At 41.2% G+C, this 59,610-nt stretch overlaps 1 pseudogene; it reads right to left on the bottom strand.

Annotated features, from left to right (window-relative positions):
• Window positions 1-547: 547 nt before the first annotated feature.
• Window positions 548-39,667, bottom strand: LOC117772940 (annotated as a pseudogene).
• Window positions 39,668-59,610: the final 19,943 nt, after the last annotated feature.

Genomic DNA, 59,610 nt, shown 5'->3' with positions numbered 1-59,610 from the left:
ATACAGAGGAATGTGTGGATGAGTGTTTATGTCTTTTTAGATTCTGCCATTGACGTAAACTCAGGTCAGTTCTAACAGGAATTTTGGATCAAATCAGTTTTTTCCCAAGATATGAAAACATTTCTTTTCATAGTCCGTTGCCATTATTTCATCATTATTATCAAGTATCAGAATTAATCCAAATATATGAGATCATATTCTGAAAAGCTTCAATTTTTTGAAAATTGAAGCACTTCCATCAAATTCCATGTTAGATTGTAATAAACCTGCGTAGAGTTTATGTTTTAGAAAGTGAAACGACTTTCTTTGTCCTTCAGAATTGCAAATGTTTTTCAGCTATTTGCTATTCCTATTATGTTCTCAAAAATACTTAATTCTTTTGAATAATATTCATAGTTTTGCAAAATTACTGAACAAGTGATCACAGTGAATCTGCAGCATCGTTCCACATGTTCTCTCTCTGCGTGTACACAAGTGGAAAAACATTCTGCTGTTTTACATTTCAAAAGAGGAAAAGTGAAAGAACATAGTGACCATTCAGTGGACGTAACTTTTCCAAATGTACATTTTATTTTAAACAAAAGTACAAAAAACAAACATCAGATATTTACAATACTTGCATGGCAACGTTCACTTTCTTTGGTCATTCTTCCAATTTGATGGTTTTACACAAGGTAGGCAACAAACAGCAGCGTCGAGGTCGGAGATCATAACATGCTGAATCTGAATCTATTATTAAACCGGACACTGGGCCACCTTCTTGTAGAGTCTGCAAGCAATTCATCAACGGTTCCAATCCAAGATGTGAGCTATGTGACAAATACTGAATTTACCTACCAGGATATTCAATTTAGTTCAATATAAATAGCAAAAAGATAATTAAAAGCACATACTTCACGATTATATCCTGGCCTCGGTACATTTTCCGATTAAGTAAATGCTGTTTAAAGACCAAAAAACATGTGACAAGTACAGCTGCGTGTATTCCATCGTATTCTACACAAATTTGAACATGAAAACATGAACCCTAGTGCACGTCACAAACTGAAGCAACGACAGGTAGATTTTCAAAAGAAGGCAAACATACCATAACGGCCACTTTGAGACGAACATCCTGTCCACTCTGTGTCCTCGAATTACAAAATGATGCCATAGCTAAATAATGAACAGGCACACTTTCAACACTGAAGGAGCACAAATTAAGAATTAATTTACAACCTTGATGGATAAAACTAAAATATCCGGTCATGACTACAGGCTCGAGGACGTTCTCTTGAGAAAACGTGAAAACAACATAACAAAAAGAATCCGTGCAGCGGAACTAAAGCCAGTGGGATGAATTAAGCTCTTACATTCTCTCAATAATCTACCTGCTTGTGTAAATACAGTGGATATGTTGAATGAACGATAGATTGAGAAACAAAAACTAAATGAGACGGGGCATGAATGACGAATTGCGCCATTTTTTCTCTCGTGGTTACTCTTCATGAACGTACACACAATCAAATAACAAGAAAATCATGTAACACCAAAGAACTCACATCACCTACTTCCTGCATGTAAATCAGATTACCATCTATTACTAATGCCGAGTATAAGAATATACCCTTAGCCCTTTCTGGAGTTTCATCTCAAATTTCGTGACCTTATTAACGCCTGGGTGGAAATGAATGAACAGATTTATTTGAAGGCAGACGCCGTTTGACTTCCATGACGTAAAATAAAGAAGCGGTGGCGATGACGTCCCCTCGGCCCCCTGCTGTGTCTCCGAGGGCCAATAGAGTAAAAGGGGGAGTAAAGCCGGCCTACACGTCCTCGACAGCAAAAGGCAACTGGTCTAGAAGTCATTTTACTTGCATCGACTAATAAAACCAAAAAAAGATTTGAATTTTCTCAGTTTCCCAAAGGTTCCTTTCTAACAAACATGAATCCTAATAGTAGACGAGTTTACACATGTATCAGTAGTGCAGACGAGTTATGTATAATCACATACAGTTTCCATTCATTTCTTTTTTCTTTTTTTTTTTTTTTTTTTTTTAAGGGGAATGGAGGGGTGAGAGGTCAAGGGGGCTCTGAAGGGTGGGGGTGTTTGGATATGCTGTTGAGTGAAATTCTCCCTGAAACCAAATCCAAACCATCTTCATCCCAATGTACAGGTGTGTTTTTCTTTTCTTTTTTTTCTTCCAAAGACAGAGGTGAAGAGAAATGTGCCACGTTCTCACTGGGAAAGAGAAGAAGACATTTCAAATAAATTTCAATTTCATTAGAGCTATAATTACTTTTCATCAGTTTTTTTATTATTTATCTAAGCTGATGATGGAGAAGTTTTTTTTCTACCTTTCACATTCCCACAGGATGTTTGCTCTTTCTTTACACCTCAGCTTTTTGGCTGTTCTCCTCCACTTTCTCCTCCAGCTTTTTCTCCTCCTCAGAGGAACCGTCCTCCTTCTCGCCGGTCTTCCAGCTGCCCTGCCTGTTTACAAGAAAACACGACAGGATGACAATGCTTCCTATTACACTCATCTGGACATTGTGCGCTGACAACACAACATCACTTGTATTGCTGCTGTGTACTTATATAAGCGAGTGAGAGTCTGTGTTCATGATCAATCAAGAGCCAATTCCCTTGATTTGGAAAATGTAAGGTTGATTAGCAAGTGGGCACTAAAATCATCCTGGCAGCACCTTCTAACGCTCAGTAAGCAACACGTTAGTGTTTAATCCAAACAAAACACAGAGTGTAAAAATGTTTTACTTTTCATTTTCATTTAAATGTTATAGATTCTCAGTACAGTACAAACCTATTATGACATGAAACACACCAGACAGGTATTGGAGTATAGTAGTATTGCTACCTTTGCATGTACTGAAACTAACATGTATAGTCTGCTGTGTACTTGATGGGTACTTTCTGATGACTGGGTATAGACCATGTATCTAACTTAAACCAACTATGTGTATGTGTTTATTTCATTAACATATCATAACTGGATTGGGAGCAATAGGTCAGTTATATATCATCAGTCTCGATGGCTTCATGCTGTGTGCTTGACTATACTTTCATTTATACTCCTTATATGTACATGCAGCTTTTAGCTATTGTCAAAATACACAATATAACATTTATCACAACATTCTAACTATGTATTTATGTAAATTAGTCAAAAAATACAGCTTGATTTGTTCAGCACCTCTAAACAAAACTAACAAGATATTAAATGTAGTATGAACCTTTTCTGTATAATTCTTATTGATTAGTGGAAACAACTGGGAAATTAGCAATGTTGCCTCATTTTTTATGAAAACATTGGAGCTTGCGAATATAACGAAGGGAATCTAACGTGACTAGGATAAAAAGATTGGCATTGGGCCATATTACAAACGTGTATTTGTGAATACATGAATTTGATAAAGATAAGCGTCATTATTAAGAGAATTAACATTTGCATTGAGGTTCACTGTTGACGTCTTACTTGGATTTCTTCATGTACACCAAGTATGCCAGGCCAATAACGAGTGTGGCGACGAGGAGACCGACTACGACTCCAACCACCAACTTGGTTTGGTCGCTGTCCTCCGACTGATCTGCTACAAAGACAAAACAGAAACATCAGACATGACTCTGCATGAAACTCCAGCCTGGGTTCATGTGAAGTCCCCCAAAAAAAGAAGCCATTTTGTGCCATAAATGCGCTGATGAATGGAAACATCCGCATGGTACATGGTCATGACTCACTGAGTTAAATGTTAATGACAGGTATTCTTAGGTTATGACTCATTGCATCAGCCAGTGGGATTACGGACAATGCTGGCAATTTGTCAGGATGCTGGTAAGTCCATTCCTCTTCCTCCTCCTTCATCATTCAAGTGTTTTATTAACAGGAGCACACTGTCCAAACATTGGGTTTCAAGTACCACAGTCCAAGGCGATGTTGAAGGTAAATATTTGCTATAGAGCCTCCGTTCAGTGGACATTTGATTCCCCGGGGTCTTTAGCCGCCGCTCCCTCCTCCCACCGTTTCTTACAAGCAAGAAGACATCTACGACTTACCTTGTTTATCCATTCTCACCTCCACAAATACTGAAATCAGATATAAAGTAAAATTAACGTCCAACCAAAAGAAAACAAAAACAGGCTTGATGTCTGGAAGAAAATTACTACTCTACTTTCTATTCTACGTTTGCATGCAAGTACTTCAAAGAGGGAACAGATTAAATCCAGCATCCTAACACAAACACAAACACAAACACAAACACAAACACAAACACAAACACACCCACACACACACCCACACCCACACACACACACACACAAACACACACTGAGCGAGGAGTGTCCCAAACACCCAGGAATGAGTAAGCAAGAAAAGGGAGGATGATGAAAACAACAGAGTGTACTAAGTGCTAGGTGCATGCATCCGGTACATTTTGACAGTGACATAGTGATGATGAGTGACGACGTTCACAGTGACTGAGGAGGCAAACCACCAACAATATATACAAATCCAAAATCTGTTTAAATCCTGAAATGAGAGATGTTCCAGTACGGATACCAGCGTTAGATACTGCAATTTTTTAAAACAGCAGATGCACTGTACTGCCACTTCCATACACGACATCAGCTGTTATTTTTTGGGATGTACAGCTATCAGATCGGTACTTGGTATAGGGCGATGCAGTATCAGAATTGGTATCAGGAGGGAAAAAAATGGTATCGGATCATCCATCCATTATCTATACCAAGGGTTGCTGGAGCAAAACCCAGGTGACATTGGGGTACACCCTGGACCGGTATCGGAACATCACTACTTCTAATTTACCCATCATGTATCTGATAGTTTTTCTTATCATCTTTTATAATTGATCCTTGCAATAAATAATAAAAAAAAGAAATTCTCTATCTGTCTTGACCTGTCTGTCGATCAGGTCGAGATCATCGAAGGACAGCAAGATTTCTCGATTAAATACGAGAATTAATTTTAAGTCTACAAAAAACTAAAAGTACACAGATAAAAAGAAAAGAAAACTCTTAAATTAGGTGGGTTAGTACATACCTGCTAAATCGTTGGTTTTTATAAAAACAGCTCAATATTATAATCGACATGCAGACAGAAAATTTATGAGAGAAGTAGGAAAACATGTACGAAGGCAGAGTGCAGCTTTAGGAGGAATTTAAAGCGGAGGGTGACGAGAGGAGCAAACACTTACGGGATGACACATTTATAGACCTGGTATCCGCGCCAAACTCATTGATCACTGTACAAGACACAGTTAGATTTGCAGAGGGCACAACTGTGATCTTGTGTGTAATCTTTCCGTTGACGAATTGACTCTCCTCGGGCTGCACAGAGAGAGGCAAATAAAATAAACACAAGTGTTAGCTCTCACACATCCAGCATGGGGGAGTTTAAGGATCATTTACGGCACTAGGAGGCGATGTTGTTCCGATGAATGACTCGGGCTCTCCTTGACAAAGACTCAGCGTGTGTGCCTCTGGGTTATAGACACTTGAGTCTCAGAGGAGAACCCCAGACACAAAGACAAACTGCCAACACCCTTTTCGCATCCTCTACATATACAACAAGAGGAAGTGGCAATTTTGTAAATAACCATTACTGAGCCTGTAATCAAGTCGTACATTATTCTCTCAGCGAGCAGGGTTCTGAGGATACAAAGGTAGGAGGGAAAAAAATCTACTTTGACTGGGATGTTAGAAATGAGCTTTCTCCAAAACGCATTGTCCTTGAGTGACAGAGTTCAGTGCTTCAGTGTTCATTGATTAATTATTACACAGGGTTCAGCTGTAATTTTAAGGTTAGACACTGAAAGGGCTGAAAAGAATTACAACGGTCCCACATGCCCTCAAGTTCATTTTCATCCCGTTGGTATAATTCACAGTGTGTCACTGAGTGGCTCTGCTATCAGTGCACACACAGGTGCACCACCGCTGCAAAAGTCCATTTAAAAAAAAAAAACAGACAATTTTTTGTCTCTCGTGACAGTCTGGTGAAAAATGCTGAGTCTGAACCTCAGCCGGAATTAAGAAACTTACTCCGGGCAAAACCACCGAGAAAAGTCTGGAGGAGATAAGTTAGAAAATGTGTGATAGCTGGGGAAAATACTAACAGTGCAAACCACCGTGCCCATGACAGGGAGCATTCAGTCACTCTGCAATACAGGGCAAACCTTGAATTGTTTTATTTTTTTGCTTCCTCACAAACTCCAGGGGGAGCAGGCTCGAGCAGGCTGCCTCTGTGTAGTCACACCACATCTCTGCTGATGTTATTCATAGGTTTGTTGTGAGGAAAACAATACCATTACATTTAAACAAGTATATGATCATCTCTGTGGTTTGTCTTCCTTGTTAATGGAACTGTTTATGGCGTCCTCACACTCAATAAGTGAATTTTAAGACGTTGTTTGATGAAGCAGACGCCTAAATAGCTCACAATAAAACAACAAAGTGGATTCCAATGTTCCAAATGAAGCAAAAATTGGGTTTTCTATTCACCTGCCACAGAGAGAAATCCAAAACAATATGTTCTGTCTACTTCAGATGCTGTTGCTACTATAGGGCTGAGTGATACAGCCCAAAATTATATGTGGGTAAAAATGTTCATACCTGATATTGATTATCACGATAAATGTAACATTATCACTTCTATTAAGTTTAAAGATTGATGTTTGCTGAATGAAGGATGTGGTATAAACTCTTCTTTCTGAGCTGAGAAGGACAACACACATTCTTCTACGACAACCAGCATTGAATAATCAGATAATGAATGACACAAAAAAGTGTGTTTCTAGCTGGACCTGAAGAGAAGCCACTTATTAAAGCTGGCATCTTCTTTTTAAATCAATAAATCATTACATTCAAACTGTTAACAAGCACATCAGGGGAAACTCTGTCCCCTTTAGCTGCGATTTAAGAAAATAAATCTGCTTGTCATAGCTGTTGCAACCGTCTGAGATGAGAGTAATGATAAATTCTGTGGTTCAGTTGTTCTGCTGCGTCGAACTTCACATTCTGGTGCATTTTCCAGGTCTTGCAAAGGCTGGTTCAAATTAAGTGCAGGCGTCTACAACCACGACAACCTTCTGAAGCAGCTCTGCCGTTTCTGCTGTAGTGGGTTGTCAACGAGTGAAAAGATACAGATTTCAGCTTTAAAGTTTGAACCCTTGAGATCTTGATTCGATAAAAACCCTGTTTTCGATCTGATCCATAGTAGATATTTTGTAAGTAATAGCCCTTCAAGATAAGTACAATAATTAATCCATTCTCTACAAAGTAGTTTGCAGCGACAAGGAGGTTATGTTTTCATTTCTGTTTGTGTGTCTTTTAACTACTCAATTTATCTTCTTGAAACTTGGTAATTATGTTTTTCCATAATTTTCCCCATGAAAGTTACCTTGAATAAAATTGGGTATTTCTCTGTCTTTCAAAATTGTTGGAAACATTTTGGATAAGGTCAGTAAGCAAGTAAACAACATATCCAACATAGGTCAAGTCGAATTCTTACATATTATAACTTTAATTCAGTTTGATTAGGTTCAGGAACAGAGACTGCTGAGACGAGTTTGGTGGAAAATCAATTTGGGGGTTAAAATAAACACTTTCACATTTCAAACGCTTCTTCCAGGGCTTGTCCCCATGTGCCTCATTATTTTGGTCCAGCAGAGCCTAGAACCAGGATGTAAATATCCACATTGGTTATCAAATAGCATCTGCCAGATTTTTATTTTTTATATTTTGATTATTTACATAACAATCAAAGCACTGCTGTATGTGTTACTGTTAATAATCTGTGTTTCCCCTCAAGGTCTCTTCAAGCCAAAAGAATGTGGAGACTTTTCTGTGCGCTGACGGCAGAAGAGGTTGAATGTACATTAAAAATAAAATCTTCTCGCGGTCGTGATGAATAAATGTATGTGCAGTTATCTAACATTGATGAATACGACCTTCAGACATCCTAACAATTATGTGTGGAAGGGCGGGAACAAGGGCTCGTGCTGTAACTTCGTGAGTGTGCATACCGAGGTTGCCGTTGATGCTCCAGGACACGGCCGGCTTCGGGCACCTTCAGCTTCACAAATCAGGACCTTGTGCTGGCCGTCTGCGCTGCGCTGCTTGGAAAACTGTCGGATCACTGGAGCACCTGCAACGGGACGTAACTCTTCAGATACATCTGAATGAGAAAGTGATTTGTCATAGTTGCATTCATGGACACGGCTAAAACCACAGAGACATGTCTTGTCTCCAAAGAGCTGTCTACCTCCGCCAAGGTGGTTATGTTTTTAGCCTTTGTTAGTTAGTTGCAAGCTCGTTACAAAAGAAAATAACTGAATGGATTTCCACAAAACCTGGTGGAAGGATGTGGTACAGGTCGGGAAGGAACCCATTCAATTTTAGTGTGATCTGGATCAGGGGGCAGAATCAGCAAATTTCTTCCACTTTCTTTAATATTGCCAGATAGGATGTTTTTCAATATTTTTACTTATTTCCCAGAGAAAAATTCATAGATCTTGATTAAAATTGGGTTTATCTATAAGCGTGTGAAATTTGGTGTGGCTTCATTGAATTTAAAGGGGCTGTTGGGCCTTGGTGGAGGTATGTGCTCTACGGAGTTCCCTTCTAGATTAGCATATGTCCTTCTTTGCTTTCTTGCTGGATGAGACGACAGACACCACTGGCTATAGTTTTATATTTGCTGCACAGACATGGGAGAGGCGTCAGTAGTCTCATCTAGCTTGAAGCAACGTGGCGAATAATCCCTGAGTTTTCCGAGTTTCAATCCTTACCTTTAACAAGCAGCTCAAAGGAAGCTTTTTGGCTCAGTTGTCCCATCTTCACCTTGCACTCATAGAGGCCTGAGTCAGAGTAGGTCAGCTTGGTAAACTTGGGCTCTTGTTCAGTTTAACATTATCCGGATGGAAAGAAAATGATATCAGCGCCGTAGATAACAAGCACAAACGTTCCTCCATTGTCTTGAGCTTTGTTGAATCAAAAGCTGCTTTTTACCTTTGTCCAGGACACCATGTATTCTCCGGATGCATCAATCTGGAGCGTTAGATTTAAGGCCTCATCAGCGCTCTGGACGATATTCCCAGAGGGCTTAAATTGATGTCTAGGTCTAAAAAACAGAGAAGAGGCTGGTGAAAAGATGGTTCACAGGCTTGATAAGGTCAAAACATTCCTGTTGTTAACAGTACAGCCCTGCTCTGGCTCACAGCCCTGCAGATGCAGCTTATTAGAGGCAGCACGACTGACACAACATTTTTATCCGAGAAGCACAGGAAGACAGGTAGGCTAGCAGAGAGAGATATTGGGACTTTTCTTTTCTCTATGAAACACTTCCCACTTTCATAGTGAAGATAACAGACAGAAAATCACACTGACATTAAAATATTATATTTGAGATTCTTACAGTTGACGATGACTTCCTTAGATGCTTCCAGCGAGGGGTTGTTAACGAGGGAGCATTTGTATTCACCGGTGGTGTCACGTGAGACGTTGGTGATGGTGTAAGTGTCAGCATCTTCCACTTTGACCATTTCTCCCTTCAAAGACAAGCGATCAAACAGTTGGCGATTAGTAAAGGATGCCAAACAGGCAGCATCATTAATCTATATATGCAAGTTGCAGAGGCATGAGGAGAGTGGATTTCCCTTTGCAATGAGATGTGGATGAGCACATGTACCTTAAGGTGGAAGTTAAAGCTGGTAGGAGCCGGGTTACCATCTGCAATACACTTCAGAGTCACATTGTCTCCTTCTACGAGAGGGTCCTGAGCAATAACCTTGAGGACGATGTTCTCTGTGGAGTCTGAGCAGGAAACAAGAGACAGAAGATGCTTTCAGACATGCACTTAATTCCTGGGCTTGTATGTGAGAACGCAAATGGACAGTTTCCTGCTGGGTTCTTCATATGTGAAAGGCAAACTCCGGAAAACAACATTCTCTGGAGCTCATGTCTGAGTGCAGCTCAGGCCACACTTTTCTGTCCGAGCCAGAGAGAAAACTAACCAAACCGGTATTCTGGTTCTAGTGTCCAAAACCGAACCGTGCCCAATGTTTTTCTGGGCATGGGTAAAAAAAAATGTTGTCCAAACCCCTTCAGGGCCCAAAGGTTTTGGGTTGAATATCCACAATTGAGTGTAAATGAGGACGGGCAGGTGTAAAAAGTAGAGCGTGTGGCCCCATCAGCTGGCTACAAGAACCACAGAGACCAACTGCACCTCACAGAGAAGCTCTATCTTGGTGTTTCGTGGTTAGTTTTCACCAACTTCCAACTCCAGCTGAGGAAACTGTTGAAACAGACTCAACTCGAGCAGAGGCACTCGAGCAGACGATCATCTCAAAGCTCAATGTTTCCGCTCTGTCTGAGACAAACTCGTGAGATTTCTCCTAAGAAAAATGATAAGTTCACTTTAAAGGCCACACGGAGCAGGTGACTTCAATACTTAATGCTGCGTTCAGCATGAATTCCACCAGAGTTACAGAATCCACTACTCATTTTTTCAACTGTTCCCATTAAAATGTGTCATTGCTGTTGTCTAACTTGACTTGAATCAAAAGAATAACATGTTATAAAAGACTGAAAAATGACAAGTTCCTGTCTCATGGCGACAGTTTCAGTTATAGAGATTTTTGTATCTTGTATAAGAAGTTGTGGGTCAGACTGAAAACCCAGCAAGACACTGTGTGATCTGTGAATACGTTTTCAATCTATTTTTAAGTTGTGTCACTCACTGCATAAAAAATTACATTTGGCCTGTTTTTACCAAACTGGATGATAATCAGAGAAACACTACGTCCTGCAAGACTGCCCAACTTGTCAGGAGGTGGATCTTTACCAAAATACACAAGGTCATAGACAATCTTGAGACACAAGTTTGTGGTTTTTGGTAATTTCTTTCAGTTCTTGGTAAAAGTTGATGAGAAGATCGATATCACTTCCTACCTGTCTGTTAAATATGGAGCTGCGGCAAGAGGCACTAAGCTTTGCATAAAACTGGAAATTAGGAAACAAGAAACCCGGTTCTGTGCATAAACTCCTCGAATCCATACAAAAAACAACTTTAAAAGTTACGAGTTCTGGTTTTATTGGGAGTTAGTCCTTTTGCTGACTTCATGTTTTTCCAAAAAAGTCAAACTAATCCTTAAAGAAATCCTTCAATAGAAGATGTGTGAAACCTCAGCTGGATCTAATGTGCAGTGAAAAGCACCGGTGTCTTTTGAAACATCCTCCTAACAAGTTAAAATAAAAATCCATTATCAGCTCTTAGTCTCTTGTTTTGAGTCAAAGCTTCTCATCACTGCCGCTCATCTGCAAACAGAAAGCGAGTTCAGTCAGTGTGTGTTGTTAATGCAGCTCTGAGACTCACAGGTGATGGTGAAGTTCACCGGAGAGGACACCAGCTCTACACCCATGGTGTTCACAGTGCTGCAGGTGAACACAGCGTCCGTGTCTTCCTTTTCAGCAGAGAACTCCAGTACGGAGGAAGTGGTCGAGAGGCCAGTAACCGGGTCGACCAGCACCGACTCCTGGATGGAAATCCCTGGACAGAAAAGAAACAGTTCTATCTGAGAACACCAACAAGGAAACATGTGTAAGACCAAACCACTGTAGTTACACTTAGGACGATTGCAGCTAAATTCATCAGAGGAATATTTTAAAGTGACTCTCCTAGTCAGGCTACATCCACAAATACTATGTTTTAAAAGGACACCACCATTGCTGGTTAACCCTAACCCTAAAACAGAGAACTTTGAAAATGCTTTAGTTTGAAGTGTGTTGGTATGGACGGCAAAAATGGAGATGTTCTGAAACGATGATGTCGTCACCTGGTTGGTGGTGAAGGCAAAATGTGTAAATACTTTAAGCTTAAGTTTTCAGACATGCACTGAATTCCAGACATTTTCCTGAAATTTCCCAGAGGGGCTGAATGTATGAATCAGTTGCTCCCAACATTTTCTGGGGCTTTTCCTGCCAGTCACATTTTTACTGTTGGGTCTGACAATCTGCTTCCTGTTTACACCTGCATGCTCATGCCCAGTGTACGTCAATGCTAGGTGTATGGACAGGAATTATTACACAAACACATTAGTAAGGATGTAGCCTCAGAGTTATAAAAACACATGTATCAATGTCAAATTGGCCCAAACTTCACCATGGTGTTGTTTTGTGATGCACTGAAGCAACAGGTCGATAGGTACATACCTTTCACATCATCCTCCAGGGGTTTGTTGTTCTTTAACCATTTAATGTGTGCAGCTGGATTGGCATCGTGAGCGACACATTTGCTAACTGTGGAACAAAGGAAATCACAAATTGAGAAAGGGAAATGCAATAACCTGCACAGGAAACTTAAATATTGAGAAAAACTATCATCGCCAATTCACACTCTCAATAAATGACCACACGTCGGAGCAAATGAGCTTTTCTAGAGGCCTTGCTGCTATTTGTCGACGAACGAGTTTTCTGCGCAACAGACCATGAAATGCCCAAAGCATTTCTAGAAGCCGCTCAGAGTCCTCTGGGTATTTTAATTGCAGTGGGTGGGGGGGGGATTCTGCTCTTTACTAATTCATGAGCATCACTTCAAAGAACTCATACTGTAGTAACATGGTCTCTGCTACGCCTCCAGATACCTTTAGCTCAAGTGAGGGATTTCCCTTGATGATTTACTGCTTAAAATATGTATGTATAAGCACTGTTTTATCATTAAAACTCCACCTTGGTAAGTTTGCCAATCTCCAGTTCCTCAGCCTTGTCAGAAAATCTCCAGTTCTGCTGGCGTCTCTGAAACACATTCAAAAAACGTGCAAATGAGCAGGATGCATTGTGAGTGATATGAACGCTGACATGTTGCTCTCGTCAGTCACCATACAAACAGAGGAAGGTATTTCAGGCTTGCATCGGCTTGTACTCACTGTTGATCAACACATTCACAGGGTATTCTGTGATGTCGGCACCAGCCACCACCATGCAGGTGAAGGTCCGCTGGTCGGTCATCTTGGCCTCAGAGAGCAGGAGGCTGCAGTTTGCGGCCATGTTCACACGGTCCTTGTAGTCGTCAGTGGCGATGATTGAAGTGTTCTGGCCTTTCTGCTTGACCAGCAGGTCTCCTGCAAGTCCATCCCCTTTGTCCTGGGAAGCAGAGAAGAGTGCATTTGTTACATGTCTGTCACACGTGGCCTCGGCTTCCTGGTCCAATAAAATAATAGTGTTTTGCCCCCCCCTGGCCAGGGTCATATGGAGGGACAGATGCATGCTCTAATGCACTAGCACATGCACTCAGACTGGGTGTGGTTCAGACATGATAAGTGGGTGTCAGCCAGACTTCACCACTTTGAATCTATTGACCTCTGCTGTGACTCACGTATTTCCATTTGGTGATGAAGACGTCCTCGGCTTTCACGGCTCCATTGTTGCACGGGATTTCGAGTGTTTCCCCGTACTGGCCGATAACAGTGTCCAAACTGCTGACTGCAAAAAGAGCAGAGCAAAGCCACATTTTTCAATTACTTTTTCAGCTCCGACACAGCATGGAAGTTTGTGACTGAAAATTGGAAACAGTTATTATTCTGAATGCTTCAAAGCCCCCCCAGCCCCATCTGCACATATTTGACTGACGTTTATCAGCCCCACTTAGTGCTCGCCTAAAAACACCAAGAGCTGCAGTTTCTATAGAGTTCTGCTAATTTTACAGCTCCCCATTGGTAAAGAAAACAACCTTTCCTGGCCTAAATTTCATTGAAAACATCGCCATGGAGACAAAGTGCTTCTGAGGGGGATGGGGATGGGGGGAGGGTGGCGGCAGAAGTGTCTCAATGGGCTGCTGTGAGGGGTTAGAGCCAGAGGGCGGCTGGGGAGGGAGAGAGCCCGCCACGGTCCGACTGAAAATGAGGTGCTGCTCAGTTCTTTGGTATTCACATTCACATTTCAGACTCTCAGAGTTCAGGCTGAGGTGCACGCACGAGTGGGCGTGTGGAACATCTGACAGCTAAAGTCCAAAGCGGCCATCAGCGGCTCAGCAAAGTGCACGAGGACAAAGAAGTGGTCGGCCGGTTTTATGTGCATTGAATTGCCGAACAAAACATTGTTGGTGTATTTACAGAAAAAGTACAACACAATAGAGATGCTGTGATATTCTGTGCGCATTCAGTCCTGAAATTGTCCGAACATATTCATGCACAAAACAGCTGCAAACTATAATGTCATAAAAAGCCTTTTCTGCACCAAAACAAACATTTTACTTTTGCTTTCCTCTTTCTGTCTTCAGACTTTTCAAGGTTTTGCCAGTCATGCAAAGATGGGGCTGTTAATTCATTTGCTTTGTGCGTGATGCTCATTTGAATCCACTTTAAATGAAAGTAAATACTTTTACTATGGTTACCATTGTGTGCACTGGGACAGACTTACAACTGAAGGAGTATTTGCACAGCTCGCAGCCTGCACAGAGATCTGCTTCCTGCTCTGACTGTGTGTAGTTTCCCACATGTTAAAACCTCCTGTCGTCTATTGTCATTTCCACATCAAGACAATTAAACAAGTTCATAAAGTAGTCATGTACTTGTCTTGTGTTTTTACTAAAGACACAAACACATAAAAGACTTTGCCTGGAGTCAACACGGTCTGCTGCCGACTGATCCCGACACTGAAGTTTACACTCTGACGCTTGTCACTCATCTTTACGAGCTGTCGACTCCGAGACAACACAGAGTCTGAACAGTTTAATAAAGTATTATTATACAGGGCAGGCAGCTGTATGTTTTAATACTGCGTTTTTTTAAGTTGTCGCTATTACTGACGTGACTTCTTTACCCTGTGGCTGATGCTTTCATTTAAAAGGAATATTTTCGCATTATGGTAAATACACTTATTTCTCTTGCAGAGAATTAGATGAGAATATAAAATATATAAAAACTGGCACCGTCCAAATTTGCCTGCTAGCTCCTCTTAAGGCGCCTAATTAAAACTCTATATCTTGTTTGTCTCTAGTTGTGATTTAATGGCTGGGCCGGAGCCGAGGTAGCTGTTTACCCAGTTTCAATCTTTGTGCTGCAACAACAGATATGAGAGCGATATCGATCTTCTCATCCGACTCTCAGCAAATTAGTGAAAAGACACAATTCTCAATCTCTATCTATGGGACCATTAAAGTAAGTTGGGTTTTAAGTTATTTTAAGCTATCAAAACAGGGTGAAACATCCTGATTGACAGCTGAGATTGACTCGCAATTGGTCGAGCAGATGTATCGACTGGACCTCGATACCGTGGCTCAATCCCCTTATCGCTACTGCTCAGACTCTGGCTTCAAGTGCACAAGATGGCAGCATTTGTATCCTGGTTAATCCAGAACAGTTTGTTCACATCCAAAGATCTTGTCTTGTCTTATAAGATAAGATAAGATATAAAAAATATCTTTTGGAGCATCCATTCTGAGTGTCCTTATTCTTTGAGTCTTTCTTATTTACCAAAAATATATAAGAATTAAAAAAAGGTGGCTGTTGCTGGGTAGACTGAACCAAATACTGTTTAAGTATTTTTAGTACTTAAACAGTTTTCCTAATTCAATGTGACAGCCGTATAAAATGAGCTGGATTGATGGATGCGGAAAAACCTGGAGAATTACAAGCACAGAGGCAGGATTTTGAAAAAATGTGTGAGCCGATCTGTGTTGATGACTATTATTACTGCCTACAGCTCTGTTACATCCGTGACACAGGAGCTGCTTAAGTGAGAATCAAATCAGTGTAACCCTCCCAATAACAACTGTTTGAGAAACACACAGCGCTACCACAGCACTTCACCCACATAGTTACAGTCCCTGCATTTAAATAAGGCTCAGCGACATTTAATCGTGACAGCACGGGACAAAACAAACCTCAGTACATCTCCACTGCTGACAGTTTTAGCAGTTCTTCACCGAACACACGGATGAAAGCTCTGTCACCTGTCAAGTGAAGTGCGATTAAAAGTATTTACTGCATTGATGCCTCCCATTGTCCACGATTTGTCACACCTGAAATCTCTTTATCTGGCAGTGTAAAGTAAATTAAAAGGATTGAAGGCTCAGTGCGTTATTTTCTTTAGTTAAAATGTGAGTATAAACAGTCAACAACTTCATATATTTGCCCATTTCTTCGCTGTATTCATGAAATAGTTTGTTTCGTAAGCATCTGATGACGTAATGTTCACACCAATCCAGTTTGGTCCAGACATTCAGAATTTTCAGTTTAGTTTGGACCAAAATAACAGGTGTGAAAGAGACACGAAGCTTGGTCCCTAACTTTCATATCTGAAAACGCCCTAAGACTCCGAGTGGTGCATTTGATAAACTGTGAATCTGCTTCTGCATTTAACAGTCATGCTAAAATGGGGGCGTAAATCTGCCCGATCCACATGAAATGCTAATGCAGTCTGCTGGTGCAGACACAGTATGCTGATGCAGCCATCCCACACTGCCTTGTTTTGTCTTTCTAATGTAAATCTAATGAAACTGACTCTCATGCTTGAATGGGCCCCAGCTAGACGTTTCTGGTGCACAGACACACAGAGGAAAAAAGGAAAGTGCATGGAGACATTGTGAATCCATTAAGAGGAGGCAGTTAATGAGCTCCCTGAGCAGGACATGGCCACATGGTTTTGCATATGTGTCAAATTTGATAATAAACTCCTACATTTCATTGTAGCAGATATTTCGGTTGCCAGAAATAATCTGTCACCAACTTGATTGTGTGCTGCACCTGCGCGTGTTGCTGCCAGAAAACTCTAATGGTCAAGGAAACATCCGTATTCTATTTTTTTCAGCCTTTCGTTGGCAACCAGGTCCACATGACGTACTTAAACTCCTCAGGAGAGAGAGAGGGAGCTACGCAACCTTGTCTGCTGAAGCCTGCAGTTGTTTAATAACAAGAGTCAGTTATATTCAGGTTACACCGCAAGCACTGCAGTGTCGGAAAGGTTATCGCTCCTCCTGTATAATAGACTCCTTACATTTCAAATTCAAATAGACGTTTTTGAATATTCAAATAAAGCCGGGTTCAGCCCCTCAGAAAACTTTAAAAGAGTCTGTATTAAGGGAAAGGTTTTATCTGCACAGATTACACAGTTACACAATGAGAACTCAGCGCACATGTTGAGTTGGAGAAGACAAAGCTCCTGCTGCTCACCGAGATAAGGTAATCCTTCGTAACTAAAGTAGGTGAACAGTGTGAGTTGGCATTGACAAACGCACGCACGCACGCACACACACACACACACACACACACACACAAAGCATATAAAGATGATCTCCTCTAGCAGTTGTCTATGTGCTGAAGGGACGGTGAGAAGTGGCCTCAGTTTAACCTGTTGTGTTTAGTTTTGATTTAATAGTTTCTTATTGTTTTGATTCCCACATTGTTGAGTGTGTACTCTGGAAAATGGAATAAATTATAAATAACATATTAATTCTGGTACGGAAATCACGTTCATCGACACCCATGTGGGCCCTTATCATGTACATGTCCTTTTCAGACATTTTTCAGATGGGGGGGCTGGCAGGAAAAGCTCAGCAAATTGTCGAGAGCAACTGACTCGGACATTTCTGCTCTCACATAAAGAGAAAATGTCCATGGTGATTGTCTGAAGCAGCAGAGAATGTCACCCTGTATAACGAGCTGACTGAGGATTTGAGTCTTTTTGATAACTGATAATATAAAACTAGTCAAAACTACACAAAGTCTAAATAGAAAAAGAATGACCATCAACACCAATTATACATATAATGCAGATGAAAAACCGTTGCACCACATTTGAGACGCCACGTAGACGTGTCACTTCTTTATTCTCGACCTCTGACACGTTATTAGTTTTTAAATAATGTGTTAAAGTCGTAAAGTATGCGGTTGATGAAACAATGTCATTGTGTTTTTAAGTTGTTGGAACAGGGGCTCAGCAGATTCACATGTATGCTGCTTCAAATCAGTGAACGAATCCAGTATTTGGCTGCTTTTTTTGTCAATTCTCCTGCATTTATTTTAGAGTCACTATTCTGGACACAAAAAAAAATTTGCTAATACCCTGGCGATGGTAAATAAAGTAATAGACAGGCGAGTGACAGAGACAGGAGGCAGCACCGCAGGAGACACTTTCATGTTCCTGATTAAGGCGCCTCTTTTCCCCGAGAAGAGACAGGTGACGACAGCTCAGACCATACGCTCACCAGGGAATCAGCTACCTCCCCACACTATTCTTCTCTATCCCTGTTTGCTCCCTTTACGCCCTCCCATGTGTGTGTGTGTGTGTGTGTGTGTGTGTGTGTGTGTGTGTGCGCCTTTCAGCTGCAACGTCCAAAAGAAAACGGAGACCCAAACTTATTAAGTGCTGAAAATGAGGATTGTGCAGTGAATGGAGATCCCATGGCACATGTCCACAAAGACCTGATGGCAAATAGCCTCGCTCCGGCGGTAAAGGGAGGGCAGCCAGAACCATTTCAACTAGATCAATAATGCTTGAGGAAAGGCGAGAGTCTTTTAGTGATCGCTGCTTGCCTAAGAAGCGAGAAATCAAAGAGAACCTAACCTCCCGTGACATTCTGCTCCTCGTCCTCGTCTTTGCTTTAATAATTAAACATGTGCTGAATTTTGATTTGCCATATCAAGTATCTGAAATGAGAAGAGATCAGTGATTTAATAAGCCCAATCTCTCATTACCCGACGACCAGCAGAACAGAGGGACTGCTGTCATGTGGGGAGGTGTGGGAAGGTTTCAGGATATTTCTCTTGGGTCCACGACGCTTCCTCGTAGCTATTTAGTAACATTCGAGTTCCACAGGCTGCTGTGTTGTCAGCTCTGTCGCTCTCAGCTCGTTTGTTAGCCACTATGATGAGCACATGAGTGTATTTAAAATGGAAGTATTCCAGCTCAATGATTTTTTTTTTTTGCTATACACAGCCTCATCCCCACTCTCTCCATCTGTCTCTCTCGATGGAAGAGGTGCAGTCATGTCACAGATGGATAACTGACAGCACACGTGCACGACATCTCTTTCACGCGGCTTCCCTTTGTGTTGCAGGCTGAACCGCGGAAGCGTCGTTCCAAACCGAAAGTAGCAGACTTCTTCTTGCCGACTGTAATTGCCTGTCAGAGTCTTTATCACATGAAACTAAGTGCATCAGCTCGTATTTATTTGCCAGGCTGTCGAGAGCCGGCTACAGAAAATACTAACGTCCATAACTGAGTGACCCTAACTCTGCCGGAAGTACGCACCACAAACTGGGCTGTGTTCTGTTCTGTACATCCCAGTGAAACGGACTGTGCTGGAGTATTTTTCTTGTTGTGTGTAGGCTTCTTACTTCAGCAGCCTGGCTCTTTGGACGACCATGACTTTCTGTCGGTTACATATCATCAAGATATTTTGCTTGTTGCCTAAACAATGGATCCTTAGGACTTGGTTGACTCAGTTTCTTCTGGTATCGATGAAGTTGACATTAGAATCATGAGCCTTTAGGTTCTTTGCAATGAAATTAGTTACAGACATTTGTCCCCTAATTTAGTTGCTTGTCCTAAATTGGTTATAGTTGCAGCGAACAATTACCATATTGACCCAAGTATAGAATGTTTTTTTAATCTTGAATTTAGCTTTGAAACAGTGGGTGTTTTCTTATCTTCGAGAACTGGACAATTAAGTGTTCATTGGACATTCTTTTCTTATTGCGACAGCACCAGTGGAACAGAGTGTTTTATTAATCCAGCGATAGAAGAAATAAATTCAAGATTAATTTAAACATGTTAAAAACTAAAAACACGTCAAGTCTTCCAATGTTTCAGCTGTAAGAATGAACCACAGACAGAATCAGCAAAAGATGTAGAAAAATATGAACCATCAGAGAAAATGATTCTTGCTGCTGAGAGGAGAGCGTGTTGTTTTTGTGGGTTTGACATACTATCTTCTTTTATTTTCCATTTTTAAGAGAAAACATGCTTAAATGATAATAACGCTCTTCTTATTATAACAGTTTTGTTTCTGAAAGGCCGACAAATAATGACATTTGTTTTTTCTAAAGCATAAGAGGACGTTTTCGGTCTACAATACAAATCTATTTCTCAGATGTGAGTATAAAGTATGAGCCTGTTGAGGCACTATGGTATTGACAAAGGCCACTTTATGTAAAATGAAGTGCGCAGAGAGTGACGTGTAGATTCAGGGTCATTTTCCAAGCCTCGCTTTATGTCACACCATCTGTTTCCAGGCTCAAAAAGTTACCCAACGCCCTAAAGACATTGCCCTGGGTCATTCTGACCTTCAGAGTGGAGTGAGGGTCTTTTAGTGGGAATCAATCTGAAAAGATGGTCCATTTATAAAGAGAAAGACTTGGGACAAAGGTTTCATTTTCTGACGATAGTCCCCACAGGCTCTATCTATGGTCCAGCTGAACTGATCCTGTCTAGTCTTTCTTTTTTGTTTTTAATAAGCGATTCACTCTCTGCGGATTCTTATCTCCGAGTTTCATGACAAACGTGGCCCAAAGTCTAAAACATTTATTAGTTTTAAGATGAAAAAGAGCGTGTGATATAATCTGACATTATATAGCACTAAACCGACGCACAGCCATGAAATGAAACAATATTAAAATGAGAAATTAGTCTCAAGTACAGCAGACACATTTTCTATTTTCACATTTCTCCTTCAACAAATAATCACAACATCACTGTGACCTCAAGCTTTGAATGAATTCATCCACTGCCGACATCCAGACTAAAAGTTATTGTCCTCATTGAAACCGAAACAATTGATTAAATGGCGAAAACATATTTGTGATGAAGATGATTTTGAGTCATCACAGAGTTCATAACAAGATTTAACTCTCTGGCAATAAATAAAACTAGGATTTGGGCAAAGTTTTGGTCCAAAACCTGATGATTGATACGTCCATGTGTGCAGATTAAAACAGGCAGTTATAATTATTGACAAGGGATTCAATCGATGACTGATTATATTCATCTGTGAGTAATTTCTTCAGTTAAAAATAAAAAATAAAAGAAGCAAATTCACACATTCAAACGAAGGAATCTGGAATCTTTCCCCTTGAATATTACATTAACTACCATTCCATTATCAAAACAGCTGCATTGCTTTTGCTGATTGACTAATGCGCTAATTGAAAATTAGTTCCAGCTCTATAATTGACTTGTTTTTTGTCAAACACATGACAACCTTAAAAAACTAGAGGAAAAAAATAAATAAGAAGTCCCCACATTTTAACAGTCGGGACTGTGCAGAGGCGTATTTGTCACCTTGGGGCAAAACAAGCCTGTGCATCACTAAGGTGGAGGAATAACAGCAAATAGAGAATTATGCAGAGTATCCAACACACAATATTATTAGTGTGAGTCTATTACGCATAATAGCTGCACTCCTTGACCCCGGCAGCATGGACACGTTTTTAGACCACTGTGCTTCCACGCCACACAATAGCGTTCATGCCTGGCAAACATAGCAGCCAATCAAAGAACACATGTTAATCCTGCTTGTCATTAAGGACAAGAACTCTAATGTGTATGGAAGAGGTTTGATAAAATATAAGAATGCAAAGGCACAAAGGAGCGAGGCTCTGCAAAACAACCCTTGTGCAGCTTGATACTTCAGTGTACCTGAGCAATGAATAGCCCAGCCTGCCTCACCCTCCCGTCTCGCTAGAAGTGAAATGCAGTTTCCAGTGTGAAATAAATAACTTTTTTTTTTCTAAAGAGACATATAGATAGCTCTCTCCCCCTCAGGCGAGGAAAACAATGTTCATTTGCCGCATCATGTGTGGTCAACAGACACCCAGAGACGACAGCAGGCGGGAACAGGGCTAATGCATTGCCTGCAGTCCCACCTGTCGGGTCCCCATTGTTGCCTTGTGACTGAAAATGCTGGCTCCATTTTCTCTGATTTCCGACGTGTTCTGTGGAGTCCTCAGTACTTGTGCAGACCTGCTGCTAAGGGATCAGGTTGCTGCTTCCGCCTCTCATCGGGGATTGAGAGGAGAGCACAAAGAAAGAGAGGGGAGGGGGCTCAAGAAGGAAAATACTTATTCTGCCTTTGGTTGTTTTTAAGCCACTTGTGTAATTAATGGCTGACTGCACAAAGGTACACAATGGTGTGATGTTTGATGGAACTTTTTAGAGGTCTACAAAACTTGTTTTTCTTACCGTGGCCAATGTCATGAAAACAAAGTTTGCTGCTAAATTTGGAAGAGATTTCTTTATTTTATTTTGCTACATAAATCGAAATAAACTGCAAACAAACTGCAAACGAACACTTCTGTTTTAGCAGAACTTTAAGTTTAGGTGAGGACAAAATCGAGGGACTGTCATCAAAAACTGATGTTTCCCGCTGATGCTTCAGATAGTAAAGCTTTCCATTAATCATCACGGAGGCTGAAGTGGAAATATCTCAACATGATGTCATGTTGTCCATTACTGAACCATCGCACAAGGTAATAAGAAGAACGCAGAGTAAAAAAAAACAGACCTCGGACTGCTTCTGCTTCGACTTCTAAAACCTTTTCGTCATTAGATGTGTTTTTCTCACACACCCAGGAACACTCTGAACCAAACAATCTAAATTTCTGCATCATTATTAATTGACTATCATTCAAGCTTTGAAGCTGGATAATAAGCGACATAAAGACTTTAAGAATACAAAAAAACTGCAACGGATTCAAAGACCTCTTACATCTTTCCCTTTGATGAACGAGGGACTTCAATATAAGATTTTGAAAGGCGACCATTGACGGATGCTTTTTAATAAATGATGTTCAAGTTGCTTTTAATGACTGTCTCGCTCTAAAGATGCTGACAGTGCAATCAAAGCAGACAATCCAGCATTGATTTAGCTTAAATTGTTCAGCTGAGTTTCATCAAAGCTCTGAAAACCAATATCTGTGGGGGGTTATCGGTTACTGGAGATAAAAGGGAGTTTGAATAAATGTTACCACAAGGCTTAGAAACACATCTGCTCCATTAGGAAGGAAAATAGACAAACTTTTATGTAGAATATCTAAGGAAAATTGCCTTCAAACAAGGGGATGAAAGTTCATATTCGAACTGTAATGACCTGTTTGAATGAAGAAACACATAAGACGGTCTAAAGTAGTTTGCCTCTCGATCCAGTAGAGGGCGCTCACTAAATCAGCTCGACCTCCTACATGTAAGCCAGAAATGTTGCATTGTTTAGCTACGAAGGACGACGCTAGTAACCCAAGAGTTCCTGAGTCAACGATCACCAAACCAAAGTTTGTCTGAGAAGCTGTTTTGTGTTCAACACCCCGACCTGCTGGCACCACTGCAGGAGCAGCCCGTTGAGCTCTCACTAAAGTCCTTCTACAATTAAAAGTTGAATTAAATAAAAGTTGTGAAGTGAAGTGTTAAACCTCGAGCAGAATCCCAGAGTCATTCTGCTGCATTTGTCTCTGCCGGGTGAGACAGATGGGAAGAATAAGGGCACATTTCAAGAAGGGTGATTATCACTCTAAATGACTTGCCATAAGGGTTTCTAGAAATTGATCCTATGGCATAATCATTAGTCTTTGAAACGTTCTCCTCGGTACACTCAACCACACAAGCGTCCGTAAAACCCTCTTTAAAAATGTCATAAATCGTGTCAGCAGATGAGCTGCATGGGTGAGGAGACGTGCTGCTTTTAAGACAGCAGCCTGCCGAGTGATCAGGTTGTATAAGTGCACTCAGAAATCACGTCCATTATGTAGTGAATTATGTATTTGAGGGGCGCAGGCCAGGCAACCCAAGGGGCTAGGTGGTTTGCGAGATGTCTGTGGGTAGACTTGGGGCCAAATCATAGGAGAACTCTCGACCCTGACACTAAACATCCAACAACAGCTTCCATTAACGGTGGGCCATTAAAGGCAGCATTACGCCATTAACAAAGCACAGCCACACCACTTCCCACTTATCCATTAACCCATCCTAATGCAACTCTGTGCCTAATGTCTCTAACCAGAAGAGCTGACATTACCTCACTCAAGTGTCTTGCTTATGAATGAACAGATTTTTAATATTCTCTATCAGTACGGACATGATTGGATGCTGATGGATCTTCACGTTTGCCGCTATGTCACGATAACAACGTGTCTCAGGTAAGAATAAAAAAAAAACTCCCATCACAAAAGGAATCAACGCTCGCCCCCTCCCTCCCTTCAAAGTAATTTCCCTAAAAATAGACACAGCCCCGCGAGCATTATCAAATAATTTCCAGCTATTAAAATGGAAAAACTGGGCTTTGCCTACTTGAATCCCGCTGCTGCGCAGATAAAGCTTGTGTTAATTAGAGTGGAGATTTGCAAATAATCATACATCATCATTCTGACTGAGATCTCTCTCGAACAAAGTCAACATGTGCCGAGACAGGTCAATCAAAACCTTTTCCACATTTAATAACCCCCAGAAATGGACGGAGGATCTGTATCTATATACATTTAATATATATAAACAATATATAACTCTGCAGCCTGATCTATGAAAGGAAAAAGTGATTCAATACCAAAGAGGACCAAAGAAAGGATTCCTATTAAACTTGCTTATGAGTTAAATGTAAATGCAGCTTTTGTGTAAAGGATAGCAAGGCTGAGGCCAATTAAGTCTTAATTCAGCTAAGGTGATTGGAAACCACTCATTTACATTTAATTCTTTCAGAGTCATTTAAATGTGATAACGCTCTCACAGGCCAAGGAGCCTTCAAACTTGATTAAACTGGAGCATCCTACGAGCTTTATTGAATTTGTCCTGCTCGCTCATGCCTTGTGATGAGCCAGCGTCCACATGCAACAACTCTTGTTTCTAATCGCGCGGGCTTTAAAATTAATGCTGTTAATCTTTCAGCTGCTCGAACATTTCTAAGAGTAATTCATGGGAGCTAAAGTTGAGCTGAATCTTAAATACAAAGATGGTTTTCTCCTCCGTTCTTTCTTTGCCAGTTGTTTTAGGGACAAGTGGCAAGGCAGACTTGGATTTTATTTTTTCAAGAATACATGAAGAATCCATCATATACGCAGTGGGTGTGTGATGGAAAAGAACATAGGAGGCAAAACATGTCCTGAAAACACCGTCTGCAGCTCAGATTCTAGATCTTTGGGGTTTCAGCACATCCAAGTAAACTCCCAATTAACACGGAAAGGGAAAACTGCAGTCAAACTGAGAAGTAAATAAATGTTTACACTCTAATAAAATAAGTGCAAGGGTTAAAGAGGTGCAACAGATGGCGTGATGCCCCAGATGGAGCCTCTAACACTGAGTAATGCTTCTTACTAATTAATACGGTGCTCTTTGAATTTCTGAAGTGTTTAAAGCGATATCAAAAACATCGGAGTGCAAGAATCTTCAAGTTCTCAAAGCGTTTCACACCCCCTCTCCCTGTTCAGCCACATGTCTTAATAGGCAGCTTTAAAATATTCCTGACACATTCAAAACAACCTCGCTGACATCAAAGTACCTCGTCGTTTCACCGGGTCTCTTCAAGTGGTATCACATCAGACAGGAGGTATCAGTTTTTTTGCACACAGGCCATAAAGCTGCCAGCCTCGCTCGCCTGGAGCAGCCCAGGCAACTAGAGCAGCACCGACTTTTAGGGTAAGTGTCTGCTCTCTGGATTATAGATTGAACATCATTTGTAGTCAGTGGTATTATTAGCCTAAAAGGTCCTCAGCACTAACATCTGCCAAGAGGAAGAAACAGGAAGAGAGACAGACTGGTACTGCGACCATTTATTGATTAAGTGATTAGTCAATATAATAATTATAATCAAGACGGACCAATATGGGCTTTTGGGGAGATGATGGTGATACCGATATTGGGGGATAAGCTATTTTCAAATACCAGTATATTGGCAGAAAATTGGGAATTATTACTGACTCTTGATATTTTACATTTGAAAGTACAATATGAAACTTTGTAACTGTGTCACTCAATACAATAACAAAACATCTATTTTGAGGATGTTGTGAAGCAGCGTGGGATCCTGGGAGTTGTTGTCTTCACCACCTTTGCATATGAAAATCTACCTGACGCACGACTCAGGCATAAATCATGTTCACGGATGAGATCATGTGTTAAGTTTTATTCAGGTTACGCAGGAAATGGCAACGAATAATAGAGATCCATTACAAGTGACAATAAGACCAGTGGAAGGAAAAAACTGCTGACTGGCTAACTGGCTAACAGTGTGTCCTTTGTCATACGACACTTAACCCGGAAGTGGAGAAGGGCAAAGCCAGTGGTAAAGCACGTAAGACGAAATTAAAAGGCGACAAAATGAAGCGTCACTGGGGATTTCTCAGAGGTTGAACATTGCTGGAAACATTTTGGATAATGTGTGTACACAATTCAACTAAATATTTAATATAGGTCTGGTTGTTTTTGGACATTTTAATAAAGAATTGTTCCATATTGTATCTTAAACCATAAACTTGAAAGCCGACACCAATATGTCAGTGAAGGGCTGATTACGTCAGATGTTTTGGGGGCCAAGCAATAAATTGGACAGGCTCCAGAAATGATAAACCATTTTAACAACTAATTCACTTTAACTGAAAATGTCAAACATGATACTGCTTCCATCTTAAGAGTAATGTTTCTCAGGTTTATATAACTATACATGGGAGATCTCTGGGCTGTTGAAGCAAACCATTCAAAGATGTCACCTTGAACTACTGACACTGTCTTGACAACAATAATGAATTGCTTCATTGTTAAAAGGATCTTTTTCAATTAAAACATTATTTTGTAATGAAATTAATCATTTGTTGAAGTCAAACCAACACTCTTTACTCACTCCTACACAACATTGGGGCTGCAACTAATAATTATTTTCATTTCCTACTCATCAAATGACTTATTTTTGTTCGGCCTGTGAAATGTCAGGAAATAGTGAAATAGCGCCCCATCATAACTCCTGGAGGAATACGGTGATGTGTGCCTGCCCAGACGGCCGCTAAATATCTATTTTACGGTGATATAAAAAAAGAGAAAGAACCAAGTCCCTATGAGAAGCTTGAAATAGACTGGTTGACATTTTTGCTTTAGAAATACAGAAATCTCGTATCGATTACCAAGCTGTCAGTGATCACTATCCACGATCGATTAATTGGCTAATCGCGTTGGCTCTCTATTGATTAGTGATTCATTTATCAAGAAGAAATGTCTGCTAAACGTTTTTTTTCTGTTTTACATCATTGCAAATTTAATATCTTTAGGGTTCTGGACTGTTTTCCAGATGAAGCAGGCGCATGCTCTGGGAACATGTGATGCGGCATCTCCCACTTATTTTCTGACAGAAATATGACAGTTGAATTAGGGATGGAAATAATTGTTAGTTGCAGCCAAGACGCATGACAAACCCTTACGCTGAGTGTATTATTTTATATTTATGAGAACAGAGAGAGCCCTGCAGCAGGGTCAAGGTGGAAAGGTCCAGAACACCATCAGACTAAAAGCATCCTCCTACTGGTAGACATGGTGAATTTGATTAATTTTTTGAAATATTGACCGAGCTGGCAGATACAGATTCCACTATTTACTCAATTGCATTCAGCTTTTTGGTTCTAGTACCCTGCGTGTCTAATCCTACCAGTATGTGTTTGTGTCCGGACTGTCTGTTTGCCACCACAGGAGCTGTCTCCTGTAAAGCGGCTCCGCCCTGGCCTCGGCCCCCCCCCGCTCCAAACTGCCTCAATAGGAAATCATTTGAACATTTGTGGCCCATTGGTCCTGGGGAGCAGTGGTGTTTACTATTATATTATCTGTTTGACCATATTAGAGTCTGCAATTGGTGCTGAGGATACCAATCAAACCTGCTGTCACAACACACCCTGTTCCAGGTAAACGGATCCCTTGTCCCGCACACACAGCAGAGCTGGTAACAGACCCACACAACACAACTAACCCTGACCAGAGCTGTGGAGAAAGAGGGAGATGAATCAGCCCAGGGCCCATCACATTTGCTATGTGGGTAAACAAGAAAGCATCCACCTATCGATCTTAAAGTGCTCATTAGATGCGCATGAGGCATGATAAATGGAAATATGTGCAATTAGTTTTATCATTGTCTGAATCAATGCACAGCAGAACCTTCCAGTGTCAATCAATATATGCCTTGTTAGGCTGTAAAACAAACAGAAAATGTAGATATTTCATTTGTGCAGATGACTGCTTGTGAAGCTCTCATCTCTGGTAATTGCAGTAGTGCGGCTGATGCTCTTCCACATTAGTGAGCAAAGAGTTGTGTGTGCTGTTGTGCACTAATAATGACAACCTGACCTCTAACCCTTCACTGAGAAACAGAGCAGGCAGTGCTTCCCATTCCAATAAGCCAAGCAGCCTGGTTGGTATTAGGAGGCATGACGGTTTCGAATTTGTCCTGCTTCAGGTTCTGGCTCTGGGGGGGTCCTAAAGCCTCGGCCGGCTGAACAGAAGCATGAGAGCGGCGGGAGGATACGAGGAATGCAGATAATACACACAAAGATTAAGTACCTGTCTTCAACATCAAATCTGTGTGTTTTTACATATAATACCCGTAGACCAAACTCGTGCTTGATGGGAGTGCTGTGAAAGGTTGGACATTAACATGCACTGTCACAACCACTGACTCTTCACACAACTTTCAGGACTGGTAACATGATTTGTCTGAAAACTGGTGTGAACTCCAACGACCGGTGCCCAGGCTGGTTTCTCAGGATGATGACTCTGTGTTACTCTATAAAATGGCAACCATTTGCTAATGTGAAAGTAAGCGTAAACAAAAGACATTTTATCTTTGCCAAAGCAAGGTCACTAATGGTGTTATCCCCCCCCCCCTTTCTCAAAGGACACATGGCAAATAAAACTGCCACGATAAACCCAATCTGACTCTTTTATTAGGGCTTTTTGTTTCTGTAGGATGAGATAACCCCTTCTCGGTTTATGTAATTTGGCATATGTCACTGTCCATCTTGGATGCACACGTCCTTTAAGGCACAATAATTTCATTAGTAGTGGCTATTACATTTTCCTTTCTTCCATCATGGCATGAGGAGAAGCCATACATCAGGGTAAGTGCTTTTAACCATCCACCACTGTGCTGCACATCTCTAACCCCCCCCCCACACCCCCCCCCCCCCCCCCCCCCCCCCCCCCCCCCCCCCCCCCCCCCCCCCCCCCCCCCCCCCCCCCCCCCCCCCCCCCCCCCCCCCGCTTCTTCTCATGTGTGGTACATGCAGAACACGAGTAGGAGAAGCCCTGCAGTTCTACCTGACCGTGAGCAGCAGAGAAAACACCCCATTTCACACAGAAACCTGTCAATAAGTAAAAATGCACCAGCGCCTCCTCCACCAGAGAAAGATATCTACAACATATCTACAATGTGGCCTCAAGAGCTCAGGAGTAAAAGTCTCCATAGGAATGTTCTGCACATACTTTCCCGCTTCAAGCAAAATGAGTCAGTGTGGTGTTCGGAGTCTTTTGGAGCGACATGCTGTTTCTACTGCAGGGTCAGACAAAAGGAAAACAGGGGCCTGAGGGTGAAAGCTATAAATTGCAATAGAACAAAACACCCCTGATGATTTGTAGCACCTTCGTGGCAAAAATAAAAAGTAAAAAATATATATATTGGAAATTGTACCTGCAAATATGCAATGTGAATAAAGTTTGAGCCAAGTTCGCAGTGTGGCTACAGAAGCTGATGGAAGTTGGTCCACTACTTTGATCCAGAGTGAAAAATCCTTGCAACTACAGGATGGATTGCCCTAAAATTTGATGCTATCATGACGGCTTTCAATATAGTGCAGCATACTCTTACGTTGAAAGGTCTGAAACAGGAAGCAGTGTGGGTGGAAGCTCCGTATCCCATACTGACAGTTCTTTATTTAAAGAAGCTCGAAGTTAGACTCAATAACATGAGAACCTACTTAACAGCAGCATGTTAGCATTGTCACTGTGAGCAAGTTTGCATTTCATTCCGTATTTCTGCATTTTGTCTAAAAATGGACAAGATGGAGCAGTACCTCCAAAATTGAGGGGGGCAGTGTAGCCAATAGCTCAAGTGAGATGACCATAGGACACAAGGAAGAAATTTCAAAAATTTGAGGAGAAACTTTGGGAGTTACTTTACCTCGGCAGAAGGACGGACTCTTTACAACATGCCCGATACTGCATCTTTCGTAAGAAGTACATTATCAAGAGGTACATAAAAACCATGCCAACGTAAAGGACTCAGATATATGTCGGCAGCCAGTGACGGTTACATCGTCTGAAACGGACGTACCTCTTTCCATATGTAAAAGTAGAGCCTTAAGGCTTTTGTCAGATTTGTTTCTCAGAACAGATGCTGACGACCGTCCACACTGCGATCTGTGATTAGAATGGATTTGTGTGCCCAGATATCACCAACCTATCTGTATGATTTGCTGTTGTATAGACGGGCTTAAGTAGCTACTGTCAAACTGGATTTGACACGAGTCTCATTGTCAGTGCATCAAAAGACACTTTGAAATCCAAACAGTCAGAGCATCTGGACTGAGAGGCAGCTGCAGAGAATCAGATGTGTCAGAAGTGGAATCGTGTTTCAAAGCACTTCCAATGTGGTTTGGTTCTGATTTGCAAAAATTGCATTTCTTGTGGTTTTTCACTGTCCAGACTTTCTCAAATCAATCTGGGTACAATCTGAATATGCCGTTTGCCATATGCTCATTTAAGGTTTCAGTCTGAAAAAAAGGCCTTAGTCTTGTTTTATGATTCATTAAAAGCTCTCAGCAAAATTTCACAAACATGCTGAGTGCAAACAGAGCCAGAGAGGGAAGAATTACCTCTAAAGAACTAATTCCTCACCTGCATTCACTGTTCCCAGTTTTTTTTAATAAGAAGAACATGCATATTTAAAGATATAATGACCTGAGATGAGAAAAACACAAAACATTACTGAGGGCAATAGGAAATATGTTCATCCAAGCACGATATCAAAAGAAATGCCACCCTGAGCGGAAGGTAACAAAGTTGTCTAATTATTAGAAAAAACGCTCAGGGAGATCTTATAGTCTGAACAAATATCCTCATTGTGACAAACTGTGATCTTGTCTTAGTTTGGTGTGTTCGTGTGTTTAGATAAGCGTGCTGTGGCAAGCCCTCCACAATGAGACAGGTAATCCTGAGATTTCCGCAGAAAGAGAGTAAAAACATCCAGGTCGCTTTACCCTAAAAGTCCCTGCCTTCACACTCACTAGAGGAAATGACTGCTCATTTTTCACCGTCACATTTTTTGCTGCTTGTCCCTGCACATTCAAATGAAATCATAATCATTATATGAGGAAATGATGTGTCATCTCCTCCGTATCTAATACTTGCGTAAAGGGAAAATGAACGGTAGCATAATAGGTTATGGCATCTTCATAGCTCAAAATTAAACACCGCAAAGTTCATTTAATAATGTCCTCGCTCTATAGACCAGCCAGGCATGGTAATAATGCAAGTTTGATGTGACAAGGGCATCAGGTAGACAGGCTGCCTGGGAGTTTACTAGTTTCCTTATGCGACCGCACTGCAGTGGAGCCGGGGTAAAAAAAACCAAAAAGGCATACTATTTGTACTAAGAGGATAAGTCAGAACAAAAGTCGTTATTTAAATTGCATCAATGGGATGTGTAATGCTTGGAAATTCTCCCCGGGAACACGGGGCTACTTGACCTAAGACGTCCCATTAGAAAATTAAGTATTGCATCCAATTACCAGACAAGCATCTCTTCACCCTCGTCGTAAAGTCTGGCAGTGGAACAGCGGAATACTTAACAGCCAAGCAGAGCGCCTTATCATGAGACATCTAACACATCCACAAGTCATGCATTAGCCAGAGCATTGCTGCTAGCGGCGGTAATCGCCATGCGAACAGCCACCGCTTGGCTTCTTTGAATAAGTACTGAGGTGGATTCTGAGCAAACAGTGCAGCTGCTGCTGGTGCGTTCAGCTCACAACTAGACAGGTTTGAGTAACAGTTTAATCTGTTGTGAGGATTACATGTCTTCTCAATTAATCATGTTTTTTTTAAACTTTTTTCCATGAAGCTGCACATTAGGAAGAACATGCCCCGAGGCAATGATGGAAATCTTAACCATCCAAGGACCGGGGGTGTGAAAGTGTCTCGCTTTCAAAGGGGAGTGAGGGATATTGATTTATGTACATAGAGAGGAGAATTTGTGTGTTTAGCAAGAAAGTAGAGAGAGTAGTCAAACTTTTTACATGTTTGATGAAAAAACCTTATATCTTATAATTCACTAACTATTTCAAATGTTTGCTTTTAGCAAAATATTTCAACTGTCTATCTATCACGTTTAATTCGTTCATTTTAACTATTTACTTTTAGCTGTATCACACGTTTATTGTTTTAAGTATATATTCTCTCTCATTATATAAACCACTTATTAGGGCTGGACAATCAAAAGGTATCAATACAATTTGTATCAATAGCAAGAGTATAAAACCACAACCTTCACACAGGAGCAAGTATTCTTCTTTAAACTAAAAAAAGAATGATATTGTGACATTTATTGTGCTAGTTATCGATATCGGCTTACATTAAATGTTTTGTCTTGATATAATTTATTGCCTCATCTCCCAGCCCTACCATTTATCCATCAGTTGCTTTATCAGATGACAGTGGGGTGTTAAACCTGACTCAGGTTAGTGGGAGGTGTGTGCTGTGTCATCCGCCTGTTGTTGTAGCTCTTTGCTTACTGGTTCTTTATAAATATATTAATAAATTCAATTCATGAATTAGTCCAGAGCAGCATCACACAAATTTATTATATGATGTGAATCATTATTTTCCTCCTTAGCACACATTTGTGAAGATGTTAAATAATAATTTCTGCCTTTTTACAAATTAGTTGGGCTGCTCCACAGTCCCTAATTGGGAATCTCATACACAGAGCAGTTTGAAATCAAGTAAAGGAGACTTTTATAAAAAATATAACTAACATGGTAAGAAAATAACTACCTGTTGTTATTTAAATTTAAAAATTACATCTACAGTTGTTTTTCCAGGAGCGTGTTTTGGACCTCTGGAGAAGTTAATGGGTAGTCCCGAGAGCATAGATGACCTAAAGAGACAGGAGGACCACCATGGAAACTTCAATCCTGTTTCTTATTTAGGCTCTAACTGACTGACAGGCTTTTAATTCCAATCAGAAATATACTCTTGGTATCCCCTGTGAAAGAGTCTCCCTGAATGAGAACTACTGTCTCCCGCAAGTTCAGCCAAAGCAGCATGTAATCAAAGATAGCTCGAGGCACTGCAGCCGGCTGCTGCAGCCCATGAAGGAGGGATGGCGGACATCAGCACAACACAAAGAAACAACTTTCAAAATGGCAAGAATGTGAATGATGAGGTCAAACGGAGACACAGGACCATTCTGTTGATTCCCCAAAACAAGACATAACAGGGAGCGGCGCGACGTTTCATGAGGGAAAAATCGCCAAACTGCGTCCAAATGAATAGAGCATCTTCTCAGTATTGCGGGAGATTCGGATGCAACAGAGGCTGATTCAGAGACGAACGGGAAATACAAAACTCTGTGTCATGTTGTTAGTTGGCCGGAGGCTGGAAATGAATGTTCACCCTTTTGCACAAAAGCTGTGTCAACCCGGCCGACATCCATGAGCCTCCGACAAAGTCAATACAAAGGTTTAATACAATAGCCACCTCCTGTCTCGCCACTTGACTCTCATAAATACACAGAAATAATGACTTTATGGGAGTGAAGGCATAAATATCAGAGGTTCACTGCTGACCCTCTATAAGGGTCAGATGGAGCCCCTGCTGGTGCTGCTGCTCCCATGCGGAGACACTCGGCTGTCAGCGGTGTGAACAGTGTTACTGCTTTGTCCTTGTTGTATCTGTGAGATACATTATAATGAGAAAAAGAAGTTAGTTAAATGTAACTAACAAAGACAAAGGGCACATAAGCACCAATGGATTTCCATACACATGTAACCCCTTCACGCTTTTCCTTAAATATTCTCTGGGGTGAAACGATTACCATCACAGTTAATGGGGGAGAATTCATTAAAACAGAGCAATGACTCTAATGGAGGATTTGAACAAAGATCCGGGCCTTGTTAAATATGGGTGTGGCCACAGGCTTTTCATATGGAGGAGCGAGGCCCTCCCCAAACACAACCCCCCCCCCACACCAACACTCCAGTTGCTCATGTGAAGTGAGGGGACCGGCAGCAGCTCCTCCGTGCCCCCTCCAAGGGGCGTGTGCTGTTCCATATTAATGACAAAGAGAGGAGCAGGAGCAAGAAGTCACTATCATACATTCATTTGTTTAAAAGGAGCCTGCCTCACAATGTAGTCGGCGGGAGTCCACAGGAGAGCAGTGAAAGCCGGGGGCTGCGTCAATGACAAAAGACAGAAACAACCTCACTTTTTTGTCCCTGAAACAAGGGCTGCCCAATTTCAGAGTGCCGTTGGTCTTTCACCAAAACCAAGGATACCTTCATGCATTTCAATGGGGGTATTCCTGCATAAAGAAAGAAGCACGACTGCATAGCACAGTCATCTCTCTCTCCTGTTGTTAAGCCTTTCTTTATGGCTGAAACAATAGCACTCTGGTCCCTCCCCTTTGGATAACAAATAAACCATTATTTTGCACAGCGGAGCGAGGAACCTCTGTGCAAAATGAGGAAAGTGAGAAACAGGCGAGGGAGATGTTTGGTAACACATTGTAAAGCCTACGTCTGCTTAAAATGGTCTCACCTCAGTCTAAATAAACTGCAAAACAGCATGCACCAGAAGTCATTAAAGTGCTGAATTCAACCTGCAGGGCGAATTAAACAAAAACTAAATGGACAGCTGAAGGGTTAGTTTAGCAGAGATTATAAAAACTGAATATACCTCACACTCTTGGTCTAAAACTGGGACAAGCCAATCACCAAAGTGTAATTAAGATTCACTTGCTGCTGTTTTACTGATAATTCTGTGTGTAAAAGCGTCAAAGGCAAACAAAAGACCCTTTTTCTCATTGAGTCATTGCCTGAGAGTGATTACTTTTGCCATACAGGTCCTTTCATTTTCTGAAGGCGAAGCCACTCATACATCTCCCCACTCAGTGAGCCAGCAGTACAGGAATTGCTCCCTCCGACATGGAGGAAACTCAGCATGTTCCTGTGGGGGCTCATATTTCTTCACTGCTGTCCCACAGTTCGGTTCATTGGCGAGTTCATTGGCGAGTTCATTGGCGCGACATTGGAAGAAACTGCTTTAGTGCTTTACAAAAAAACAAGCCTCTTAAAGTTTTAATCAAATGTTAAGGTAAGATCATTTAGCTGAATGTGAATGATGGGAACACACAGCTTTTCTTACAACAACTGCACTAACAAACAGGAGCCATAAAGAGACACTTGCCCCCTGCACGGCCCTAAAAAACCAACACTCCTCCACCTGTTCAGAGATCTGCCGGGGGTGGAGAGAAACTGGGAGGGTATGTAGGGGTGGGGGGTAGTGGGTGGGTGGATGGTGAGCCCACTGTGGGATGGGTGCAGGGCAGACAAAAGAAGAAAGAAACCAGTAATACATATCTATATTAAACTGAGTTACATCAGAATTACAGTTTAATGGAAGAGTGCTGTTGGCTCCTTATTTGCATATTGTCAGACAACTGATTAATCTACATTTAATATTAGGTCTACTGTATGTGAGACACCATACCATATGGTATAAATATGCATATGTTATAAGCATCCTGTCTCTGGGGACAAGCTGATGCATTGGCCTGCTGTCTTGTTTAGAAACTGTAAAGATGGGAAGCAGGTTACTGATCGACTCATGTATGAAATTACCCAAATACTAGATTTGTACTAAACACTATCTTTGCTCGTTTTGTGCTGCATAACAGATTATGTAATGACCATGTTTTAATTTCATCATAACTGAAGGTTATTTATTTATCTTAGCTTTACATCACCCACAAATTCCATCTCTATTTCCCCTTCGTTGTAATTTAAAGCTAAATTTATCATTTTAGTAGTTAATTAAACTTGATGCTGACATCTAGGCTTTAAAGTGCTGCTGCTTCCAGGGGCACTGGGAGGAATTCTGCACCCCCTGATGGGAAGTGACACTGGGCTACCCCACCCTAATGCTGCCTTAATTTACAGTACAAACTCGGTGCCTGTGCGGCCCGCTTTGCCTAAGGAGCGCACAAAAGTGTCCCCCTTCCTCCCGTTCAATCAGCAGCACCTCTGCCCGTCTGCTCACATTACCGCTCACTTGTTATTCCAATCGAGGCCCGAGGAGCCGATAATGCACACAAACGAGCACATGCAAACTTAATCCTCTTTACCCAACATCTGCTTCTTTCTTACATCCCGCTCGCTATGTGATTCCTGGTTGAGTGATGACATCTGTCTCTCTTTCTGCCCAATACCGAGGTCGTTTCTCACACACACAAGGAAACAATCTGTGTGTGTACTAGAGAAGAATCCACTTCATAGTTTCGCTCAACGCAGAGGACTGAGGGAGCCTTTTCAGAGATATTATGATCTGCCAAATCTGGGCTCTGCATCCAGTAGGATAATGGCACACATAGATGTCACCTTTGAGGCCATTTTAGGCATTCCTGTTGTAAAAAGCGAGGGGAGCTGTGTGGATTAGGACATGGTTTGTTCATTTCGTCAGTTTCAGACCTTGTCAGTCAGATTACATATGTTTTGAGGTTGAACTTAATTATTTAAAGACTGCAGCTTCTCCTCTTTCCTCGTGTTTTCATCCTTGTACTCCAAAAAATCCACTGCGTTCTGCAGTTTGCGAACTAGCCGTTTTCTAAATTTGATGAACTCACACAAACACATAAAGGTCCTTTGGGAGGGGAAGTATTAAAGTGATGGCACAAAGTTATGTACAGATGCAGCATTTCCATTCAAAGCCATGTTTCAATCGAGTTGCCATACTTCTCGTGGCTGCAACAGAATTTTGCATGAAGGGATACAATACTGTGCAAGTCACAAAGAAATCTCTCTTCAAAGAGGTAACAACCACGAGCAGTCTTCACACATCAAGAGAAAAACCTGCTTTTAGCGAGACGGGACACGCACCAGCACTCAAATACAGTGGTACAAAATCTTAAATATCACCATAACATACAATTACAGCAGCTCCTTCTTGTTCCTGTGCATTAGCGGCACAGCATTAATGAGGCAAGTCTGGACGTAACCTAGTTTAAGATGATAGAGAGGAGAGTGAATCTCCTCTCAGGTGAAATTGGGTGACCCATGCGGGAGATTAGCCCATTAGCAAAAGGGAGAGCCCCACTTGCTTGACAAGTAATGCCAGCTGTGACACCGAGCGCTGTGTGTCTGTTCAGGAGGGGCGGTGTGTGGGTGGTGTGGGTGGTGGTGGTGGGGGTGGGGGAAGGGTGGAGACAAGGGAGTGAACAAAAAAACAGACGCATCTTTTTTCCAGACTGTTTGTTCTAAGACTAGTTCAGGCCTCGGTTTTTCTGTTCTCTCCGGTTGTGGCCGCGGCTCAGCCTTTAACACTGGAGCCCCTGGGGCTGTTGCTTTTTCATCTGTTCAGATATAATAAACACAGGCCTGTTTTTATTACGAGTATCGATGCAGTTTTTATTGCAAATCTAAAACTCAATAAAACCCTTCAGTCCGGATTTTTTTTTCCATATTGAGAAAATTGGCAAAGAACGAGGAATATTCGTGTTTTCTTGGAACTCCAAAAACAACTTCACATGGATCACTTCTCGTACATCTTTGTCTGACCATCTGTTTGTGAGCACACATTTCGACCATTACCTAAGGCAGCATGTCTGCTAAACAAACAGCAGTGTGGGCAACCATAAAGTCGGAACCTCAACACCAACTCACTGCCCTCTCCTCTGCTCTCAAGTACACGGCACTGCAGCAGCACAGCGGCGTAAAAAGCACCTTAAAAGGGCCATTCGTTTCCTCGCAAATAAACCACCTGCGTCTGACTGATAGGTGCTGCACGGTGTTAATTTACAACAACAGGCGCCACTGTAGTGTGACATGGTGGAAGGGAGTACAGTGGGATCAACCTCTCCGCCCCTTTCCTATCCAAGGGAGTGCTCTGAGCTCCTGTGCAGCTTTGCTTAATGGCCTGGCTGAGTGATGTGAGCACATGGCGCTGGTACCTGTTGGCCTGAGGGAGCAGACAAAAAGGAAACCACAGAAAGGCTCGAGTCTAGTCTGCATTAAATACAAAGAGCAGAATTAAGAACAGCATCCTTTGCTCTTGTTTCAACTTTTTCAGACAGCCACCGTCTGTTTTTCAAAGTCTATTTTTAAATCACTACTTAATGCCAAGTTGCTGTGCACATCATAGCCAGGGAACCACAGGTCTTTGCTGGAACTTGGAAGCATTCACTTCTACGAACCATTACAACTGCCCACATCAAAAAATGACTCCCATCCAATGTGTAATTACAAGAGGGAGCGCTTTCCCCACCCAACAGGCAGCCCATAATTACAATAAATCAGACAGGATGTGCACAGCAGCATCATTCTGCTCCACAGCCTGCGTTAACAGGGGGGGGGGCGACCACATACAAAATGAGGGGCATCATGATGACATCATGGCATGAGCGCATGTGAGGACTGGGTGATGATGCCTCACTGCCTCTCCCATCTTGTGAGGGGTAAAAAATAGGGGGGTAGCACAATGGACCTAATCTGATGTCTCATATAAGCAGTTTATACACAGAAAAGTCACTTTTTTAGAGGTATGAGCAAGAATTGATCACATTAGATGGAACAATAAACCCTTTGGAGGTTTGGTGGACTCCTAAGAAACATTTTGTTCTGTTTAAGAGGATTTTCTTTTTTGAATTAATGGTCAATTTAGATCATTTAGATAATTTAACAAAAGGAGTAAAGTGAGCAATGCGTAATATATCGTTTATTAAGAGGAGAAAGCCAACATGAATGAATAATTTTGTGTGGGGGGGGGTGGGGGGGGGGGTTAAGAAAGGGAGGGACACTTCTATTTCTATGATTCAGCCACATTAAAAAACACACATTTAAAATAAACCCACACGATATGAGCAACAGTAGAAACTATATATTTCAGCTCACTAACTTATAAGTTTAAAAAAAACAGCGACGAGCCGGCTCCACTTCTCCCGCAGAGAGGTGGCGATAACCCGGCACGAAGTTTTTTTATGGAGGCACCTGCGTGCGACAGATGGGACTCCCCCCCCCCCCCTCCCCCCGCCCCCCCCCCTCCCGGGCCCGCGGCTCCAGCGGCGGGGCGCACGGCGCGTGTGGAGCGCACCGCTGGCCGGTGGATGAAGACGGGGCTTACCTCGGTGGAGCAGCGCGGTGATGAAGAGGGCGCACACGCGGCTGGCGGACAACAAGTGCATCCTTGCGGAGTGTCTCAGATCCTCAGCGGCTGGTGTTTGGTCTTCAGAGGTTTGCTGGTCACCTGCTGGACTTTCTTTCTCTTTTTACTTGAAAGGTGGATTCAAATGGAATCAACGGAATCGGTCCTCGCGAGCGCAGGAAACAAAAAAATGCAGTTCAGTTCAGTTCAGTTTCTCTCAACGTGGCATGTGCTCGCCAACTCGCGCTCGCGTCAATTCTGGTGAAACAGGTAATTGCGAGGGGCACAGAGAGGAGCGAGGGCGGGGGGTGGTGTCTGGAGCTCCGCCCCCCGCCCCCCCCTCCTGCGCGCACACACACACACACACACACACACACACACACACACCCCATCCCGCCCATTTTCTTAAAACCTGGCTCACAACTCGCCCCCCCTCCTACTCCCCTCCGTCCTCTCCTCTCTCGCTCTCTCTCTCTCTCTCTCTCTCTCTCTCTCTCTCTCCCTCTCCCCTACCCCCTCCACTCTCATCTCTCACCACCAACACCCCAAAACCCCCCACTAACACACACTACATGCACACACATGCACACACCTCTCACACTCACACATGCAAGGGGAAACCCATCACACTTGTTTCATTCAGAAAAGGCTGGAACAAGCAGGAACAAGTGTCAAAAGCTTTGGAAGTGGAAGAGCACATTTCAGCAGAAAGGCAGTGATCTGAAATGAAATAGAAAAATATCACATATTTTCACTCTGAATACAAAATATGAAAGAATTAAGATTCACAGGAGATTATCGGAGCAGCAGCGAAACCTTAAATTTGAGGAGCTGGAAGCCGATAACATGAAATTAGTTGCAGATAAATATTCTGTCAATCAACTGAATGATTATTTGCCCTATAACCAAGCTCCCAACTGTGTTAAAATACTGATAATACCTGAGTAATGCAAACCTTTCAAAACAGAAAAATTGTTATGACATTTTTAAACATTTATTTCTTCATATCGGCCAATTGATTGTATTGAAGATTTGACATTTCAATTTTTCATTCCATTTTAATTGAAAAAAGTGACATTTTATGAGCTTATTACAGCAATCAGTCATCTGAAAGGAACTTGTATATATAGGCGCCATACAGAGAAGTAAACAGTAAGACACATTGAACTTTACTTTTACACATTCTGCAGATGCTTTTATCCAAAGTGACTTATAACTGAAGGACAGTTCAACACTAACGCTTAAGTACAGTAGGAGACCTTGAAGTGTTCAGCAAGAAAATGTGTAGGAGATAAGTTGAAGAAGTGTTTTCAAAGTCTACAGCAAGTGCTAGTTGGTCATGTTAGGGTGTTAGGAGAAGAGATGCTTTCAGATGAGATAAATCTTCAACGGTTTCTTGGAGATAGAGAGGGACTGCCCTGCTCTTATGGTGTTTGGGAGCTTGTTCCACCACTGGGGAACCACAAACAAGGGCAGTTTTGAGTTTTATGTCCTTTTAGGCTGATCCTCTGTAATGGTTTCACTGAAGGACAATGCAGTAGTCAAGGCCAGATAACTATGGCATTTACCAAGGGCTCATCATACCCAGTAAGGTGATGCCTGATTTTTCTTAAGATCTATAGTGCAAAGAGGCCAGACTGTGGCCAGAGATTCATAGTTGGTCATCAAACATCACACTCAGGTTTATTTTGACCTAGGTTGGAAAATACATCTGAAGAACAAGCAGAGATTTTTGTCAAGACTGTAGGGTCATGCAAGGATAATTACAGGTTGGGTGTTGTCTGCACAGCAGTGAAATGAAATGCAATGCAAATGGGTAATTTGACCCAATCAAGTAGTTCAAATTGCAATGAGAAGGGGCCCCACCACTAAGCCCTGGGGCACCCCATGGGTGAGGGATGGGATAAGGATGTTTGTCCTTGCCATGAAACATTGCAGTAGCATCCGGGGAGATAAGATTCAAACCAAGAAAGCACTTTGCCTGAGATGGCCATATCGGACAGTACAGATGGCAGGCTGAGGTGGTTCATTGTATCAAAGGATGCCGATAGGTCTGGCATGATAAAAACTGAGGCCTGAGCTGCAGCTCCAGCTGCCCGTAGGGCTTCTGTCACAGATAACAGAGCGGTTACAGTGGAGTGGCCGCTCTTATATCCTGAGTGGTTTGGATTGAGAAGGGCGTTCCATGGAGGAATTATATCCATCTAAGATGAAGTAAAACTAGATGTCTCCCAAGATGGAAAGTGCCAGAATCTCAAAATTGTACTTAAGCACAGTTCTTGAATACTTGTTACTTTCCACCTCTGCTGACTCCATCTTGAACTCTCAAATACACTGACAGGAACATGCATACTGAGGTATACTTTCAATCATACCCAACCTTAGACTTGTTTCAAACTGAAAAATGACAGAGCATCGCATCACTTTGTGCCTCGCAGGCAGAAGTCAGAAGATTCATGATGAAACAACCTATAGGATGTGGGTCCAAGGGTAATTATAATACGAACCTTATTTAATTATTATTAAAGTCCTTGCTCATGCATCCTTACGTTTCACTTATTTGAAAGAGCATATTCAAGAGCTACACCACAATTATTATGATCCATATAATTGGATGTGATAATAATTTGAATTAATTTGAGTGCTTTGGTACTGAGAGCTTTCACTTGTTTTCACTTGTACTCATTTCCGTCCCTCTATTTAGTTACAAAGTATGTTGTGGCTCCAAGTCAGGTTTCTCATGTAATGAAAAATAGATTGTGGGGGTGGGTTTCTGTAGTACCACGCTCTAACACAGGTATAACAGTGACAACTTCAGCGAGTCCATTTCAGAAGTTGATAAAAAATAACATCCGAGCATGTAAAATGTCATTAAAACCACACTTGCTGAAAATAAAATGATTTACCACTGCAGCTGTAACTGCATGATCATGCTTGTCTGATCAAAAAATGTGTGTGTCTGCATATGTGCACAGTGTGTGTTGAGGTTTTTGGCTAAAGAAGTAAGTATTCCTCACCCTGGGTGTGAAATTCATGTTGGTCTGTGATGGTTTGTGCAAATGGAGTGAGGGCACAGGCTGTGAAAACCTAATGCAATTTGATTAGAAGTTGAAAAAAAAACAATATTTCCCGCCTCAGTGCACTGAGAGAGAAAAAAAGAAGTATTTGCTTTTTTCCGGGTGGGTGAAAGTGAATGAGAACGCCCGATGACCAAGCCTGGAAGCATGGTGTTCAATTACTAAACAATACCACCTCAGTCAGAATTGGGATTTCAGCTGGTCAAAGATCAAATATGGAAAAATAAAAACACAAACAGAAAACACAAAAAACAACATATAAACACAAAATGTAGATAACCAAAAATAATCTGTGATAAACTTGTGAGCTGGTTGTGCTACAACGACATGTTATGCTTTGGCTTTTTACTGGAATGAAAGCAGCTGAAGCTCAGGTTGATTTTGTATTCACAAGAGAGCATTTTCAGTCAGTCCCCATGACTGGAGAAAGAGATTACACACAGAATAATAAATTACAATATATCATGTCACAGTGAGAAACTGTACCAGCGCCTGCCGTCTTTTATTTAATGAAAGAATGAGCATTCCTATTTTGACATCTTGTGAGACATCTTGTGACACCGCGCCTGCTATGAGCATGGAAACAAACAACCTTGCGTTGCTATGGACTCAGGCAATGAAAGTACAGATTTTTGACATTCGGAGGCGCTGCTGACAGGAAATCTTTTTTTCATTCCTCACACTGTCTCACGCTGTAGGTCTACACTAATTATTTCAAGTATAAAATTAATCAAATTCAGCTTTGTCAGAAAGAGCACAACAACAACGATAACTAGAATTGACAGTAGTGCAAAGGTTACAGACTTAACGGGATACTACTCATTTGTGGCCCTGCAGTCGTCAATTCTCTTTTGAATTCCTTCGTTTTCACCCCGGTTGGAGCATCAAATATGGTCCAGGTTAATTTGGCTCCTCAACAGGTTTTGTAAAAATCTAATTTCTCCCCGATCCCGCGGAGATATCGGCCTCCTCACAGCCACTCCTGGAAGGCAGACGAGTGATGAGTCTCCCACAGATTGGGCTTCTGTAAACTGTGTCAAGCAGCGAACACAATGACCCTGACATTTTCGGCATGGCCAGGGGAGGGGAAGATCCACTTAATGGCCAGTCCTGTGCTGGCCGGCAGCCCCACTTTGGATCGATAATTGCTTCATTAGTTAATCTGATTGAGTGTGTGAGCAGCCTGTAGTCGATGCAGAGTTACCTCTCTTTCTGTGAGGAGTCTGTGTTGTATTGATTTCATTGTTCTCTGTAGAGCCTAACTTTCTCCGCCCAAACTAATCCTCACATTTACACGAGGAAAAGCTGAAATAGATCTCTTTGTCTGAGTTCCTTATGGCATCCATACCTCGCTTATATCAGAGCTGGTCAGTAGCAACTGCTTTTTGAAAGCAACTGTGAAACAAACGAGGAGACTAAATGGTTGGCAGGTTGTTCTATTTCTGAATGTTTAAAACACATCTGTGTAAAATACATTAATCATGCACGCAAAGGTACACATATGGTATTTGAACAGTTGTGTTCAGTACATCAGCTAATGAAAGATGCTGTGTACGAGTGACTAATGTCCAATTAGTCATCACAAGCCAGATGGGAAAAATGTATAATTTCTCATGCACGTTATTACACAGGATCAATACACTTGCAATAATTGATATATTGGGCACTTTGAGGTAAAGTGCAACAAGCTGTAAACACAAAACTGACATATTATTATTATCCATAACACGGCAAACGTCTTGGCATGCTGTTGCTTATTCACACAGCCAACAGGTATGGAGAAACATTACAAATGTAAGTCACTCTCTTTTAAGCTCTGTTTTGGCCTCCAACGGTTCTTAAGGAAAATATCTGGCTCTTTAGCTGCTAAATTATCACACATTAAAACTGTGAGCTGAACGAAAACGGAAAACTGTGAGGGGAACTGCAGCAGGGGGGATAATTCTCTGTGAATTTATGATTGAGCGACCTCACAGTTAATATACACTACTCACGTGAGCCACTGTTAATATTAAAATATTGATTACAGCAGATTTAATTGTTTTCAGCCTCCATGTTGCCTCTTGTCAGGTTATAATCTGGCGTCCTATGCAGTTGAAAGCATGAAGACATACATTCAGCTTCGTGTTACATCAACTATACTGACTGATGCTTCAAGGCCACTGACTGTCATTGGCTTCCTTGTATCATTTCTCTGTCTTTCATGGTTCTTTATTATTCCGTTGTCAAATCTATTAATAGCAGAACAGTGGCAGTGTGAATAGAGGAACCAGAACAATAGATGGCAGTGACAGAGGGCTATGATACTACATGAAAATACTATCATTAAATAATAAGTGGTAAGCCACACTTAATGTTCCCCTAATTTATAGGAAATGTGTTTTTGAACACATAGAGATGTTGATAATGAGCATGAAGGAACACTAAAGTGACAGAACCAGGTAATTCAATGGAAGTGTCGTATGCAGAATCATAAAAATCTATTGAATAACACGGATAAGAAACAACTGCATTCGGGCCACCTAGTTTACAATACTTATCCTATGAATGGTCGATAAACATCCTATTGAATTGGTCCTCTTGTTATTCATGCACATTTTACCATCGTTTTGAGTATTAACTGCACTTCAGTCTCTTTCAGTAAGTCTTGTCATCACGTGTGAGGCTTTTACTCACGCTGCCTCGAGTCGGTTAATCCTGTATTGTCTTGCATGTCTGCACAAAATTACCGAGACAAATTCCCTGTGAAACTATTGTGCCCGGTGAAAGGAAGTGATTCCCTCAGGCCTAAGACCTGTTGGAAAGATGCTACAGAGAGGCGACTGCACTCAGTGTTTGCAGAATGGTGCTTCCGGAACACAGAGAACAAAAAGTATGACATGGGAGAAAATTACACACAGTTCATGTATACAAGGGATTAAACAAAGCCATTTTCTAAGTATGTGCGACATGCTTTGTCTTGTTTGCTTATAAACCTGTTCTCACACATGAATGTACAGGTTCATACATTTTCCAAAGAACTTCTTTCACCTCTGACGAACGCAGCTGGAGATTGTCCTGATCAGACGCATTCACAACAACAGGAAATGTTCCAGAACATTAAAGCGATGGGTGGTGCCTGGGTACAGCATGCAGGAGGCGGGACCATGATGTATGAATTCTGTGGAAAGCAGTGTGATTTTGTTGACTGCAAATCGACACCGCCGTTGGCCCTTATCACCAAAAAGCTCCAGAGTCTCGTTGTCGATACAACTGTCTCCTCCGTGTACGTGTACTCTTTTTCCTCCTGACATATTTGAATTATTTCCGTTTCACATCCGTCTTATGTCAGATGTGTCATTAACATGCCAACTAGTTCACCAAGTATTATCTGGATATTTCCCTGCTGTATTGTCACACGGACAAATGTGGACAATTTCATACAAATGTTCAAACTTCAGTGCGTGTCTAACAGCAGCATAACATATATAACATATATTTGTCATGTTAAGAACCAGATTTGCCTCAACACTTCCAAACCAAACAGAGAGATCAACTGACAGCATTCAATCAAGTAACTAAAGGATTGATTGAGGAGGAGAAAGATAAGAAGCCAACCAAGCCTGTTGTGGATCTTTTCTTGTGAGTGAGAATCAATTACACCAAAGGTTAAAGGGAAAAAGAGTTCAGATGTATTACAGGTGAAACGTTCACACTCTCTCTCTGCCTGTGCTCTGCAGTGACTGCAGCTGTTGATGTGTGACATATTCGACCCAGTCTGGCAGCTTATAGGCCACTGGTTGCTGCCGTCTGTTTTTTCCCAAACTACCTGGTTGTGAATACAAAAAAAACATAATTTATTGACAACATGAAAGGCTGAGAAATTATTCATGAAGATGTAGGCCGGTCTGCTACAACTCAGGCATCTGTCAGCTGTCAGTATTGTTTATTTCTCACCTAAGCCTCAAACTATTTGTTGGTGTGCCATAATGGCGGCTCGTTGTCAGTGGAATCGGCGGCACTTAAATGCCGCCTGCTGCAGGCTGATGCTTTGCACAACAACGCAGAGTAAACACACATGGCAAATTCTTGTTATCTCTCTTTAATATGCCAGTGCGTATTTTGGGAACTCGTCTCCAGCCACTTTTCTCATAATGACGCACAATGCCCAAATGTTCCGTGAAATTAACTCTTAAACAAAAGATAAGTAGTGTTATAGCAATTCTCCTATTAGAATTAAAAAAGTTATAACTCTCGCCGTCGTAGAGGGATTTCAAAGGCGAAGTTGTCGGAATAATTTGTCTGCGCTCTGCTATCATTCACCGCTGATTTTTTCTCGCTCTTTATTTTCTCTCTCTCTCTCTCTTTTTTCTTTTGACAATACAGTGGTGAAAGCAGGTTGACATTCTGTTTGCCAGTTAATCTTTAAAGCAGGAGGTGACGATACCAGCCGAAGTGAGATACCATCTCCTGATGTATATTGGAGTGAAAAAGGCATGTCAAGAATATCAAACGGACGACAGAGTAATCAAATATAAAAGAGGAATACTTTTTTTTACAACTGAATCAGCTGATGCCATTTGTGGTCTGGGTGTGAAGATTAGTTAGGATTTGATCCAAATGTAGGAGAACTTTCACTTTCATTCACTGAGGCCTCACTGGTCCGTTTCTGAGCTTTATAATCCTGCTCTTTGTTAAACATGTCACCAGATGCAATTTTGTGATTTTATTTGGAGAATAGTGATATTGACTCTAGTGACTGTTAGACGTATATTTAGCAGCACAACATTCACAGCTCCTGACGAATCCATACAACAAAACAGACGCCAGAATGCCAATGTTTCACACAGTGGAACCATACAATGCCCTAGATGCTCCTATGTGACTGTACCAGGAATCCCACGAGGTTTCATGAAATCACTGAGCACCTGAGGAGCCTGGTTATGTTGACATTCACAGGTGAGTTTATGGAAAAACATTAGGATTCACTTGGAGTTGTGTTTGTGGACATCTCATGACTATAAATCAAATATGCTATGAACTCAAATCCAATCTTCCCTCTTCTTTTAGCTCTGTTTTGTTTTCCGCCAACTCCTGAGGGAAATATCTGACTCTGGAGCTGCTAAATGATCCACTCACATCAACAGCTAGCTGCTAACTGCGCCTCTCTGTTGTTTGATGCTGGGCACTTGGTGCGCTGAGGGTTTACTGAAGCTTTCCGCTAAAAAAATTTACCTGCTGAAAACATTTGCCTGCTGAAAACAAGCTTATTAGAGATTGAACTGTGATGTAACATTCTACAGGTGTAACCCGACATTGGACTGTTCACAGTTAGAGGGTGAATGAACCAAAACAGTCATATCCAGGCAGTAAAAACTAAAGCAATGCGCTCAAAGACAAAGACACGCTCTTCAGAGGTAAAAGGAACTATGAGTCTAAAGCTGTTTTCAGACATCAACTCTGGAAAATTGGGTGTGGACATTTTCCACACAGTTTGCCTTTCACATATTAAGAGGGTAGCAGAAGATTGTTTTCGGGTGGGACACGTTCACAACAACAGGAAACAGTCCGGAGCATTGAGGTGAAGGGTGGCATCTGAGTAAAAGATGCAGGAGGTAGGACATGATGTATTGATTCCGCTGCTGGAACAACGTTTTGTTTACTGCACATCGACACCTGCGTTGGCCCTTATCGCCCAAAAGCTCTCGGATCTCCTCGTCTATCCAAGTCTTCGTCAGGGTCTTCTACGTGTATGCCACCTCTTCTTCATCCTGGACATTTAACTAGGGACCCGGCAGGAAAGAGCACCAGCAAATGTCCAGAGCCAGGGACATTTGAAGCCCCTCCAGAACATTTCAGGGAGTTCAGTGCATGTCTGAAAGCAGCTTAAATGTGTGTAGGTTTGTTTTTGCAGTCCTGCTCAACCTTGACTCATATTTTAATTGGGAATCTGACACATTTGTTATGAACAATATAAAAATTGGATATCAAGGACAACTACTGAAGTGAAAATGTAATGTGTCTAACTGTGTAGTTCCCTTAAAAAGCCATTACAACCTCTTGAGTGCTGATTTTTTAAAGCCTTTTCTTTTCCACTTTATTTGTTAAAATATCTCGCCAAACCTATTTGTTGCTGCCCGACGTTTTCTGAATTTATGCTCATCTCCAACTGAGAATAGGACTTGTCTTTTATTGTGAGAGGATGACATCTGAACGCACTGCTGCTCACGATCCCTGTGCAGGTCCCAATTTGGTGACAGTTGAACACAAACATGCTGCATTCATTGTCATTATTTTTTGCAATTATTTGCAGATTGAATTGATTGCGTCACGTGGCTCAGGGGTGCTGCTTTTTGTTTTTGTCCTTTACTTCAGGTATTTCTACCAACAGACATTACTGATTGCTGCTTGTTTGTAAGATGTCTTAAGTGTGTCCCTAAATAAATTCCACATCATGCAGTGATCAAATCAGTCAGTTTGAAATGCTACTCAGAAACGTCTGGCTCGTCATTTCACAGACAGAGCTGAATCCCAGTATTTTTCATTTCCTGAGGATTTTTCAACTATAATAAAGGCAACAAATTAAACTTAATGAGAGATCATTTGGAGTTAATGGTTTCAAATTATAAACTGCATTTACTGTAATTTACTTTACCTCTATAATGAGAGGGTACCTTTGTGTTTTTTATGGGTTTAATGCTTCCACATTTTTACAATAATGTCTGTCATCATGTCCTTTCTTTGGCCTCTGACTAGAGAACTCTTTGTTGCTCCTGTTTTGAAAAACCGTCACATAAATTAAGCTAGCTTGCTTCCTTGTTTGCATTGTGTGACAGGAGCACCTTACAGGTGTCACCCTACACCGCAGCCACGAAGCCGCTCATTGTTTAACGCAACAATGCGGATAAAGCCCTGCCCTCAACAGTCAGACCCAGAGATCTGATTAAGACTGTTTAAACAGCGGCGGTTGCACTGCAGACGAGGGGCAACTAAAGCCCCCGGACTCTGGAATGTGGAGGGATTGAAGCATCTTTGCCCTGAAGGTTTAATACTGATCTGGGACAGGAGCAGTGGTGGTGAGCCACACCCTCAGGGGCTCTGGATCTAAAAAAAGCCATAGAGTTTATGCTCATTGGCGGTGACATAAGATTACATAGCGTAATTAGCCACACCTGCATTTGCACTACACCTCCAAACAAACAGATGTTACCATAACAATCAGCTCTGTTTTCGAACCAGTTTTCCCTTCCCCTCATGCCGTGTCCATGACAATGCACCCTCAGTTGCAGAGAGGCAGCCGAGTGGTGCAGAGCTGGCTGCAGTCACAGCTCCCTATAGAGGAGGGCATGGTGTGTGGCATTGTTTCCTTCTCTGGCTGCTTGAAAGAATGCAAATGACCCCGAAACCTGCCCGAGGCCATGTAATGGACCTAAACACCCCCCGCATGTTTAGTGTTTACAAGATTTGCTCTATTGTTCATGTTTACATTTCAATAACCCTGAGGTGCCTCTGCTAACTTGTTTGACGTGTCTGCATTGGGGTCTACTTAATGATATGTTGTTGCTTCAATGTTTGTGGATTTAATAAAAGTCTTGTGAGATAAAACTATTAACTATCAACTGTTTATGGCCTTAAATTGTAAAAAACGTTATAGACAAGAACGGCTTGAATTGGTTTTTTGACTGATGTTCTCCAGACTTTGATTCCGAGTGTTCAATGCCTCTAAATGATACTATTTTGAATAATCAACATGGAAAAAATGTAGCTAAGCACTGACTGTGCTTTTTGTATATTACTTTGGGCAACAACAGCTTCTGCACGTGAACTTGTGGGACATTTATAGGGTAGTTCATTACTGAAGCCGACGTGTCCCTGCTCTGCTGCCTTCATTCTCCCGTGCTTACTTGCTCCATGCCTCATTCTAAAGAATTACTCTTTGTAGCTAATTTTCCCCATTGTTTTGTGCATTACATATGGAGATTAGTTGGCTGTGCCATTCAACCCAAACCTGCTCTGGTGAAACATCTCTGAATTTCTTATTACTGAGGTTGATTGGCTCCAAATAAGCTACTTTTTAAAAAAAAATTATAAAAAAAGTAAAGCAAGAAGCAACAAAACCTGATAATTCCAGATACAGATGGTGTTTATTAGAAATACTTTGAGGGTGGTGATGCCAGGCTGTAATTTGTAAACAGCTAATTTAACCAGTGGTTAAGTTTCAAGTTATGTTTTCACCCTGTCACCCTGAGTTACTAAATAAGTAACACCAAGTTTAAGAAATGAGAATTTACTATGACCATCTACAATGGACTTCCTAACCCTCTATTTAATTACCCATTATTCCTCTTCTAAACTGAATTCGGGGCGTGTGAGTTCCTGTTCTATGAAGGGCAAATCTAATTATTTCAAAAACATACTAAACACTAAAATGGCATTGCACCCCCAAGGCTCAAAACTCCCCTTACGTAACCACATTTGAAATCTGGATTTTGATCTGGATCTGCAATAAATAGCAAAATAGACTGGTTGATAAATATCAATCCCCTATATATGATTACTTTTTTCCATCAAGATAAACTCATAATTCCTCTGAGAAATCAATGAAAATGTTTAACAAAAACATTCTATCTTACAATGTTAATACGTTTCGTAGAAATCTGCCATCCTGCTCACTAACAAACAAATGAAAACATAACCTCCTTGGCAGAGATGGTTACTAAGAGTAACTCTCTATCTCTGCCTTTAAAGAATGGTAAAAGATTTCTAAGCAGACTTATTGTTGTTATGTCAGTAAACAGTTGCCTATTTACCTCACAGACTGTACTGTATATAAAGTACAATCTTGGAACCTCAGTTTTTTAATCAAATAAATAATAAACATACTGGAAAAACTGCCACTTGAACAAACATGAGTGTGATTAAAAAAAACTTTGTAAAATGAAAGACACCATCTTTGACTTTTTAATTTGGTTGAGGTCCAATCCACTAACATGTGGAAGGCAGGAGTAGTATATACACTAAGATTTACACATCCAGCAGATACCAAGCAACATTAGAATTATTTTGGAGTCGTGTTACTGACCGCCTTATCAATGAAAGTCCAATAACCAGTTTCCTTTGAGCACTGCTCTTATCTAACTTAGTTTTGTGCTGTTTTGTGCGGTTTGTGTACACTCAGTTTTAGAGCCTCTGCTGAAATCGTCTCTCTGCTGCTGCTTGAAACGTAGTTGAAGAGACTAAATCCCAAATTTTGTATGTGGAAAACAAAAGTGATAACCTGATTTAGCTATATATACGTTTTAAGATGAGACAACAGAAGCAGGTGATAAATCTCTGCAGGCTGGTCACTTGAGTAATACCTTACACATCAAATATAATTTTCTATTTGATAGTCAATGTAAAATAAATATTGATTTGGGCTGCCTTAATGCAAATTAAAAGCATATATTTGCTGTAATATCCAGGGAGCAGAAACATCATTAAATGAACATATGCATTCTGCACTTGCCATTCAAAAACAAGCCTTACATTTCTGAAATGGAAAACATTTAGAGTAACCCAAGTGTCTCAGTGAAGCAGCTTGTCGGGCGGCTGTCAGGCTGAATAAGGAAGTGCTGCTTATCATGCACTGAAGAGGAAGTTTCTGCAGCATATACCAAACAACTGGGCCCGAGAAAACAGACCCAGCAAAACTATATTAAAAAATCCTTCATATCCATCAAAAGCTCTGCACTGCTCTTTGCAGCTGTGAAACCTAAACCTGCTTCTTTGTCCCCGACTTACACCACGGGTATATCCGTGATGACCAAATTTTCATAATTGAATTTATGTGGCAGTAATTCTTTACCAGATTAACCCCAACATTCACTTAGGGTCAAAAACAGCCCGAGCAATCGCTCAAATTTGTATTTTGATCCACTCAGAGACTGTTTGCTGTTGCAATTAAGTGCAAGCAAATGCATTTGCAAAGTAAAACAAGATTATCAGTCCCTGGGCTGGGCTGCTCTCATAGTAAGTGGGCTGCTTACACCTCCCGTGAACCTGCCACACCTCCTAGCACACATGCAAAGTATTTAACATTGGGGCTAATATTACCAGTGCTGAACGAGTTTTTCTACTGCACGTACCAAATTACCACAGAGAATCATAATGGCAGGTTTGCCTCTTCCATTTCATTATGTACAAATTGTGTATACTTTACTTCACTGGCTATTTTCCAGGGCAAACAATAAGAGTGTGGATTGATTTCCTATCATCTCGCCAGCCATTATTTTCCATTCATTTCACTGCACTATTAAAATCTGCCTTGCAGGGATTTGAAACTTACATTGGACAGGTAATCCATCACTGTGAACAACTTGCCGCCTCTGATTTAGTAAAAGACTTGTTTGCATCAGGAACTAAGATTGTCATTGGTGCGTTCAAGGACTCTGACATCTGGCTTTTGACATGTTAATTGCTGAAACAATACAATAGGTTGATTAATTGATTTGTAAATCGACTGATCTACAATATTAATAATTAGTTCGAGCAGAAAGTCCAAACATTCGATGTTCCCAACTTTTCCAATATAAGGGTTTGATGCTTTTTAGCCAGGCAATGTGGACCTAAAGATGGTAATCTCAGTGACCCCAGATTGAAATGTCTCAACAATTATGGATGGATTTCAACTAACTTTTTTGTTTCTTCTGAATTTGATTATCCTTTAACTTTTCTTTCGAGGATCATGTTTGAGTGTTCAGTGCTTAGCGCCAATTAACAAATTTGAGCAGGCTTACATGCCATCCAGGAACTGTGGACTTGGTAAATATTATAAGAAACTTAGCTTTATCATCGTGAGTGTATTTAGCATAAAGCACCACTTCACATATATGGCCCCACAAAACTGCAAACATGCTAAACTGAAACAGTGAACATTGTAAATATTATATTTGCATTTTAATATTATCATTGTGACAATAGCATTTATTGCAAACCAGCATTTCACTTACACTGCCACACTGAGCCGCCAGTGTGGTTGTAGATTATATTGTTGTCTAATTGAATATTCATCTGAAACTATAAGATAGAGAAGACTATTTGTCATTCTAATTTCAATACCAGTATTTTCTTTTAAGTATGTGCGTGTCATATTGAAATGTTCTTTCACTCGGCTAATATGGGGATATTGGCACTCTTAATGCAAACTGTTGCAATGCATAGGGGAGATAGAGGTGAGGGGTAATGCAATTACTCACCAGCGTCAACCCTGTTTTCACGTCGGGTGCCTGTATGGGTTGATAATGAGAAGGACTTCCATCGCTTCCTTTAATAGGACAACATCTTTAAAGTCTCCTTCTTTTTTTGTATATCGGTGTCCCTCTCCTGCAAAAACAAGCCACATTTCATTCATCTTCCAGCAGCCTTGGCAACTTCCACCACGACAACAAACCACTAATCTGGTCTAATACGTGAACAGCATAATGGCCCGAACAGACCTGCAAGTGCCTCTGCTCTTTGTAATATCTTATGTGAGATATACCCCAGAATAACAAAGGTAAGCCATGGTCTGTATTTGTAATACGGGGGGGAAGCAGTGTTAGAGACTGTACACTGTAAAGATGTGGACAGAAATGCCTCTGTATGCACAGGAAAGACTAAATCTTTGAGTATTAAAAATGCAGTTTGACATTTTGTGAAATACAGTGTGGTTATTTACTACCCAGCTGAGAGTTAGATGAGATCTCATGTGTGAACAGAGGACAACAGGATAATGGACCATAGACGATAACGATATGACAGCTCCCAAAAAGATAAAGCATCTTAATCGCCACCTGCTGGATGGCTTCAATGTAGGTCATAAATCCTGCTTACTCCATGTTAGTGAATGGGACATGGACAAAAATAAAAAGTACCCCCCCCCAAAGAAGTTCTCAAAGATGATCTCGGCCATTTTAGTTAGTTGTAATCACACTGATGTATGTCAAAGAGTTCAGTTTTCCCTTAACTTTGTTTCTTGTTAGTTATTTATGTTGTTTGTTAGTTATCTGCTATAAAAACGGGGTGAAACGTCATGATTGACGACTGAGACGGACTCACAATTGGACAAGCAGATGTATCAGCAGGACCTCGCTGCTGTGGCGCTATCCCCCGATCATTAATGCCTCTGTCTCCAAATGCCCAAGACGTTCGTATCCAGAATATTTGAGCTTTTTTTCAGGATTGTGGGAGGAAGTGGACACATGTCATCCATCTTTATATAGAGTCTATGGAACGGACAGACATGAACATGTTAACAGTAATCCACTCTAAGTCTGGGCAAAACAGCATATTTGCCAAAATGTCTAACTGACTGGAGGCCTGCAACATTACTGAAGATCTTAGAACTAATCCCCAGTTTTACACCAATAAAATAAATTATATACATAAATATGTATACCAAAGGGACACCTTACTTCCTCCTTTCTAGCTTAAGCTAGCTTATAGCGCGGCAAGGTGTTAGCTTAAGTTAACTAGCTTATAGCATGGCAAGGTGCTAGCTTAAGTTAACTAGCTTATAGCATGGCAAGGTGTTAGCTTAAGTTAACTAGCTTACACTAGGCAAGGTGTTAGCTTAAGTTAACTAGCTTATAGCATGATAAGGTGTTAGCTTAAGTTAACTAGCTTATAGCATGGCAAGGTGTTAGCTTAAGTTAACTAGCTTATACTAGTATAATACTTGTATTGGCTGTTAAATATCTTGTCTACTCATTCAACTTACACATTCTCAAACACATGAAGCACTCTTATGAAGGGTCACAGTAGAAATACACAAACTCTTCTTCAGCCAAGTGTTTCACGTACAGTCTAAAGTTTCACGACAGTAAGGAAGAATCAAGGTGTCCCTTAAGTCAACAGCTCAGGGCTCCCCCTACTGGAGCCCTCCGGTTACTGCATGATATCAATGTTGGATATAAGATAAGATAAGATAAGATAAGATAAGATAAGATAAGATAAGATTTTTTGTACCCACAACGAGGAAATTAGCTAAAACACAATTCCACTGCCGAGAAGCAGCTGCTGCGACTGTAATAACTGTTCTACCATGAGGCTTGGTGAAACATGAAAATACTCAAGATATGAAAATATGAGCCAGTTAAACTCCATTACTGGTTCAACACTGTGGAATAACAAGTACATTATTCCATCCTACACATCTGCAGAGGCTCTTTCAAAATGTATCGATGTAATTTTCCAATGTAACACAAAATCAAGGTTTGTTCACCTTTATTGTCACGTACAAGGATGTTAATTCATCTGTGTGAAAGCGGTTGTTGGTTTACATTTGTTTGACTATCTCAAGGTTCATGTTTCTCCCTACGCTGAATTCCATTTTTGTGTTAAAGTAAGACCAAAACTACCAAAATAAGACAGGTTAAAACCAATCACAGTTTCATTGAATGCCATGTTGTCATCTCCTGTAAACGACCCTCACTGTGGTATCTCTGCTTCCAGGGACGTTTTAGCTGCTGAGGCCCCCACACGGCCTTCTGGCTCTTTCTCTCCCTCCAAGCCAGTCGTCCTTGCCGACACTGAGCACATTCCACACACTGGGGTCAGAGGTCGCCTCCCCAGCCGTCCCTGAATCCTGACAGCCGGTACCCTCTCCAATTCAGAGAGGAGACCTCTATTTCCAGAGGCCTCAGAGCAACAATGAAGTGCTTGTGAGCGGGTCCATCAAGTTTCCTCGATAATGAATCACCGGCTTCCACATTCATCTCTCACTCACTCACTTGTGATTAGTCGACTGCAAACAACACATTTTGTAAGAAAATGAGCGCCATCAGCCTGAGGTAACCCCGAAGCCTTCTGAAACAACTGCTTTTAATATTTCATCTCATAAATCTTTATTTCTCACTTTATTATTTTTTTTCTCATGGCTGCCTGTATTGCTCTTTGAGGAAATATTGATGAACAAATAAAAAAATAAAACATCTGATTAAAGAGATTGACTTGACATTGCTCCAAAACACTTTGGCTAAATCAGTTTTTCAGCTAATTTGGAAATCTTCGGGTGACACACTCCTCCTGCACCTTTCTCATTTACATCGTACGACTTTATGAAAAAGGAGGAACTTCCCAAAGCTTTTACTCCAGCAAACCAGTGGAGAATTAAAGGGCTGAGAGAAGGCTTTGCATTTTGATTCTCTGACAGAGACCAATTAAAAATCAGTGGTGTTGTCCAAGGCTGCAGGGCACAGGCAGACTGACAGCCTCGGTGGAAAACAGCCCACTCAGGTGCATGTGAACCAGCATCCTTTAAAGCGAAATTACACCTCTCATATATCATCACACTGCGATGTTTAATGCTCTCTAGGAGGTCATTTGTAATCCATTTTCTCTTAACTCAATATGGTTCCTTTTATTTTACCTCTGTAAATGTCTCCCTACATTTCCCACAGAATTCCCTTATTTTTCTGTGTCCTTATATTTATGTACATTTCAAATAATAAAATAGGGACGATTGTGGTGAAATCAGCAGGAGGACAACTAATGGAAAATGAAAAGAGTCAGGCCCCCATTTTCAAAACACATCACGGCTAATTATGTAGAATGCACTGGGCCCACATATAGATGTTGTCAGATATGAAGGTGTCCAGAAAATTGGGTCCTGATATTTTATGTCATCAGCTTTCACATAAATCTGCGGCAGGAAAAGTTCGGGAAAATGTCCACAGCATCTGACTCGGACATTTACATTATCACACTCTGGAAGCTTTCAGGAAAATGTCCTGAGTTCAGTCCGTGTCTGAAAGCAGCTTTAGTAAATGCAGGGAAAGAAATCAAATGTTTAGGGAATATAACCATCAAGCAATATTTCCCAATATACCAATTCAATTTCAAATGAATATTTCATCACTAGTCAATGTCAATCCATTACTTTCCATCTTACATTAGTCCAGAGGTAATTCTAACTAAACCTTGACTTCCTGCCATCCTGCCCATATATTGTCTGAACTGGTCCCCACAGAGGTTGCTTCTGGGAAACACAAGTTTTATTGTGCGCACAAGCATTCTATGAACACACTCGCGTTAGCTGACACATCTCCAAGGAAGAAGTTCACACACCAATTTCACACAACTGTTATTTGCTGACTTCCGACTTGGAGAATAGAGAACACACCTGATTTCAGCCCCTATAATTTACTGTCATTATGTTTTTTATACTCCATGGTTCCAATTCATCCTCAGATCAAAGTTGTAAACATTGACACTATTATTTTCTTGACACAGCTTGCGTAGTGAGTGTATAGCACCCCCTGGCTGTATTTATTTTACATCTGTTGTTATTTTGTTAGTCTTTGACACCTGTACTTCTTCCCTCGTACGCCATCGTTACAACATATCCAAAGTGTAAATTGCTTTAATTTCAAACATCCTTGTTCATTGAGGAAGAGGTATCTTCTCTTGAAGTGTGAAGGACACACACTAAAACATTTGACAATTACCATGTTGTCTCATTAACCTGTATCACTGCTACACTGAATAATGGATGTTCCATCAGTTGACCTGTCTGTGGTCTGTTATCCGAGGTAATCAGACAAATAAACAACAAAATGGAGCCACGAATTCAAGCTGCATCCTCAAATGTACCTTTAATGGTTGAGGGTTTTGCCTGTTGGGGGTCATATTACTCCCCTCTCATCAATTTGCTTTCAAATGTACTGCCATCTCTCTGAATGCAATATTGTGCTTTGGGATGTTTTTCACATAAACATGTCTGGATTAAAAGTTTATGTTTATTAAATGAATTTGTCAGGGGAAAATCCACAAGTACATCAGCCACAATAGTGGACTGTGCCTTACAGACAGTGCCGAGCCATCCTCAATTCAAATGTAAATCTGGTGAATGGAGGGTTTTCAACATTTGTTTAGAATAGAGAATGAATGAAGTTCAGCTCCAGTCCAGTCATGCATAACTGGAGATAATCCAAAGCTGAAAATCAATAGAATTTAAAAAAAACCTAATGATTATGCACCGTTTCAATATGAGAACAGTTAAATCTAATATAACCCCCATTGCATCCTTTTATTGCTGCATATTTAACTCAGTCAAAGTGAATATATTTATTAAAAATCCACATCTCTCTTGTTTGGGATCCCAGATGCTGAAAAAAGCAGCAAAACAACAGAGACAGAGGCCACTCCCTCACCTTAAACAGCTCTCAGCCGACGCAGGAGATTCGGTTTGCAAAAAAATGAGAGAAAACACGTCTGAAAGGGTATAAATCTTTAATCAAACGGCGGTGATGTGCCTTGCCTCCAGCACTCACAGTACCAAGCTGGAGAGCAGATGCTGAGATCTCAGATCTTGCCTCCCCCAAAACAGGATAAATCCCCTTCTCCAATACAAATGTGTCATGGGAGCAGCTCTCTGTGCACCGATGCTGCTGTGTTTTGGGTTCCCTCCACACAAACTCCCACAGGGACTCTCTGCTCTGTTGCAGCATTTCTGAAAGGGTGAGGAACAGGAGGTATTGAAGCACATGCTTAACGGTATTGCCTGCAGTTAAATATCTAAAACAGTCCTCGTATAAACATGCAAAAGGGAGATTGTTTATGAGGTTCACAGCAGAATGAGCATGAGCTGAATAAGAAAATGACACCGGAAATAGGATTCATGAAGTGTAGATTCTTTTGTTACTGAGTCAGGTTTCGCAAACAGAAAGGATTCTCACACACTGTCTTCTTACAATATGAATATCGACTATGTTAAAATGAAAAATAGACTACATTTTATTTTAATAAATCGAAGTTGCTATAGTGTTTATTTATGACTTCCTGCAGTGCTAACCATATGAGTATCTCTCTTTCTCTGTAGTTTATGTTACAGCCATCATAACAGTGTATAGATTTTATGATAAGTGCTGCTTGCACATCGTGCATTATGGCAGCGGTAAAAGGAGGAAGTGATTATTTATGAATGAAACAGATTAATGGCATCAAGAGATGGAAATTTCAGCGAGATGTGGTGCATTAGACTGTGGACGTACAGTGCTGCTGTAATCAGTGCATCAGCGAGTATTATTTGTACAACTGTATTCATGTAAAGTGTTATCATACATGGACAAAACATTCATTATGGGAAAGTATTTTAGCACTGCACAGGCACTTAGTCGCATTATGCAGGTTTTCATGTGGCTCCGGAGCCAGAAAGGTTTCAAACTA

Source organism: Hippoglossus hippoglossus, chromosome 13 (assembly GCF_009819705.1).
Source record: "Hippoglossus hippoglossus isolate fHipHip1 chromosome 13, fHipHip1.pri, whole genome shotgun sequence".
In the NCBI taxonomy this organism is placed as follows: domain Eukaryota; kingdom Metazoa; phylum Chordata; class Actinopteri; order Pleuronectiformes; family Pleuronectidae; genus Hippoglossus; species Hippoglossus hippoglossus.
Note: the sequence above shows the minus strand (reverse complement) of the source record. Positions and strands in the feature narration are given on the sequence as shown.